General features: G+C 42.7%; 1 protein-coding gene across 1 annotated transcript; it reads right to left on the reverse strand.

The window, feature by feature from the left end:
- Positions 1-23,886: 23,886 nt before the first annotated feature.
- On the reverse strand, positions 23,887-39,207 carry LOC118788342 (V-set and transmembrane domain-containing protein 2B-like). The gene is made up of 5 exons (XM_036544304.1): positions 38,491-39,207; positions 37,477-37,661; positions 36,669-36,698; positions 35,308-35,722; positions 23,887-24,358 (listed from the first exon to the last, which is right to left on the reverse strand). The coding sequence occupies exons 1-5, from the start codon at positions 38,561-38,563 to the stop codon at positions 24,270-24,272; spliced, it is 792 nt and encodes a 263-aa protein (XP_036400197.1). The 5' UTR covers positions 38,564-39,207; the 3' UTR covers positions 23,887-24,269.
- Between the last annotated feature and the right edge of the window lie 32,882 nt (positions 39,208-72,089).

A 72,089-nucleotide genomic window follows, 5' to 3' on the forward strand; every position in this document is an offset into this window, starting at 1 on the left:
GTTTCTCCTGGTGTGTTGCCTGGAAACATTGTCACAGTTCATCTACCCCAGGCAGTGATAATCCTTAATAACTGACCACGCGTTCAAAGCCAGGAAGGAAACAGCAACAGCTAACGAGCACTGTGTCGAAATCTAGAACTGAGAAACGTGTGTGGTCTGAAGAAGAAGTAATCTCCAGTAATCACTGTTGTGTCAACGCGTGGAAGTGTGGGGTGAGTGGGGAGGGTTCAACTCACTTCATATTTCAATTGTGAATTACTGAGCAACCTAATTATGTCATCTGTGTGATGTCTTTTCCAGTCTGCATTTGTATTTCCTGTTTGAATTTGCACACAGAGAAAACATGTTAATCTAAACCAGAGAATATGCTACTGAAAGACATACTCTCCCATGTACATCCAGGTCACTCACATTGTATTATATCATTTACAGGACTGGTGACAGTGGTGAGTTATGTAAAATCAACAGAGTATCAACAAGCCCATCGCACAAAAGGTGAGAGGAGACTGGCTCCACCTGGGCTGAACAAGCACCAGGCTCTGACACAGCTGAAGATCTCCGCTGACTGACCTCATTTAGATTTAAAACCACGGACGCGAATCGAGCGCTACAGACAGGTCTTGGCAGGGGGCGGAGTGCACTTATGCCTGCCGGCTTTCCCCGCGCCTGATATTTGCACTGCCATGTTAAGTGCACTTTTCATTTGTAAAGACTCAGATAAAACCCATTAAGGAGCTCCTTGAGCTGCTGGCATATTTCTATTCATTAACTTCTCTTTTAAAAGCAAAGTGTTTCCTCTCTCTCTCTGTGTCTCTCTCTCCCTCTTCTCTCACTTTGTCTCGTGTGTATTTTGCTGACTTAGCTATTATGTAGTGCACGTCAACTAAAGGTTAGATACCTTTCTTTACACAGCTATGTTTATGTAAGTTTGCCTGAGGAAAACCCAGGGAAATTGTTGCATGTAACACAAATGTGTTAAATTGTCTGGCAAAACAGATATATACAGTATACATATATATATATATATATATATATATATATATATATATATATATAGATATATATATATATATATATATATGTATATATATATATGGAGAGAGAGAGAAATAGAGAGACCTCCTTGGTTTTATCTGGAGGAGATAATTTATCTGGGGGAGATTGTTCAGTAGAGGCACATTATAATGCTGGTCTTTGCTCAAACTAAAACTTCTGTGCGTTGCTACGCAGGAAAAAGGGCTTTGTTTAAAAATTTTAGCTTTATACTGGCCCTGCAAATGAACTTAATATGAGTGTCATTTGAGATGGATTAACAAAATCAACTAAGTTAATAAAAACAAAAAAAATCACTAAATTGTAACTTTCTTCAATTAACATTTAAATCAGCCTTAATGAATTAAGTGCTCAGCTGTTAAGAAAAAAAAAAGAAAATTGAAAAAAAAAAAACAACAAAACAAACAAGAACCAAACCAGCAAAGAGTTTGCGCCCCGAGCAGCAGGGCTGGATTGCACTGCAAAACACAAAGCAGACAGATTAAAAGCTCACGGTGTTGAACACTTATTCCCCCTTTAAGCTCTTGCCCAAAATTGGTTCCGGCGCAGTAAAAGTTAGTGCTGCTTGGAGCTCTGTTTAAAGCAGAAGTAGTAATAGAACATGTCTACTTTCCATCCTAAATCTGGACCAGAAAAAAAAAACCCTCAGCGAAGAGGAACCACAGGCAATTTAGTTTAAAAAGAACAATTTGCCTTCTTGACTTTTGACTGCAACGGAAAAGAATTCATCTCAGATGACCTTAGCTTTGAACTTTTACAAACCATAACTTTTGATCACAAAATAAAATTGTAAGATTTTTCACCCTTAAACCTCTCCTCGGTGCCCTAAACTCTGCAAAGCCCTGAGAACCAAGAGTTTTCACATTTTGTATTCTGCCAAAATGTACGTAGAGCAGCTGTAGACAAAAGGTATCAAGGATTTTGAATTTGTTTTAACATCTGTTATATCATCTTTTTTCAGGTCCTCATTGTAAAAGATATTTCAATCTCAATTGGGTTTTCCTGGTTAAATAAACAATTCAAAACAAAATGAGGGTATAGGTGTACTGATGTTTGACTTTGGAGTGTGATGGAGGGATCCCATCTGGTTGATAACCACCCCATTTTTGACATCATGATCAGTGAAGAGGAAAAACGGGGTAGAAGGGTGGAGGAGGGATGGCGCGAACAGCTGTCATTTGTCATGGGCATCATTTGTCATTCGTTTGTATATCAGTGAAATGATTCCTGATGTGGTGCTAAGTGACAGCTTGCAGCTTAATTTCTGAAATGTAAACACCTCAAAATGAATGCTGATTCCTTTTGGAATTAATACGGAGTGATGCCAGTGACACCATATCCTACATCCTGTGCTATAGTACTATAAGAACACCTTGTTCAACATTCAATGAGTGCTGTAACGTGTTTGTCATATAATGGCGGAAATCCTCTTTTTTTTGGGAGACAGAGTTGTTTTTAAGGACGGAAAAGCGTTGACACTTGAGTTCCTAGGCCTCATCCACAGGGTTGTGTAAGACAAAGACTGTGGATAAATGTAGTCTACAAAGATTGACAGTGACAGCCCAGTCTCTAGTCTGGATATTTTTCCAGTAGAAGAAACTAGAAGAAGAAACTACATTTTCCTCAGGTTTATTTTTTAAAGAAGGTACTACAGCCTCAGGTATTGAGTAGGTTGAATAGGTGCTTTCAATCATTTGTTATTCTCGAAAATGTGTGACATTGGCAGGATTTAATTTATTCTAAAAACGTACACAAGGGGGCGATGTTACATTAAATTTAATACCATCAGCATGATGAGGCCCCAGATTTCTGTAGATAGTGAGACCAAACAAAAATAGCCATTTTTACCTGAATGAGAGCAAATGCTTTTCAAATGACTTGCATACAAATACCTGCATTTCATTAATTACCGTCTTTGCTGTAAGAACATGGGTTTTTGTCATACAGATTAAAATTTAAGCAACCTACTGGCATTTCAATTAATAGATTACCACAGAAAGAGAAAGAGAAAGTGAGAGAGAGAGAGAGGGGGGGGGGGGGGGGGCAGAGAGGGAACATACATACATGTATCCGGTGGTAGAGTCAGACATATCTCTCTCTCGCCAAGGTCCACAGCAGGCCTTTCGACCCAATCCTGCTCTGCTTCTGCTACAACCAGCTTTGTGTAATCCAATCCCCGCCCAGGCTTCAAAGCATTCACACACTAAATCATCCAGGTCTTGTTTTAACTGTTGCCATTCAGCAAGATAACAATAAGGTTCTGCAAAGTGCTCAGAGACTGAGCCAATGGCAACTGTAAACATGGTATTCCGTAATATTCATCTCCAAGGCCCAACTGCTTGTGAGCAAACAGAATTAATCTAATTCACAATGTGATGGAGCCAGTGCCACCAGTCTGCTGGGTTAATCTCTGTAACACATGTGTGATGGGTGCCAAGTTTTGAGCTTGGATGGCTCATGGGGTTTGAGATTATCCCAGTTGTGTGTTGGGAAGCAGGTAGACATACAATTAGATCCTGTAGGAATGGCTGAAGAAATGACTCCAGCCATTACCCACAATCCACCTGTGTGATTCTGAGTGACAGGTTATGCATACAAACACATGCAAACGTATCAAAAAAAGTACAGGTTTTAGCCTTTGTAAATCCATAAAGTATGTGTGTGTATTCAGATTAATATGTTTCTGTTATGACTGCCACTGCTGCCATTCTTATCCCCGCCATTGTGAAAAACACAATGGGATGACACTGTGAAGCCGTTACAATGAGCCATCAGCTGTGTGAATTATATGGATCTATTACATTCAATTATGCCGCGATGTTATCTTATTAAAATCTCAGATTGCTTTTTCAGTAGTCATCGAGAGGTCACTGGCAACCCTCAGAGACTGGAGGGATTGGCAGCCTTACTCTCACACACTGCCACTGTCCCAGACATCTGCAGAGTTCGTACATTTGCATTAGATTTACTGGTTGTGGGCGATCGGGGCATCCCAACTCCCAAAACGGATAGACTCATCATATATCATTAACATCTCATGGATTTGAGACAATCGTAGTGTTCTGCAATGGAGACCTATGGCTTAACTGGTTGAAAGGAGTCAGTGATTGATGGCGCATTGCAATGTCACCATTATGGGATTTGTGTCTCAGTCTAGTGTTTGCTTACATCTCTGCAGTGGTGCCCCTACAATTGAAATGCCGATTCCCCTGCTGTGTGCAAAGCACCCTGGGAACTCCCTGGAAGCCTTCAAGAGCGTAATTTATGTCTAATTTATGTTTTTGTTATTTATTTGTATGGTGGATGCTGACTTATAAGGTTTTCATGGCACAATTTATGATGTAGGTGTCATAAATGTCACAAGAACAAGGGGATAGTGTGTATTTACATTTTGTTGCTTGCCAGACACTCTTGTCCAGGGCAACGTACAAAACAAAGGTAAAAAACTTTGTCTAATTAATGTCACAATAACAATGGTACACACATAAAAAATGACAGATCACATTTGACCACACTGTTGGTGCACAGTAGCAGGTAACACATCAAGCTGAAAACAGAGCTAAGACTTAAACTGCAGGTGGTCCGTTCCACCACTGGAGGGGGGCAGGGATGTTTCATTTATGAGGTGCACTTAACAGAGTCCTTGAATGTCTCGGTTTGCTTTCAAGAGCTGAAGCATCAAAACTGCAAGCTGGTGGCCCCACTTCGTGACACCTGGGAAGAGTCCACTGACCAGATGGACAATATCATCTCAACATCACATCACATCTCCGCTTCTCAAATGTAAGGTCGTGTTAATAGGATATACCGCTCTCAATAATTAATGGAACATCTGCCCCGCTGGACTTGCTGTTATCCTCATTTGTCCTCTGTTACGCCTACCTTCCTGGCTTACTGTGGGGATCGGCTTCATGATTGAATCTATTCTGGGTCAGCTAGTATTGCACACGGCACACTCTTTCTCCGAAACCATCTCCTCATCAGAAAAAGACTTCTTTCACGGCCACAGAAAAGCACATTTGGAGGGTTGTTTCCACGTTTGTTTGCATCTGATCAATTTCAGAATGTCGAAATCCAATCAGTTCTCTGATTCCCTCCCTCGTGGTTGCCTACTGGCTGCTTGCTGGCCAGAGCTCCGCAGTGTTTGGATCTAAACCAGGAGACAGGATATGAGTCTTCTTCTCAGGGAAAGGGAGTCAGCAACTTCTGCGACCTGCTGAGCCAACAATCAGGGTGACACAGGTAGACATGACAGCCGTTAGGAACGCTGGTGGGAACAACGAGATGAGTACAGCCATGGACAGCACTACGGAGCAGTGCCCCTGGGGTGAAACTGACTCCCGCGCTCTTCTTCTTTCCCCCCTACACCTCTCTCTTTCCTATTACCTCACCTTTTTCTCTCTTCCTCTACCTCTCCCTCCTCCCTCATCAGACTCTCCTGCATACTGTCCTCTCCCTCTCCCCCCCCCCCCTTCCCACAGGCCTGCAGCAGTAGTGGGTAATTTCTGCAGCCACTGCCATTTTCCCCACTATTTCTGTGGCCATTTCCCACAAAGCCCCAGCTCTCACAATGCAGCTGACCCCACGCTAGGTGATTGTTCGCTTTTGGCTGATTTCAGTTGCTCTGTTCCATGAATTCAACTTGTGTCACAGGCTTGCCTTGATTTAGCCTGACTTTTTATTTTCGTGACACTGCTAACCTGACCCAATTTACTCCTCGACCCTTGACCTTGGTGCCTCCTTAACCCATTCTGTGATCCAACTATCTCCCTGAACCTTGCTCATGTCCCTTCTTGTGATCCAGCTTCTTCCTGAATCTTGTTCAGACCCCTTCCTATGATCCAGCTTCCTCTCCAACCTCCATGCAAAACCAGTGATGACTCACCACTGAGGACAAAATCCTTATTTGTGAAGCATGGCTTTTAATGCTTATGAAATCATGGCTGATCAGGATAGTGCTATTTGTACCAAACACAGAACTGAAACTGTGTGTCTTTGGTAAACACTCTGCTGATAAAAGAGTGGTCAGTGGCTCATAAATAAAGGGACGAACCTATAAACAATATTTCACAGTTGCACAAATATAGAAAAACCGGGAAAACAAAGTCTTAAGTTCTGCAAGGAAAATGTTGCAGTGCATTTGCTTACCAATTTGAAATGCTCAGCTCAACTCCTCAGAGGCATTTGGAAGCAGTTTTTTTTTTTGGTTGTTGTTGTTGCCATATACATTATACACGAGAGCATTTAAAGCAGGGGAGACATCTGGTGCTGTAGCATCACCGCGGAGGAAGAGATGACAGTCGGTTTGCTCTTTTCAAGCTGCTTTTGTATGGAAACAGATTGGCACGTACGTGTGACTGGCACAAACCGCTTTTCGCCTTATCCGAGCGCACACACGCACCAATGAATAGTCATGCAAACCAAACACAGGCATTCTCAGCAGTACCCCATCGATCTGTAATACCCGAGACATGCATCCTTCCCTTTTACATTGCAGTTGCTTAGCAGAGGGTCTTATCTGCAGAGACTTACATAACTCACCATTTTTACATGTTAACTATTTATGCAGCTGGATATTTACTGAGGCACTTCAGGTTAAGCACTTTTCCTAAGGTTGCATCAGTAGTACTCACTGGAGAACCAAGCTGCCAACCTTTGGGTTACAGGCTCTGGTCCTTACCATTACACCACACTGACATGACAGACATGAAGGAACAGATTATATGCTACATGTGTAGCTCCCCTTATTGTTTCATCCATTACATGCACTGTATGTCCTCTCACTTTTTTTACATGCTGATCAAAGCTTCATTGCGAACCCACTGTGGATTCTGTGTGTGTAACACACCGACATGAAAGCTCTCATTTGAATTTTGTGTAAAAAAAAAAACAAAAACATCATGCACTGAAATTTGTAGGCTGACCATCCCGATGCAGAAGAGAACCCACGTGCTCATATGCTGGAAATATCTAGGACAGAATGGAATTTATACCTGTTAGATAATCAGGCCAATGCGGGAGTCATTGCGAGTACCAGAGTTAATTCTCTTCACTTCTACGATACGTATTTATAGCATCTATAGAACAGGCAGAATGAGAGGTACAGTGTTAAGCTCACCTCCCTCAGTCATGATTAGCCCACGAACAGTCTGCCTCTAATGGTTCTACTTAAGACCAAGGCCCATCTTCTGCCTTTATTGCTTTCATTGGCATTGTAGCACAACATGGATTTCCAAAATCAATCTAGTTTTATTTGCTGCGGTGCTCCTAATAAAGGAATCATCAGAGAGAGCTTTACAGAGCATATTTTATGGAAACGCTGTCAGTTATTGTGCATAAAACATGAGAAAAAGAGCCATGAAGCTTTGGCAAATCATTCTGGTTGTTTGGAACAATGAGATGAGTTTTAACTATGCTGGGCTATGGGCAGAGATTTTCTAAATGAACACCCTGCAGTTAAACATATTTGGGCGTCATGTAATTCCTTTGGTCTTTAAATAATGACAACCCACAAAAAGTAGTGCATTATTGACAGAATAATGTAAATACGTCCTTTTGTTTGCCTTACCACAACAAAGTACAAAATTCAATAAAAAAACTTTGGGATTGAGGGGAAATTTTCCATGTTTTTCCTCACTGATGTTGATTTTCAGGGTTTTTTTCTTTCCCTTAAGAGCAAGTCAGTGACATTGCTTATATCCTTAACAGAATATTGTTTATGTAACATCTTAATGCATGAAAGTAGAACTATAGGGCATGTCATTAACATGGAACACATGGAATGTTATCTGTATGAAAACTCCTTTTGCTAAAAGTGCTACATCAGGTAAAATTAGACTTGATTGACTTTGGTGGATCACAGTAGTGAACAGGCACTGAGGGAAAATGAGGGGCTGTAGGTGTATTATCATTATTATGCTACGAACAGCTAAAACCCGCTTAGATGTGATATGTCTCACAGTAGAGGCGGATGTGGGGTCTTGATAGTATCCGGCAGAGGAGAACCAAAACAAGAAGAACAAAAAGTGAAGAAAAGGAACGGAACTCTATGTTACTGAGTGCTTTGCACCGCACAGACCTTTTTTCATGCAGTGATTTGATTCCCCAAAGAGCCATTATCGTTGCTTCCAGGGCATGCCCACAGGCAAATGATGTCAACTGTAAGAGCTAAAAGAAATTGATGGGAGAAGGTTTTGATGGTCTCTGTGGACCTGCAGGTGTATTTTGGCTTTGAAAACGCAGGATTAAGATTTATGTAGGAAAACTCGCCTTGATATGGGTGATATGGGTGATATGAGTCAGTCACTGAATAAGAACCGTCTGCTCCTATGATTGTGGATATATACGCTGGTAGGTTATGATCCCATCAGCCCACATCTTTGTGGTGATACTGGGAATTTACATGCAAGTACCAATACCAGAATCAGAGCCTTTGCATCGGTGCTGTGACCCTGTACAGCACATATTGCCTCTGCTTAAATCTTCTTAAATCTAATATGGGCATAAACCCAGTTAATCTGGTGATGATGACGAGGATGACGGTGATGATTTGTGCGTTTGGTGTTTGGTCACGGCTCCTGAAGGGCTCTGGCAGTGGCGACGGACTGGAGACAATACCAATTTCACTCTTCCCCTTTTCCCCACTGCGTGATTTTATTATCTCACACGCCGAGGGAGAGACTCAGCAGTTATTATAGAAACCCTGCAACGCACAGATGAAACCTGAGAGAGGTGAATATGACTTTTCAGGTCCCGGCAAAAGCGTTGCGCTGCCACCTCATCGACTTGCTTCTTCATGTGAAACGTCGATGCAGAGAGAAACGCTGATAGGCTTTTAGGTAGCGTTACACTCATTGGAAATTGGATGCGCATTCATAGGTCCCTGGTTGGTTGTTTTTTTCCTTTTCATTTTTTTTTTTTTTTTTTTTTAGGAATTTGCCTTTTAAATGAGCAACTATTTTAGTCTTCCCCTTAATAGAGCTGCATTATGATGAAAGAATGACGCTTTAAAAGGTCACCTTAGGTTCTTCTCTGGAAAAAAATAAAAACAAGATAAGAAAAAAAGGGAAACTTTATGGCTGGACATACTAAGCATGTATATATATCAATGCAAAAATCACCTTGTCAGCTGTAATGGGACCTTGACAGGTATCTGTAATTTGATGCTGTGCATAAGAAGTATGAAATGCATACGTGATTGATGGACCGTTTCCGAATTGTCATATAAGCTCCAGAACTGAGTCTCCGATGGACGTGGAGACTGGCATGTCAGCAGATTCAAGCGCCTGCAACACCTGAGGAGCAGACGCTGACTAATCTTGCATTAACGGTATTATTTCTCTGCAGAAAGGTTGCGGATCTATTGAGGAAGCTCATTTTTGTCCACCTACCTCCACTAAAAACGGTTGCATTGCACATATTTGGGGCTCGTTGGAGGTGCTGCCCATTACATCCAATTGCTCAGGTCTCACGAGCACACAGCAGTGTTGACCACCTTTCTTTTTCTTTCCCATGCACTTCTATGGTGCAGCACTAATTCAGTCCTGCAGCACAAAAATCCAAATAGTGATCCAAAGCCCTGCTAATGTGAGACCACCGTCTCTGGGAAATCGATGGAAATGGCAGCTGGGCACCGAGAGCTACATGTAGTCACAGTTAAGTCAGAGGATTACCATGTTTCAGACAAATTAATAGCTTTGTACAGTGGGCTTAGTGATAAAGCCCCTGAATAGAGAATCACAGAAGCTATCACAAAAAGAATTCGCCTGGAAAAATTCAAATGGAAGTATAGATGCAAATGTATATATATATAAAGACAGAGGGAGAGTCTGATTGAAGACAGAAAAGAGTCTGATTTCTATATTGCTTAAAGCAGGTGGCTCATTGTTAAATCCTAGCTTTCCCTAGGTGTGGTCCATAGAGAACACAAAGGCATCTGATCTGAGTGAAATGCCAATGTTTCCTCTGTACAGATATCCTGCCATTAGGAATGACCTACTTTCTCTCTAGTCATGGCAAAGGGTAGATCTCATCTCTGAAGAAGTTACATTAATCCAGTCTCTTTTAAAGGCTATTCTGTGTTCCTGTGTATTTGAACATTTTAAGAAGTATTTGATTGCAGCCATCAAAATGATGCAATCTGTATGACCATTTCAGCAGTAAAAATTAGTTGATTACTTGATGCAATTCACATGGCAACTGATGTAGTAGTACATTTTGATTTTGATGAGCTTGGCTCTAGATATGACAGATGTTTGGCATAACAGTAGAACTGCCGCTCGCTGAGGCCTCCCAGCAAAAACAGCATTGTCACTATGCAGTAATAAGGTTGCCACTTGATTGGTGTCAACAGAACTACATGACAAGGGTTCAATTTGGTTGATGTCAGCATGATGTTGTGACAATATTTGGTTGCGGAAATCAGCATGTGAAACCGAGTGAGGACTGAAAGCAGTTCTTGCTAAAACAAGTGATGCCCCTTTTGGACAGAAAAACAAGCGCACAATCAGAGCAAAACAAGCAAAGTTTGTGATTTGAAATTTTAAAAGCTGACGTATCTAAGGGAAGAAAGTTCAACTTCAGCTGCAGGACAGAGAACAGAAAGCACATGAAGAAAAGAAAACCTCCTACAATCCCAACATGATCGCATTTGATCAAAGAATTAGTTGTCATCCAAAACTTAAGCTGATTAATTAGATTGATCAGTCAACTAGTCTTAGACCTTATATATATATGTGTGTGTGTGTGTGTGTGTGTGTGTTTAAAATAGGGAGGCTGGTGTTGGCTCAGTTTTGGTGACCTGTTCTATTAAAGTAAAATCGATATCATTCTGCCCCAATTTTTTTTTTTTTTTTTGCATCTTCGCATGCCCTTGATGTACTCCTTTTAATTCCTCGGTGAAGATCAGCACACTAAAAGAAGACAAATGTCTTTCTGCCTCTGTTCAGCTCACTCCGTCTCAACTTAATCATCTATATATGATTATGTAGCTCGGTGGAAGGTGTTTGTATTTTTTTTAGATATGAATATGTTATCGTAAAATGCTGCGGGGAAAATAACAAACACTCTCTTATAACGCAATCAGACAGGTATGATTCTCATTAACTCTAATGGATCTGGGGAGAAAAATGAGAGGTGTCACTGGAGATGCATGCGCCCGGCAATAAATAAGATCAAAACTGCAATTTGCTGAGCGGATGTAATGGACCGTAGGTGCCAGTGCATTTTAATTCAAAGGGGGAAGGCGCACAGGAAAGGACAAAAGACAAAAGAAAACCTGGCCGATCAGTGGACGGATGCCGCATTTTACCTTGCAAATGAATCCTGCAAGGTTTTGTTTCCAATAACTGTAATAATTTCTGTGAGACCAAATCACCATTTACTGATACACCTACTTTTAGCATACATTTGCTGTCCCAGGGGGAACAAAAACCAGGTAAAAATGTTAAACTCTTCATCAAGGGACAAATTCATTTCACTAAAAGTCCAATATGCAGGCGACTGCACAAAGATCCATCTTTCTAAATAGGTCAGATATAAATAGTTTGAATAATAAACTCTAATAATAACTCTTACAATAAATAAATGGCTTTGTCAAGAATGGCAAAAAGACATTTTCAACCAAATTTCACTTTGGTTGTATAATATGCAATACCAACCACAAGCCATACAGAAAAAGCGACAGGAAAAAGAGATTGTATTTGATATGTATCAACCCATCAAGCCAGTTCTAGTAAGCTATTTATGAGCACCCATTATTGGTGAACCGATGTAGATAGGGTCCTGTTTTCCATTGTTTTCTATGGAAATGCAATTAACAGATAAGGATCAAGTGGGTCTTTTCACAGTAAATCTGCTTTAGGATGAGTAAGACAAAGTTTATATTGTCTAGTCCTTGCCCACAGGGGTAGAGTAGGGGTCCCTTAAGAATGTAAAGGCAGATCAGGGAAGAGGCAGGTATCAAGTGAGAGTTATTATTTATACATATTTGCCAGGCAGACAGCCTTATCCACAGGGACTTGCACGGTTTATGTTTTACAAATGATCCATTTATACAGATTTACTGAAGCAACTCAGACGGAGCATCTTGCACACCAAGGGCACAGCGACAGTTATCCCACCTGGGATTCAAACTTGCAACCTGCAAGCTCCCTCTTGGTGCCGCATGCGTTTTGAGCATTTTGAAACGGCGTTTTGCTCTCCTCTCCTCCCTCGCTTTACTCTGTGCCTCGGGGGTTCCGCCTGCGCCATTTCATCTCCACCGACCCGGAATGTCGCTCGTTGATGTCTGCGATTACGGCGTTGTGAAGTGGCACCCCGACAAAAACGCGAACATGACAACCCGCAATTTCCTTTTTTTGTTTTGTTTGTTTGTTTGATTCTACTCCGTTTGACATGACGGGGCACACGACAAGCGGCTCGAGCTGGTTTGCATTCCGGCACTGATCTGTATAAGATGAAACTGACAGCGAGATAGCTGACACCTTCCCCTCCTTCAGTCTTTCATACAAAACCTTTGTTTGCCACAAACAGCTTGTGGAGGGGTAAAGGTCATTGGGTTTTTTTCAAAGGCATCGTCTATACCCATGCACTAACAGTGAACATAAAGGCCTAATATTTTTTGTTAGCCTCTAACCAACATCTGTAAGTCTAGATCTGTAATTGCCCATCTTCTCTAAATAGCGTTACCTTGCGTCATTTTACATTGGTCTTTTTCTAGCTCCTCCTCAGCAATTTTCCATACTCTATACTAGATTTGCCCTGATGTCAGTCTTTATATAAACAATCTGGGCAAAATTCCATGGGTGGAGTAGTTTGGCTAGCTCTGGTGTTGCTCTGGTCATTGTCCAGTTGGGCCATGTCACAGCATCTGATGGAATTTCACCCTCACAAATTCCTTGCAATACCTATACAGCAAGTGAAAGTCTTTATTTATGTTACAAGTGTTAAAAATGAGTACGGTATTTTTACTATTTACAGGAGCTGACAGGGATAAGAAAGATGTAAAGTTAGACTGGTATATATAGACAATTTTGGCAACTCTGTGATGTACCATAAACATGATAAACATTTGCTAATGTTATTAAATTAAATTTACTATTGCCTGTTATTAACCTAACACATCTTACCGTGGCTGTTCTAAAGTAGCCACTAGGCCTACTCGGCCATCATAAATGACTTCTGAATCATTTAACATCAATTAATACTAGAAAAGCATTAGCTGACTTGTTTTGCAGTATTTGCCCTAAAGTTACTTGTAAGGGGTGAGTGATGTCTGCTACAAGGCGTGCTCTCAATTAAATGTTCATAATGCATTAATAATGTATTAATTCGTGGCTAATGGAACCTGAAATACAGTGTAAAGATTATGAAGTGGACAGTTTATTGCACTGTCCCTTTCGCACATTATGAGAACTCTGTCTCTAATGTTACAGTGTGATAAATCAATGTCAAAACACACATATAAGACTGGGAGAGATGAAACTCTCTGCTCCATGGCAAAATGGCTACTGATTGGATAATTAGCCCTCAATGATGATTAATTATATTATAAAGTTAATTACAATTAATTATATCATCCCATTTTCTCAATCAGCCTGCCCCGTTTTTGTAGCTCAGTCAGCTTACCGTGGACAATGTAATTGCAATTTCATACCTTACATATCACATGTTATTTCTTTGTGTATCTCATGTTATCTCTCACAGTTTTGACAATAGTAAGTCAGACAAATGAGGCACTGAACAAGGTGATATCTGAGAACATGAATTCAGAGTCTGGACACACAATGGGGGCGGGGGGTAGGGGGGTGGGGGGCATTTTTAATGGCTGGAAATTTCGGCCAATCATAAAATCAATGAGTGTTATGAAGACCATAGTGCTCCTTGCAGACCGGCTCTGACAAAAGCTGGTGATTGGTGGAAATGGTGGGGCGTAAATGCAGGCTTGTGTCCATAATTGTATAGGTAGAAGCCTAGCCATTGTTGCATCAAAGGGCAAGCTGGGGCCTAATCAAATATATTGTTCTCATTGCACCCGCCAATGAAAACCCCTGTAGCTCCATGGGCAGTATACCACTGCAGAACGAGAAAAAAAAAATATCGCTTGTTACTTCTAATACGGACCTCCAACAATACTTGGCAGTTTACGCTATTGAAATGCCGTCAGCGTAATTGCTATTGATTTGAGGTACATTGCCAAGTTAGGTTCTTAAATTTCCTGAATTGCTTTCCTGGTTTTCTCCAGATCGACAGACATTAGGGCACTTTCACACCTATATCATATGACTGTTTGACTTGAAAGGTTTGAATTTGTTCGTTAGAAACTGCATGTGAAACTATGCAATTTAAAAGAATCTATTTAAAAAGGCAACTACATAAGGGTGGTCTAAGACCGTTTGAACTGATGTCAGCTCACATAAATTGTGAGAAGAATCAGATTTTAGAAACATGTGGCTCAAAAATAGCACCCAACAGGAAACATGATGTCTCGAAAAGTGATGTATTTGCCCTTTGTTTAGGCTACCTTCTCCAGATTTCACTCAAAGAAGACATGTCTCTAAAAAGACGTCTTCCATGGCCTGAATCACTTTATAACACACATGAAAAGGAAGAGCACAGCAAATAATATGCCTACACTCTGCATCATACCTGGACATTATCCAGAGAACTTCCGCACTTCCACTGAAGAGGATTAGAAAGCGGTCTGAGTGCAGTTCAGAAGCTGTGATGTGCAACTAAGAACCCACGGGCCGTGCGTGCACGCACACTAGAGTTACTTTGCAAACTGCATTTTCCTGGCCTGAAACGAAGCCAACCGAAAGCGACTAAAGCTCTTTTGAAAGTGCAGCAGGGGTGCAGACGACGTGCAAGTGAGTCCGCTGTGAAAGCACCCCAAGTCTCCGCTCTCCCTTCTCCCACATTATGCCAGCTGAGAGGAGTGCGGGGAGAGAGAAGGCGTAAGAAACGCTCCGTAGAACGGAAATATGATGCTAGGCCTCGGGCTGGCAAAGCTGGGGAGCCCTTGCCCTGCAACAGTCCAAATAGGAGAAAAAATGCTGGCGAACGCCACGTGCCTGTTCCTGCAGAGTCCCGGGGATGTAATTGAAAAGTTTTTACGAAGGACAGATGGGGGGAACAAATGGGAGGATCAATGTCTACGAGCAGGACTGCCTCGTAAAACTGCAACCCTCCCCCCCCCCTCACCGAAGGGATGCGGGAATTAATATGGATTTTGGGTTTATTGACATTGACAGAAGCCTGGCTACATATTCAGATTTCCACTCCTGCCATATCACTTCCTCCGCTTCGCTACTCCAGGGTCGGAAGAGAACCTCTCCTTAGTCGTGATTGTTTGTAATAAATGTCCTCGGTGCAGGGATTTCACATGCGTAGGCGCACTTTAATTAATAGAGGAAATTCCGTTTTGACATTTGTGTCCCATTCATAACATGTAATTTACAGTGGTGCCCGAGTGGGGCCCTAACCCCCTCCCTGCCTCCACACCACACGCTGCTGGACTCCCCTTTGCAGTAATTCTTTTCTGGGAGATTACACAAATGCTGCGCAGGCCCAAATGAAACTGAAACAAGGATTTGTTAAAAGCCTCACGGGCCGGCGCGGGATTTTATTAAACGCATAAAAATGGAAGCACGTTAATGCCCTCTTAATATCATATCTCATTAAACGCTTAGGCGGTCGGCGCCTCACTCCCTGAGTGAACCGGTCCGGGCCTGGACATGGAGGGTGGGGGGGAGAGAGGGATGGAGGAAGAGCAAAAAGGGAGGGAGAGAGAAGGAGAGAGAGACTGATACTAATTCATCTCTTTTATTTCTCATTTACTTCTTTATTTCTGTAAAAATGTACGCATCGATTTCATATGTACAATTATTTCTTGCAAAGTGTAATAGTCATTGCTTTACTGCGTGCTGTTAAATATATGTCTACTGTTAAGATTTGAGTTTTCTCCGATATTAAAATATGTTATGCCATAAACCATCTGTAGCTTGGTTTAGAGATAGGGAGAGAAAGAGAGGAGGAGAGATGGGATTAGGGAAAGACGGAGAAAGAGCGAGAGAGACAGACAGAGAGAGAAAGAAAATGAATGGGAGAGAAACTTAAGGAGAGAGAAAGAACAAGTTGAGTGGAGGTGTATCTGCCCAGACAAGCAATCTTGTGCAAAGTGAACCTGTGGATGAACGTGACCTCCCTAACCCTCATTCAGATCCTAATCCTAAATATTTATGTGGAAAAATATCACATCCCTGGACATGATAGCTTTGATGGGGCTCCCTTTTTTGGACATATCTGTCTTTGGCACCTGGACACCTGTTTCTATTGAGGAAGAGAGAGACTGAAATAAAACATAAAATAGAAAGATAGAGAAGAAAAGGGTGAGATTGAAGGAGGAAGGATGAAAGACTCAAACCACCTTTATGAGGCCTGAATGGGAATCTGGTAGATTGGCCTGGCATGGCTCACCCCGGCCTACATGTGAGCTGCAGTATTTCCTGCTTGTGAGAGCTGAGGCAGTGGAGAACAGAGCGAATCTAACACGCGTATCAGGAAACTGAGCTGGTTCAGAGAACAGAAACAAAAACCAGAAATGAACGAAACCTTTCCTTCTTCTTTTTTTACTCAGTGTGTAATGGCGTTAAGAGGATGAAAGGAAACCACAAAATAAACTGACAAGCAAATTTTTGATACAGAAAATGCTTCAGTCACAAAACACACATTTCTAATCCTAATTAAGAACATGGGCATTTTTCTGAAGTGAAAAAGAGTGGTTAGAAGTCACCCTCCATACTCTCAAAGAGAGAAAGAAAGTACATCTGTCGCTTCTTGAGCTGGGAAAGATGCGTCATGTGTAAAACTGATCAGAGCAGAGAGAGAGAGAGAGAGGCACAGAAGGAAATATCACGGAGATAACGTTTCCTCTGAGACGCGCCTCTCTCGGCAGAGCGCGGCATTATGGATTCAGGGTGGGATGCGACACATTTGTCTGGCAGCGATGACTGGAACGTCCTTCGCTTCGTGCGTCCTTCCCCTCTCGCCGCCTCCATTCCCCTCGCTACCGTCGCGGTCCGCAGGACTCGCTCGTGACACGGGCTTGCACCGGCCCCCGTGGTCGTTTCTCCTCGTCTTCTCACCTTCTCTTTCTCCCTCGCTGCCTAAACTACATGAAGTGTCTTGACACTCTGGACTCATCAGGTGCATCTGATTTTGCCCGGGCTAATGAAACACAGAACACAGCTGTGCTAATGGCCTAAATGAAGAAACCTTAATTAGCCACGCAAGTGTGCCTATTATTTCAGATGCGTTGGCGGTGTAACAACAACTGTTTACTTCTCAGAACCCGGTCCTAAGGGGCTGTGCTTTTGACATGTGGAAAAAGGTATAGAAATGTTCTCTTATGAGAGAAAATATGAGCGCTAGACTGTCAGTAAGTTCTATCCTTGAATACAAGCTTGGTTGAGTTGAGGTAAGGATTCCTGCTCCTCTCTTAAACCAGGTCAGATGGGTCAAGTTATTACTCACTCCTCACTCCCACCTTCCACCTTTTCAAAAAAGCTAAGAGGGTTTTTGCACTCTCGACAAGCTTCTTGAGAAATTGAGTACTCCAGCACAGGTTCCATTTTTTCCCTTCAGCTGCTTAGAGATAAAAACCATGTCTTGTCTCAAGAGGGGTACAGTGATGTTTTTTGTTGTTTTGCATTGTCGAATGAGAAGACTTTAGTTTGACGCGCCGTACCCCCTGACAAGAACAAATACATCCTGTAAACTCTGTATGTGTTCTTTCAAAACGCATACTACACAACCTCACCATGCCTGCTACAGCTGTGTGTCTGAGTGTGTGTGTTCCTTGCTTATAAATGTGTGTGCTTACATTTTTTGTGCGCTCTGTATGTGTGCTGAAGAGGTGTGTGTGTCTATGTGAGAATGTTTTGTGTCTCTGAGCAACTATGTCTGTATTGTGTGTGCTGTGAGTTTGTCTACGTTGGAGTTTTTGCATGAGTGTGCAATGCTATGTGCATATGCGAAGGGTGTATGTGCCTCTATCTGTGTCTTGTTTTGTGTGTGGCTGTGTGCATGTATGCATTTGTGTGTTTGCATGTGTGTCTCTGTGCATTGATGTGTGAGTGAGCATGTCTGTGGTTTTCTGTGTGAGAATGCTTATGCGTGTGTCTGTGTGGGTATGTGTGCATTTGTCTTCCTGCGCATGTGTTTATGTGTACGTGTGTGTCTGTAAAATGCATAAAGATTGTGCCAATAATCATGTGATGGAATCAGACAGGGTGATGCCGGGTGGTGCTGTGGATTTTGGCCTGAGGCTGAACCTATCCCTTGGTTTTAACATAATGGGATTGGATTTGGGACTCAGGAGTCAGGGTTACACACTTGTTCTATTTTTTGTTTTTACATTAATCTCAGCCTATCAAATATCATCTGGGTATTACTAAAACATCTTCTAAAGCCGCTAAATAGGGGCACGCTGAGCCCTGCTAATAGGAGGTAAGGTTGTAGAGTTGAAAAAATGTTTTTAGGTGTTTCTCTTGCCCTGAGGGGATGCTTCAGGGGCTTGAGGATGTAAGCAAATATGATCTTGCTGTAGTAAACCCAAGTGACCTTCTGAATGGTGACTTTGTTGTGCTGCCCCTACAAATTAATTTGTGTGATTACCCAACAGAAGCACTTCCTCAGACAGAGCCACTTGATTTGAAATGGTCTGTCAGAGGTATGTGGTTACCAGTAGAAACATGCTTTCCCGGTAGCCCATTTCATAAATCTAATGAAGATCAGGATTTTTTTTCTGATGTGTGCACATAACTTAAGCATCCCTGTTTTTAATGTAGAAAGCATGACATGCTCACTGTGTAACGAAGGCTTTTAGACAGATTACTACATTTTCTTAAAGTGCTGGAGGCAATGCCAAATAATACACTTTCAAATGCTGCATCTGTAGAAAGGGCTAACAAATGCAGCAGAAATCTACTTATTATGATAAGATGTGAACATAGTCCCCTTTTTACCTTTATGTTACAAGACACAATGTTCAACAGCACTGATGTTAGCAACACTATTCATATGTGGAAATCATCTAATGAGAACCCTTTGTGCATGGTGTAAGATAGTCATCCTAACATGATAATGTGTATAATATTAGAGCTGAGCTTTAGCACCAACAGTGCATATGAATAAAAAATCTATTGAATTAAGGAGAGGTTGGGCACTCTGAGATGGTAGGGTAGTGACATTTCCCAGATCCCAGGGGTAAATGCTGACAAGATTATACACAAACGATGTGTAAGGAGTCTGTGTGAAGCCCACAGCACAGCACACCCTTCAAAAACAAACGGTAGAAAGGACAAGAGACAGGTGAAAGCAGCAGGGATTTGTCTTTTGTTAAAAATACCTTTGTGATATCTGTTCTATAAAGTAATAACATAACATTTCTTGTATTGTGGTAGGTAATGAACCACAAAGTGAACTTTAATGTTCCTATGCCCTTATTTATGACCGAAGTTTTGCTGGGATCCATCCCATGTGAGTGAAGGCGTTGCTCATTATTCACATAGCTTCATTTTGGGAATATGTTGGGAAAAGCCATGCAGGTGCACTGATGGCTTCATTGCCATCTCCCCTAAGCATAAGGTGTGCTGCTTCCTAGTGTGTCTATTATGCATCATTCCATAAAAAGCAACCAGACAGTGTTTGAATTAAAGAATTTGGCTCAAAAGTATTTTCAAATTGCTTTTGTTACAATTTTACATTACATCAGAGAGAGTGAGTGAGAGTGAGAGGGAGGGAAAGAGAGAGGGAGAGAGAGAGAGAGAGAGCGCTAAGCTAAAAGGAAGCAATCATAAATGGAAACGATTCCCCCGCAGCTTTCCATGAAAATGACCTACAAATTATGAGCTACCCTTAAACCCCCGCCTCTTCCAGAACGAGGGCTATAATCTCCACTGGCTCATTGCAGTGTGTAATGACAAGTTGAGCTTCCCTCAATTCCTGTTGGTTTGCCACGGAGATTAATAACAATGCATTATGGCCGGCATTGATTGCTGTAAATTATGCGCATAAATATTGAGGGAGGTGGGTGTAAAAGAAATGAAAGGGGGACTTTAACAAAGAAGTGATAATCCTGTTTCAGGACTTTTTCTTCAGTGTATATACATGTAAGAGAATACATGCCGCGCTCGAAGTAGAACGCAATCCTGAAGGTTGGTTGCATGCAAGTTATTTAATACTTCTGCGAGAGTGACTGTGAGAGTTGGCTTTGAAAGTAATTTTCTTTTTTATGAATGAATGGAAAGCCCCTACCTCTGATGTTTTTTGGACACTTCACGGGTCCCGTGAAGGTGCGCAATGTTCGCTTTTAAGAGAGGGACCGCCCCCCGGGAGCTTTTTATGAATGCCCTTGTGTAGGCGGACCGAGGCCTAGGCTGAAACTGAATCAGATTTAAAGTTGCCGTAAAAAAGACCTCTCCTCTGTGCTCTTCCTGTCTCCCCCTGCTGTCCTCCCTTGGCCGGTGATGGAGCGTGTTTTGCGGAGGCATATCAAAGTGCCCTGTCAGGGGCTGTCAGATGTGCGAGACTCTGCCAGATGTGGGCCGATACGAGGTCTCTCCGGCGCTCGCTTGGCTCTGACAAACGACACTCCGTCCGGCGCCGCCGCCACAGTCCTTGTATCCTCGCAGGGTCGACCCGCCTGGCGTGTGTCAGAGAGATGCGAGATGGCTGCCGTCCGCAGCTCCATTCCTCTGTCCCCACCCCCCCCCCCGTCCCCCGCCAAGGGGATGCCTCTGAAACAGCAGCGTCTGGCTGTGCGCCATCCCTCCGTGGCTAGGGGAAGATACCCCTGTGCAAATTTCACCGCGGTGCAGCTGCCACAAGTCATCAGCGGAGAAGGACGTTACTGCGGGCAACCGGACGAGCTGGGCGCCGTGTTTGCCTACTCTTCCGGCGCTACTGCGGACGATGCTGTTTGTTTGGTTTCTTTTTATCGGAAAGGGACAGATTGGAAACAGGCTTTATCAGCCAGTACAACGATAGCTGTGTGAGGTCAAAGGTTGGAACGGCACGAATCAGCCCCACCCGCTACCGTTCCCTTCAGGATGAGAGATGTGACCAGGCATTCGGTTCACCCCGAGTCCTTTACTGTTGGGGTTTGAGTGGATTGTGATGAATGCCGGTCAGAAGCTGATTAACTACTGAATGCAGCTTTGTTTTCCTGTCTGTACACCGAGATCTTCGTTTATTTGTCTATTTTTCATTTAAAAACCAGCTGACATTGTTTGTCCTATACATCACAGATTATTCTTCTTCATTCCACCCTGTTCACCTAGGGGATTGAGTAGCAGCTGTGTGTAAGACCTCATCACCCACAAAACCCACCTTCCATAACTGAATTATCCATGTTTATGTTCATAATGACTGAACGGATCTGAGTTTGATTGTCTTTTAGATAGAGGGAAAAAACCTGTGAAGCTATAGTAACTGTGTGCTTTTAATCTTACCTCATCCACTTCTCAGTGCCCTATCACCTGTCTTTTACTTTCTGAATGTAGGCGGCTGAATATCAAAGTGAAAGCCACTACATGAACCAACTGAAATGCATCTGCTGAAACAACCTGGGGATGATGCACTAGGCGCATGATATTGATCCTGACCGTACAGCAGTATTAACCTGGAATGCAGTGGGTGACACAGTTTAAAAAGAGAATTCAGTTAGTTGGATGAGTATATTCAGTATATTTTTCCCAGGCTAAGGGGAATATAATGGTGATTCGTCATTTAACTACTTAATTTCAAAATATAAAACGATCGTTCTGCCTCTGGGATTCGCACTCCCCTTTTGTCAAACTTTTCCCTGGCTGACTGCTCACCCCTTGCTGTCTTACAATCATCCATGGGTGTGATGCAATGGAAGGTGATTTAGACTCAGAGGACCAGACAAGTGGCCTTATGTGTAGAGAGACAAGTCTCACAACAAACTTGAACTCAAAACATTCCTTGGGAATCAGCATTACACGGCTCTGGCCATGGACTGAACTGTGAGTGACCAGCACTCTGTCCAGGGGTTGTAACTGAAGTTGTCCAGCTGCTTCAAGCCACAGTTCTGGGCTCAGCTCTCTGCCTATGCTGTGCTATGACATAACTGCCATTACCATAAGACACATATCACTTTTCGCAGAGGAACAATGCTTTTCAAAATTTACATTCAACAGAATCTGCAACCACCTGCGTTTCCTTTGTTGGTTTAATGCACCCCGTTTTCAAACCTCCAAAAGGGCTGTGGTGAAGAATTAAAGAGACAGAGTGGAATAATGATTCTGCGCTTTGTTGTCACCTCTCGCGCTGATGCAGTGTTTTATTATGCAAACGAGCTCTTGTTCTTCCTCATAATGTGCACCCAGTACCCAGTGTGTCATTGTCACAACACTGGCTTCAGATTACAAAAAAAAGATAGATGGGACAGATTCTCCGGATTTATGACAAAACTGTTCTGACTATTAGAATTCTGGAACATTGCTGGAAAGAGTATCAGGTATAAATATCTTTGATAAATATTTATTTCATTAGTCAGTAAACAGGGCTCTGACAAGGCAAGATTACACACAGGCTCATGCTCTAAAAATATTACGGTTGTCATGGCTTCATTATTTGCTTCTTTGTCTTTAAGTAGGCAGAAGTGATCCGTGCCCTGCACTGACAATTAAATGAAAGATTTTCTGGGGAAGGGCCTAACCTCAAAATACAAAACATTCATGAATATGGCCCGAAATAACCAATGCAATATTTAAGAAGAAATTTGGTGTATGTTCACTGAATATGTACTGATATCATAAGGAACGGAGGGGCTGTTTACCGCCGCCATCCCCCTGAGATGCACATTTGACTAATGAAACGAGAGTGCAGCTCGCTTTTGGTTAGTTGGACATGCTTACGTGCGAGGAGCTTTCTTCCACTCTGTCTGAGCCTGTTTAAGTGTAAAGACTGCATCGCAGCTCAGTGAACCCAGGGAGGTTGCGGAGACCCTCAAATCACGCAGTGATGCTAGAGCACAGCCCTGCTTGTGCCTGCAGCATTTTAACATTGCTGAACAGATTTGTCTGTGAGTGACTGCAAAAAATTTGTATAGTGCAGAATTGCATGGGCCATAAATCTTGGACATAGACTGCAAATTATTTACTGACACATTTCAAGTATAGCCCTTCCTAAAATGGCTGACCTGTAGCTTTAAAAAACCTTAAATTGGTTTAATTGACCACATAATCATGTTAGCTCGCTAACTGCGCAACAACAACATTTACATACCACGCTTGGGAGAGTTGTGTTTATTTAAAAAAAAAACAACCTTTATTTCACATGGTGTTGGCAACATACCAATACTTTTTATACCTTGATCACCATATCTTTAATAAAAATAAACATTGTTGACGGTGACTAACAACAACTATGGTAAGGTGTGCCTTATTTAATCAAAATATAGAAGAAGGACATATTTGTATACATCAAGAAAAATGCTTTGAAAGAAAAGAAAAAAGGAAACACAGAAAGCTGAAATCACAGACCTACACATAGTCTCCAGTCCTGGACCAGACGCGAGTGAGCCTGGTCTTCGATGCTGCTGGGATGGAACAAACGATATCTAACCGCTCAGTTCATGCAAAAGCGGAAGAGAACGAGGAGTGTTCTTCACACAGAGAGAGAAAAATTTTAAAAATGAAACAAAAAAGTGCTGGTAAAATACAAAATAAAATAAACCAATTGTTTGTTGTTTGATTTTTTTTTTGTCGAATCTGAAAAAATTCAATAAAAATAAAACATCCTGGAAAAAAAAAAAATTAATAAAAATAAATAATGGCTGCCATGCAGGGGGCAAGGCGAATGCTAGTTATTTGGAAACTCAACGCATCGTTTTGTGGCTGTTGACTGTGTGCATAACAGAAGTGTGAAGCTCATATTCACATAGATTCCCTTATTTATTTATTTTTTTTGTCATGCTTCTTATGCAATCCATTTACATCCCACATTCTGACAAGTCTTCTGTAAGTCCTGCTTAGAAGATTGTCATTCTTTTTTTTTTTTTTTTTTGTCCTGACAAGTCCTTTTCTTTACAACTTCCTCAGTGGTGTGCCATATAGGTATATAGTATTCCCTTTGTTGTTTGGTAAATTAAGTGGAAACGTAGCAGGGTGATGTTTGGTTTAAGTCTTTTAGTGGGCGACCAGGAAGGCGAGAAGCCAATGCAGGATCAACAGGGAGACGTACAGGAGAGGGTCTGTGGCAATGATGACTCCAGAACCTGGTTATAGGAAGAAGGGAAAAAGAAGATTTTATCAGACAAGATGGGATTCTCTTCTTAAAAACTGAAAAGTGCACATACTGGGTTTATTCAACATATTTTTATCTCTTCAGTCCTTCCCCTGACTTTTGAGAGTGAGTTTAGGTTGCCAGGGGTGTGTGTGTGTGTGTGTGTGTGTGTGTGCGTGTGTGTGTGTGTGTGTGCATGTGTGTGTGTGTGTGTGTGTGTGTGTGTGTGTGAATGGTATTTCTGAAGCTAGATAGATATTTCTATGTGACTCAACTTGAACAGTGCAGACATAACTGACTTTAGAAAAACTACTTTAAATGTCCCAAAATTGTCACATATTGTCAAATACAGTATATTGTATCATAGCCATTTTGTAACTACTGCACATATGTTCCTAGTGTACATTTAACACCTGGTATCACCTTAAAAATTATTCATACATCCAAAGTGGGTAGTAAACCATTGGTACAGGCCATCTTTTGCACACTTTATGATTTCTGGCTTTTACTATAAATTCCATCTTAGAAATCTGATTATTTAGGCTTTCAACCCGTCACACAAGCCTTGTCAGCAAGCTGAACTATAATATGTAAATTTGTTATTTGTTTTTTATTCCCCCTTTGCCAGGAAATCTTCATTATAAAAAATACCTGAACTGATTCATCACACTATCTTTGAATGAGCACAAATGCAATCATACAAATTTATAACAGTACTCAAGCTGTCAGACCAGGTTGCTTGCAGTGTCTGTGGTAAAACGAACTATTTGGTCAGAAGGGACATGATGAGGCTTTATTAGATTGATAGCTAGCTAGCTCTTAGTAATATGACAGCTGAGCAAAGTGCGTGAAAGCCAAATTAGCAAGCAAGCTATCTAGCTTTCTATGTTGTTTTTATTGTAGCTATCTAGCTATGTGTTTGTTTGCAAGGTGATATTTGTATTTGTCAGTGGAATGTGATGGTAACTAGCTAGTTATGTTTATTGTTTTGCTTGTATTGTAGCTAGCTAGCTAGCTAGATTTGTCTTTGTAAGGTGGTATTTTACTTTTCAGCTGACTGTGCAACAAGCTGACTTGTATTGTAGCTAGCTAGCTAGCTAATTTGGCTTTCACGCACTTTGCTAGCTATCAAACCAATACAGCTTCATCATGTCTCTTATGAACAAATAGTTAATTTTAACATCCGTACTGCAAGCCAAGGTATTGACTTCTGACCTTTAGTACTGTTTGCTAGCTAGCTAGAAACTTAGCATTAGCTAACTAGCTAGCGTTAAGTGCGCCAGGTCATTCATTCATTAGTGGATATAATAATTAGTGGATATAATTTTAAATCCATCTATTTTGAATTCTTTTAGGGATCTTTGTTGACCCACCTGGCCATTTTTGTTTTATTTCTTCAAAAGGTAGATACAGACACACGTCACACTTTTGGTCCACTTTGCCATAGATGCTGACTAAAGAGTTACCCTGCTCCCACCCTGAGCGTGACGTGAGAGCAAAATGGCCACCATGTGAATAAGGCTAATTATAGTAGGCTACCACGTATTGGATCTTCTCTGAATCTGCAGATGGGTAGGCTACTGTTGTCTGAGTCAGACTGCAAATAACAAACACAACATTTAGCCAGTGCAAAATTGATGCGACACAACAGATTAACATCAGCCACTGCCATCGGTGAATGTCATCTAATTTGCTGATAGGCTGATGCCAGTCAACAAGGCGAATATCAGCTGATACTGATGTACGGCCGATAAATTGGTGCATCCTTAACAATAACAGTTATTATATATAGCAATAGCAGCAACTGTGTACAGTAACCACTAGTACTAGTGGTCTTTTCTTTTCTGAGGCAGCAAATGAGACAACAGCTCGAGAAAACAGTCTGTGATACCGTCCTCTGGGGGGGAAAGTTTGTGTGTCTGTGTGTATGGCATGCCCAATGGCACTCCTAATAAACTGTATTCAGTTGGACAGAGGCTTGGCTCAGCTGGAGGGAGGTCAACATTCTTAACGACTGTGAATCCAGACAAAAAGCAAACGCTGCATCTGAAGGCACCAGAGAGAGATGTAAAGAGAGAGAGAGAGAGAGAGAGAGAGTGGTAGAGTGAAAGAGATAGTGTCAGTGAGAGAGAGAGAGTATGGGGAGCTAAAAGGAGAAATTGAGATGCAGTCCGATGGCTCACTCCTTCTCTCTCACTGCGCATCCCCTCTGACCCACTGCGACTGAAATAAGGACCCATCTCATGTCGGCAGGGATAACTCCTCGACAAGGCAGCTAATTTGAAACTCTTCTCCCCAGAAAGAAATGACAGGTGTTTATTTGAGAATCCTCGAGACGGTCTGAGCTGATAGTCCCCATGTCCATCAACCGGCCCGGGTGACACACGTCATCTTCAGCTGCACCCAACAGATGTCACCGTTCACTTTGCTAGTCGCCGTAGCAATAACCTTTAAACCTTTACGCCTCCAGAAGTATTTGCTTAATATGCCTGTTTTTTTCCTGCAACTTAGATGTATTCTTCTTCCTGCATTTACTGAGCTACTCAAACATAGTTTAAGAACCATAGTGCCAACAATCCACACAAAACAAATAAAGTCATCACTAAATCAGTTGAAATCTTTTCACTTTCTCCCAGCCATTGTTTACTCCATCACCGTAGGAGTTACCAGAGCAAACCACCCACAAACACAGAGTGCATTACTTGGATGTCGGCTTTAATCTATTTTGGCAGAATAACATAAAAGCAAATTCACAAAATGGTTCACGGGAGCTGGTTTCTGCACTTCTCATATTTTGTAAGGTCAGATAATGTTATTCTCCAGGGATCTGGCCACATCGCTTCAGGGTCACAGTGCTGCTCTGAGCGGGGAGTTCGGTTTCAGCCGAGGATTACTGTGAGCTCTGGAGCCTGCCTTTGCCAGCTAGCTGCATCCCGGAGATGAACTGCTGATGTGTCGTTTCTACCTTTTGATGCGTTTACTTCCCTCTGCTCAAAAACGGGGGGAAGAAAGAAGAAAAGATTCTTCATTCTTTTAGGGTGCCTTGGTTAGATTTTCGACGCAGTGGCCAGTCGTGGAACACACTTAAAGATTTATAAAAACCTGTCATGTTGAAACGCTCTAAGAATACAAAGGCTGGCTCCATGGCAACCCTTTGATTAAAAAAAAAAAAGTATTACAATTGCACGAGAAAGTACCTCCTTGGTGCCAGCAGTGAACTCTCCTTTACCTAGAGAACCATTTAGACAGACCATTCCAACTCAGCTGTGACTGATCAGGGCATTGGGATCCTTCCCATGCATTAGACCTGAAACCCAGATGATTTGGGTATGCACGCAACGATCGCCACTTTATGCAGCTGGCCGAGCAGAGAGCTCTTATGCAGGCAAATGAACATCGCTTACACTCTAAAAATTGCCCATTTGTTGGAGCGGCACTGATGTGTTGGTCCAGTGCACCCCAGAATTGTGCTCAGAATGATTAATCTCCACTGCCCTCTGGTCAAGAGTCCAGAGTCCTGACCACTAAACCGTACTGCTGCCCACACGGTTCACCAATGTCCTGTGGTCTGAGCGTGTCAGCTCTCTCCCTCTCCTTTTCAAAAGGTGTGGGCTGTGAAATCTTCACGACACGACTGAGGCTGCAAGCCTCAAACTCCATTTACACTTGATTATCTGCATGATGTTGGTCTGATTGGGAGGGAGTCATTTTGCCTGGCTCCACTGTGAGGGAAACCGAAAATGCGATTAAATACCGATCAGAGGGAGAGACTGGCTGCTCACTCACCCACTGCAGGGGCCTTCTCTAGGGGCTCTGATCATGCTGATCCCAGATCAGATGCTCTCACAACAAGAGTACAGATGCCCTAATCCAGGGGATGTACACAGCTTGCATTCTGCACAATTTCCAGTCCCACAGTTGCTTATTTAATGAACCAATACCAGGCACAAGGGTATATCAGCACTGTCCCATCCTAAATTTGAAGCTGTCGACTTGTGACTTGTGCAAAGCTAGCTCCCTAAATAGCACTGTATACGGCTGCTGCACACTGCTCTACTGCTATGTGTATGTTACAGCCTTTCAGGCACAAGCTGAACAATATGATAAATGTTGTCCCCTACATGACTGCAGTCTCTTGTTCACAAGGGAGGTCTAGTCTTATGATTGGGAAAAATAGGCGGAATGTCTTATGTCTTGTCTTTGGTGTCAGTCTTGCAAGCATGTCAGTGTACACTTTGTACACAGGGAGATTTCAGTATCTGCAAATTAAGCGAAAATGCTGGTACTACACTGTGCAAAACTATACGGTACAATACTAAAACAAAACAAGGAGACAAATAATACAAGACCCACTCTATGGGTTTATATCTGCATACAGTCCTAATTGGTCCTGTTCAATGTTCACCCACCTCAAATCATCAAGGGCAGGTCAGGTAAATTCACTCATAGGTAGAACCCAAACCATAATCTCCATTCTCTTTCTACACAACCTCCATGTTCAAGATTTTTTCTGCATGATACTTTGTGCCACAAGAGATCAGAAAGCTACCAATGCTAGCCCAAAAAGAGGAAGCAACATTCATCTGGTCTTCCCAATGGTTGGACTGAACCTATCTTGTGAACAAGAGACATATATGTTGGTATGAGTGCATTAAACTGGCAAAGGAAACGCAGGTGATGACAAAAACTAACAGACGGAGCAGGAAACTGGGGTTCGAGCCTTGAAGGATGTGGTGCTGAGAGCTCAGTCATGCATGTGAGCACTTTATAAGTATCATAAAACAGGTGACACGGGATATAAAACTCAAAACATATTTAGACTTTTCACCTCAATCTCATTTTAAGGTACTGGACTCATAACCTGATGGCTGCCTCTTAATATGTGTGATTCTTAACCTCAGTTGTCTCAGCATGTATCCATTTGTACAAATGGATAGGTCACCCGCATAAGGGTGTCTGTTATGCAAATACATAAATAATGTTATTAAAAAAACAACACTTGCTCACGGGGACAGTGGAGCCGAATCTCAGCTGTAATAGAGAGCACCAGCAGGGGATTTGATGTGGTCGTGAAGGGGAATGGGGATGTTGAACCAGGGCAGGGAGATGACCAGGAGAAGATAACACAGCCTGCAGTCTTAATGAATCACTGTAGCAGCAGCAGCACTGGCTAGGATGCCGGTGATGATGGAGAGAGAGAGAGAGAGAGAGAGAGAGAGATAGAACACGCGGAGGCAAAGGAGAAGGAGACTGAGAGGGAAAAACAGGAGACAAAAAAAAAAAAGATGGGACAGAATTCAATAAAAGGAGGAAAAAGATTAAAGGCAGGGGGTGAGGAAGAAAGTGCTCTACAACAGTGTTGGGCTAACAAAGGCGCTGCTCTCCTCTCATTGGCTCACCCTGTTCCTCCACATCAAGGAGGGCAGAATCAGATAAAACAATCTGCTCCTTTTTAAATGCTTAAACGAAGCTTTATAAAACCTACTTTCTAAAAATGCCATTGCTGCTTTATGAAGCAGGTGATGCATTTTATACCAGCAGATATAGAGTGATGTACCACACATATTCACATGCATGGGTTTTATTCTTTACATAGGATGCACTCTCACACTTTGCCTTAGCGACTATTAAGCAGTTAAGGTGAATGTTCATTAGTCCTTTCTAAAACAGTATGGCCATGTTAATGAGGGGACATTATGCTTCCTTTTGTGGATCCTTTATGTAAAGTTACACTTTCTGTGTAGCTTTTTTCATACAGCTTTTTTCTCTTCATTTATTATAATGTGCAGCACAGAGGGAGAGCGCTGCTCACGGTCCCTCTGTACTGTATGCCTGAAGGCTGTGCCTAATTTGCGAGGAGGGAAGTCAAGCGCCTAACCGCTCCACCAAAGCAGGGGGCAGAAACACCCACGAGCTGGATAAGAGGCGGAGGGCAGTGAACACAAAAAGCGCAATCCATTACCCCAGTGCTTAAATGGCGGGTCCTGAGCGGCGGCAGGGGAGAGAGGCGCGGCGCACGGGCTCGCTAATGGATGGAGTGGTCCCAACGGCGGCCCGTCACCGTTGTTACCCCGACTCTCATGTTGCTTTTCGAGTGCGATCGGGCCCCCCATGCCCAAACCCCCCCAGGGCAGCAGGACAACAGCGTTCTGAGATGATCCACCCCCGGAGCACAAGGACCCTGATTGCTGGCAGGGAGGTGGGGGGTTTGGGCGGCCAGCGGCAGCAGCATTCCTCTCACGCAAGCCCCTGCCTCTGTCACCTGTTCCATCAAGCGCGGCCCCCGGCGTTTGGCAGAGGGGGGCAGCGGGGCCGGGCGAAGGGCCGCAATTTAATCCGCAGAGGGAGGATGGGGAGGGGGGGGGGGTAGTGGGGGGCGAACACAAGGAGAGCAGTGAAAGCGCGAACTGTCATCAGTCATCGCTGGCTGACAGTTTGATCTCATTATTTACTTGCTAAGCAGATGTCCAGGGCAACTCACTTAGTCCTGGTAGTGTCCCTTTCCCCATATAATCCATTTGTATAGCTGGACAATTACTGAGGAAATACAGGTTAAGTACCATGCTCAAGGGTACTTTAGCAACTCCCCAACCTCTGTGCTAACTGAAACACTCCGGCTACAAGGACAGCTCTCTGACCACAATGCCACTCTGTATCATCGCATACGTGCGTCATACACAGCTCCAATAAGCTCTTGCTGGTATAGTTTGGGAAATCTGAAATAGCCCGAGGATTCACTGTCCGTGTCCATTAAAAGTCGAGTGAAACGATTTCATTTGTGAGAAGAAGTTTCACTGTGTTTATCTCTGTCATGGTACGATACTGTGTTGAATGCCTCTATGTTTGCTCCCCAGATGCAGTATTTTTAAAAACTACCAAACAAGACCACTAGAGGGGCTAGGGGTGGGGGATGAGAGAGAGAGAGAGAGAGACTGACTCATGGTTGGTATCAAAGGAAGACTCCATACACATAAACACATATCTGCAAATACATGCGCTCACTAAGACAAATATACATGCATGTGCAAGTACACATGCACAAACCATGTGCACAAACACACTCCTTCTGTCTGTGTCACACACACACACCACACACACACACACACACACACACACACCTCAAGTACAAACACGCTGAGCGACAGAGACAAAGACTACTGAGGACAGAGATCAGTAAAACCCCACAAACCAATGATGCCAATGTCAGCTGAGGTAGCAGCCAGGGCAGTGCATTATGGGTCTGAATGTTACAGATTGAGTTCTTAATGCCCACAACAGCAGGGCAGGCTGCCCATTCTCCAACACGCCAACCTCACCCTCTACCCCCTGCCCACATCCCCCCACTCCTGCACCAGCACACCTGCCAACTCCCACTCAGAGCACAAACACTGCCCAGCTTATCAATGCTTACTAACAAAGCAGCTCACCTCCTAGAAAATAATAAAAAACGGCATATTTTTTCTCTGTTCATCACAGACAAAAATATTTTCCCAACAAGAAAGCTTTAAACTGTCATTCACCTATCTATCTATTATATAAACCGATTTTAAACTTAATCTAATACCTACATACAGTACCAAAGACACATCTCCAGGCTGGAAGACAAAACAAGCGTTATTCATCGCATATAGAGCACAGTACTTCCATTTTCAAATGTTTTTTACTGTAATTTCACAGGAAAGGTATTTATTTTCCAACACTTCTCTGGGAATCAACAACGTTATGCCACACTGTCCTTCAGAGACCGTCCCCTGATACTGAGTTTGGACTGATACGTGTAACTGATACAAGAAACTTGAGTTAGCTGACTGATATCACTGATATATGAAGCTGATATATCTCATCAATGTGGAACACAAAAAAGTGTGATGATTAGCATTTTTCTAAATTTATACCTGCATTCAAAACATATACCTGCACATCCATCCCCTTACAGCATATACCAAAGGTGCAAGCTCCTCTGTGAACCACACAACTCATTTGGACCAGGAGGAGACCAATTATGTAGTCTGCAGCAAATAGAAATGAACAATGGATGTGATTTTATATGTAATTTTTTGTAAATGGGCATGTTGTAAATATTCGATTACGGATGAGGTAAACACAATTTATTTTGTAAATATGCTTATTTTTACAAAATAAACGTCTGATTAATGTCTCTGAGTGAGGGGGGGATGCAGCCTCCGTTTCCAAGGTGTTTCAGTTCTTGCATTTGTCTGAAAGGGATGCCGGTTCCTTCTAGAACGCCTAAAACACACTCTATCATTTTAATCATTTAGTTCTGCTGGCTGCGGCTTTATTCCGGCAAGGTGACCAAATACCTAATGAATTACAAAAATGTGAGAAGCAATTCGAAACAACTGACAGCACACTGAGGACCGGTCTTATCTGCCACTTGCCTCTGGCATTTCCTCTTCAGTATTAATTGTTTCTGCCACTCAGTGAAATGACATTCCAGGAAGTGGCAGATGCAAGCATTTTAGAGGCTGTTCGGATTTCCTGGCGCACCGGGGCTGAAAAGGGTAATCTTTTAAATTTGCCAGGTGGCTTTCTAACCCATCACAATCTGATGACAAATATTCGAGGGGCTCAGTCAAAAAAGCCAAGACAAATTCTGCTTTTTTCTGTCAATATAAAAGTGTCAGGTGGCCACTTACTGTATTTGATTTATTCTGGCATTTAATGCGTGAGAGACCTGCAGTGCACTAGTGTCAGAATGGCTTATCGGAGTGAAAATGTCTGCACGCAACGGAATAGAACGCTATTCCCACACCAGTGCACGACAAGCGTGTTTATTTGGTATAAAAACTCAACCTGAGAGCCGATTAGTTTAACAGATGTTTGACTAGAACAGAGTTGAGCTATGGAACGGAATCTGAGGGGAGAAGAATATAGGAATTCTTAGGGTGAAATGTAAAACAATAGGTGTTCTGTTGAAAGAAGGAAAGAAAGAAGATCAGCCATTGGGTCAATGCATCGTCCTGAACGCGTGCCCATTGGCTGGCTTCCTGTTCACAGAAGATGGGGCTATTTGGGCTCAAAGGCACAGAGGTCCTGTCTACAAAATGAGGCCTGGGGTATTCAGTCTAACCACTGCTGCACATTGTCTTTTGGGATGTAATCAATCAAACCTTCCTCTGCCTTTAACTCCAAATAATACATAAGACAGTGTTGTGTTTTTCCAACTGTGACACAATATTTTTTGATGATTTTCATGATGGCTATACTAATGATGAAGTGCAATGAAAACAAACAGAAAAAACATTGTTACTCAGAATAAAGGCTACTCAATGTTACTTTGTTACTCAAATGTACATTTGTAACTCAAAAATTAAGGGGGAAGCACCACAGAGGATAGATGAACATCTCCAGTCCCCAATGTCACATATCATCCCATATAAACAGTGATCCAGAAAAGATGGAGACCATGACCACCCCAACTCTTCTCCAGATCAACACAGGACATCAAACAGTAATACCAGACCTCCTACCCCTCACCCTCGTATGAAGAAAATGATTTCTGCCCCATTTAGTGATGTGGAAGAACAACCATGTCTCCAAAGAACACTGGCCCTTGACATCTCATTCTCCATTACAATTTTACCCTGTGTCACTGCCACCGATGTTCTATCCGTACTCTACAGACTGACATTTTCATATCTGACGATTATGCTTGAGTGAGTCCAAAAACCAAGGGCCCTTTCAAATGCCTTTGTTCCTTTTTATGAGAACTATTCAGGTAATGCACCTGTTTCAAGAGCACACTAACAGCTAGCGAGACTCATTGCAAAGATACCCCATCCGTCCTGCCCCTCAAGAGAACAGGCTGTGACAATGACTGGCTGTGACTCCACCGTAGACACAGCCCCCTAGTGCCCGGATGAGAGAACGGCATGCTCCTGCCCTCACTGCAGACAGACAGACCCTGCTTATAAACACCACACTTGTACCCTGGCCCCCCCCTCTCACACAGTACAGAGTCAGACACAGCGATGGAGACTCAGGGACAGACCTAATACAGCATGATGGTGTATTAAACATTTCTGCAGCTCCTGTGAAATGCAATTATTCTGGGACTTGCTTCATTGATCTCCGCAGCGCAAACATGCGAGCTCATCTGATGCTAATTTTCCAATAACAAGACGTCGAGCCTCTTTGCGATGCTCGCCATCCCTCTTCACCCAGACTACAAAGAGCCGGGTCCACAGTGGCATGGCTCTCATCTGAGAAAAAACCGGGACTTCCTCCATTTATCGTGCATTCCTTTTATGTTGTGGTCCCCTGGGGCAGGCGCAACCTTTGATAGCACCTGTGATGGCAGCAGCGCTGCAGGCTATCACAACAGACAAGGTCCCCACACTGAGGGAACGTTAGGGAGAAATGAAGACACCTTCAAGCTCTTAGGAAGAAGGCAATCTGCGGCTCTATATATAGCACAAAGATATCTGATAACAAAGCCAGATCATTCTGTTTGGTCTGCTTTTCCATCAGGCTGTACAGAAAACATCCACGCCACAAAAAAACCCCAACAAGATAGCATCAAGCTTTTGCTATCAAGAGGGGAAGCCATCAGACCACAGGCTCTTTTAGAGAGTTTTATTCCAGACATAGCTGCAAGGAAATCAAACCTGCTACAAAGAAGGGCTTTTTAAATTCCACAGGTGCTTCAACGTGTTTAGAAGCCAGCCATAGAAACTTTCAGCATTGAGAGATCTCCGTGTTCAAATAAAAGCAAAAGCAAAAATTGAAAACAATTCAATTTGCCTGTAAAGCACACACCCCGCTTTGAAGCCTGCTCCTTGGAATGTTCTGGAAAATTATGGTCTCTCTCTCTCACACACACACAAGCATACACACACCCACACACACTCACAAGATTGACTGGCCCACTTCCATTTCCCATGCACGGCCACTAGGGGCCACTGTGGCACCGCGACTCACCGGCTCCGTGCTGTTGTCGGAGGATGGCCGCATTGCCGGGCTGGGGCGAAGCCGAGGACTTTGCTGCAGAGGCCACTGCTGTCGTGGAGGCGGCGGGGGCAGGGCCGGGTCCGGCACCCGGTCCCGCTGGAGGGGGCGCGTAAGGGGGCTTTCCTTGGCCCGGCTCGGAGGTGGCCCGGCCTCCGGCGGGGCCGTTGCTGTTCCTCCAGGGCCACCTGTTCTGGATGTGGGAGACGGCCTCCTCGGCCACCATGCCGTCGCGCGGGGTCACCCGCAGCGTGGCCTGGGCTTTGTGTTCCTGAGTCTCGTCCGCGTTGTTGCCCGACACCCGGCACTCGTACACGCCCTCGTCGATCTTCTGCACGTTGGAGAGGCGAAGCCTGTGAGAGATGGCGTTGCCCTGCACTCTCACCGTCTGCAAGAAGGAAAAAAAGGGGGGGGGGGAGAGAGAGATTATAACATCAACGCATCAAAACCCATTCTGGTGTTTCTGTATTTATCTGGGCATCCTCCTCGTTTCTACTGCTTGAGCACAAAGTCTGTACTGTCTGTCTGATGTTTGCATGAAAAGGGATTCATCCAAGGGTGAAATAAATATTAATGCTATTCTCACGCTGTCTGCTACAGCTAAGTACTTGCTCCTCTCATGCACAAGCCTGTAAAATCACCGTATTAGTTTCATTACTCTTTTTTCAGTAAGAATTTAGACCCTGAAGAAATTTTTTTCAGTGCTTCCTTTTGGAAAGACAATCAAAGGCAAAGACAATCAAAACCTTAAACCTAAATTTCAATAGTCACATGAAATTGAAAGACATTCAAAGAGTGCATTCCTTAAAAATCAGAACTAACGACGTAAATACAAATGGTCATGCTTAAGCTTCAGTGAGTTTGTGAAATACTGAGGTGACAAATACAAGCAGAAAAACTACAATGTCATCAAATATTCTAGATAATTATACATATGCAAGTGTACCATGATGTAATGTTCTTTCCCAGTTAATAAGTAAGGCATCAGAATTTAATCAGTCTGTATTTATAGCATCTAAAACAATCAATGTCATAGAAAAGGTGCGTCTCGTGCAGCCGTATTTAAAATGCAATAATGACGTTATTGCGGTCGTCATTTTGACAAAACGCAGTTGTAGGCAAACATGCCAAAGTCAACATGAACACCTCTTGCTGTGCTCTGGGTAGATAAACCTACATTGTAAATTACCCGACTGTAACGACTTGACAGAGGCTCGTTTGAAATGTTCCTGGTTTTTACTGTCGCTATGACGTTTTTATCATTTCTTTTCGACCAAGTGCACAGCAAGGCAATAAAAGGACCAAGAATAAGGAAAAATGCGGGGAACACTCACACTTATTTTTGTAGCTTCCCTGGGGGCAGCCTGAAAGCAGAAAATATCCGTCATATAACGGCCGGCCGAACATTTCAGCACTGTTCAACATTTAGCAAGAAAAATCATTCCCATGGGTACAAAATTCTCTTTGTCGGTTTAGTGTCTTTTTATCTCAGCCTGGTCTTGAACTATTATTATTTATATTATTACGGCACAGCTGTTCGCCAGCCATGTCACCAAACCGACTTCAGCCTCAAAGGGACCATGGACAGCAACAGTTTGAAAATAGCACAAAGCGATACGTATCGTGCATTCACTGCAAGAAGCGATACTTTCATCTGACTATCAATATATACTGGCCTGCAAAAATATATCAAAGACAACTAGATTTCATACAGTCTTTGAGTTTGCCTTTACCGAAGACTCTCCCAAACATAAACTGTTTCTCTTACATACTGCGTTATTACTTCGCCAAGGCTATCTGAAAGTGATTCTTCTCACAGAGTGAGAAAATGTCAGCGCTGAAAACAGGATCTATGTTTCGGGTGTCCTTTCATATTATCAATTTCATCTCATTCCCCCACATCCCACATTTGTAAAAAAAAAAGCAATCAGGGGTGGTTATCATCGATATGTCTTCGTGTGCTTTTGAATTGACACGCGCTGTTACACAAAGGGGTCCATCGCGTTCCTACTGCGCGAACTCCGCCGCAGCAGAGGTAAGCGGGCGGTGCGCGCCGCTCTCCTGTCAGACCGCTCTCTGTTCTCTGATGCAGCTCCTACAAAGCGGCGATAGCTGCCGTCGCTCCGCAGCTGACAAATTTACCTTTGCTCTGCTCGCAGGGGAGCTAATTTGCAGCTCGTGCGCAAGTTCTCTTGGGGCTGCTTCCTTATACCACCACTGGATCTCCAGGGAGAACGGTGTAGACCCGACGGCCTTAAAAGCACAGGGCATCTCGATATCTTCTCCCTCACCGACATTTACATCTTTGGGAACTTCAGTAAATGTGGCTAACGGAAGGGAAAGAATGACAAGGTTTTGGTTAACATGTGGAATTCGACAGCAGGAGTGTTCTGTCGGTTAACAGTATAGGCAAAATAAATCTTCGAATTCTGTAATTTATAGGAGAGGGTTATTTGTATGCAAGTTCCTCGCAATGCTCACATCTCCCCTCCTCTTTCGCCAATTTTGGAATACCGTGATGATCAGTCAGTGCAGTCTTGGGCATTCCAACGGAAAGTCATGAATAAGATATATCCGCATACCAAAAATGTCACAGAACGCTAACACCTCCACAATATGTCACACACAGAAACACATCAATGCAAGACGGATGCGTGTGCAGTGATTTAGGCTACTGCCAATGCAACCAGCTAGGCACTTAAAGTATTTTTTCTAGGACTGCATACGCTCATTGCAGTTGATTCGTAAACATTAACCGTTACTCTTAAATGGTGTAAAATGTGTTAACATTTTAATCGTTCATATTCCAAGTTTGACATCTTTTAAACTCATTACATTAAGGCATAACACTCAATTGAACTAAAAATATGTAAATCTGTGTGCGTACGTTACAATCCTTAATACAGTTTTATTTCTCGTCTCTGTTGTAACATAAATTATGAAGACCCAAATGAAACTGTTGCAAAACAGGATTTGAGCTTACAGATGATACAATTTTCAGTATAATCAGCCCCAAAAGCAAGATATAACCTTTGACAGCTCCCGTGTTTCAAATATTATACAAACTAAACAATTCTATGCAGATTATTATATGGTTTTGTTTAAATAAACATGAATAGACTTCACTTAAATCAACAATCATTCAAGTTTACTTACCATTTACGTAAAACAACAGAGGCGCATTTAGCATGAGATAACAAAGGACGCCGTAGAGTCCCCGTTTTTCCATCTCATAAATACGATAGTTAGATTAAAGACCAAGGGACGACGGTCATTTGACCTCTAATACTTATCACACCTGCATTTCCATTGCGAAAAAAATGACAAGAGTCTTGTGTTTTTTTCCCCCAACGGTAGCGGATACCTCTCCAAATCCAAGCAGAGTACTCCCAACGCTGTCGTGTAGGCAGGACAAACACAAGTATAAATCCAAAGGTGACAGATACAAAATCCCTTTCTCGTTGACGGATGCGTATATGAACCGCGGCTTCTCTGGAGATTTTGTTATTCCTGAAATCTACGGCTCCTTAATTCCCGGTGTGCTTCAAGACGAAACCAAACTTATTTTCGGCTCTCATAAATCTGTACCTTTTGCTTTCCACTTGGGCGGAAGCTTTCTCGTACTCTTCCCCAATACCCATCACCAAAACATCCCTTTTGGATCTTGCCCCCAGACGAAGATCTGCTGCGGACTAGAGATTCCCCCGTTCTGTCAGAGACTAGGAGATCACTCGATAATTTCTGCTGGCGTGACCGGATCCTTCTGCTTTGAGTGTGAGCGCATAGCAGTGAGGAGGCGCTTTGGCATTTCCAACGAGTTCGGTGTATGCGAGTGTGTGCTCTCTCTTGCGCGCGCGCTCGTGTGTGTGTGTGTGTGTGTGTGTGCAATGTGCGCAACACTACCAGCTGCTAAACTAGCGCTGGAACCGAACCAGCCTTTTCTTCTTTCAAATCAACACGCCGCTCACCCTATGAGGAGAAATTTCACAAACTGACGTCCACGCGAAATGCCAGCCCCGAAAATATACAGAATCAAGAAGATTCATGTTGTTTTTCTCTCCAAGATCAACAAGCGGCTCTTAAAGCAGCCGCGTTCAGACAGTGGGCAGCCGTATTTAATTTAATGTGAAATACTAAAACACCAGGGATTAAGCTTTTTTTTTTCTTTTGTAAATCAGCCAGCCGCTGTTCAGCCTGCGGTATTAAAAGCGCGGGGTCGATCTGTATTACCCTGAGCAGACACACAAAACAGAGATTCATATAATGCGTAGACTGCATATCGGTGAGGCCATGTAAGATTTAGTCAGTGTCACAACATATTTGTGGCGTGATAACGTTAGGATATTGCGATTTTTAAATCTCTTTTTTAAATTTATGTGTTTCGAAATGGACTTTGATTTGGTATACCCAATATGGTATTTGTACATATTTAAATTGCAACAAACAATAACAATTATCATGGCTAGAACATTTATGAATACGACGATGATGTTGACGATCTTATAAAGGCAATGAGCGCAGCACTCATTATATCAGTGTGCCCTTCATCTCTATTCATGCCTGAAGGAACCGCAGAATGGTTTGTGCACGGGATCCAAGAAGTGTATGGATCACTCGTTTCGCGCTCCAGGCCCATAAAGACCAGCCCCTCATATATGGACGCCTTCAAGTCAGAGTCCTGCATTTCCACGCATGGATATGAAGCAAAACCAATCTGACAATATTATCCAGTTTGCGGGTCCCCGACAATCCCAGGTGCACACGCAGACTGAGTACTTGCGGGGAGACCGAAGTTATACAACATGTCAAATTCCGAAACACGTGTGCGATAGTGTTAATGAGGTGGCGGTGGCAGATGTGTCCCCGCATTGTCACTCTGATCCAGCGCTCTCCAGAGACGCCCAGTTGGTGTGGCAGACTGTCCTTCTGGCTGAATCCTGAAACGGCCTCTCCAGCTGGGAACAAATAAAGGTCCGCTTGTTCACTAAAACTCACTTATTAACAGTTCAGCCACAACGAGATCAGGGGTGCTGGGGGAGAGAGAGAGGCAAGAGAGAGGGAGAGAGAGCGTGAGTGAGCGAGTGAGTGAGTAAGAGAGACTTCCTGAATACATGCAGAGAAACAGAAATACAAATGAGAAAGAGAGTGAGAATTTGAGAGAAAAAAATCCACCCCCCTCAAAAAACAAAAACAAAAACAAAAAAACAGTTGAATACAACACATATATTGCACCAAGTACATTTCCCTTCATTGACTTTTCAGGTTGCCCATTTATGTGAAAGGATTTTAATGTTATTCAAGCATGTTCAAGAAGGTTCTGTTCAGACCAGCATTTGAGGAGGCAGAAGGCCAAGGTTAACTTGGGACTTCCAGCTATCCACCAATTAAGCATCTCTCTCTTTCTGTCTCTCAAGCCTCACTTGTATCAAGGCAGTTCACCTTGAGAAGTTAAGACAGACAACACATGTGTGTCCACTCTAGTGGTGTCTCCACCTCTGGTATTGTATCATGATTTCTCTGCCTCTCTCTCTCTCTCTCTCTCTCTCTCTCTCACACACACACACACACACACACACACACACACACACACACACACACACACACACAAACACACACACACACAAAATCAGAGGACTCTTAGACAGCAAGGATTGCATCCAGTCTGATGAAAGCAGGTCCTTAAATACTTTCTAATACGTTTTAATACATACCCTTTTAATGAGTAGACTAAATGGCCTTATGGCCTAAATGGCCCAAGAAGGTAGGTCTGCACAGTGAAATAACATACAAAACTTTATTTCTGACATTATAAAATGAATAACAGGCAAAAAAATCATCAACATCTTATTGTGAGATGGCACATTTCCCAGAAGTGCTGAAACTCTGCCCTTAGTGACTTAGTGAAAGAGCCGTTTATGCATCCCAAAACGGTACTCAAGTTACTCCCACAACACTCTACAACTAACACCATCACTCACCCTCCATCCCGCACATACACACAGACCGATGACCATCTCCAGTGACAACACTAATAACAAGAGTGCCTCATAACCCCCCAAAGTCGCAAAAAACAGCAACCGATCAGCCAAGATCGTGCAGTGCACCAATTTTCAGACAGATATCACTGAAAATGTTTTCACATTTCAGTACAAGACTTGTTTGCCCACAGAATAAGTAAACACTGTACTGGACAGGAAAGTTAGGTTTGTTATTCCATGTGCAAATCACGTCTGCTCGTTTGTGATTCCCATTCAACACGGTTATATGATCCCCATCTGAAACAGATTACAGAATTCAGTCTCCTGGCGTGCAATACAGTGTTATTTTATGATATCTTTGAGTTCATAACATACAATGTAATTTAATAACATGCACTGTATGATATTATATGTAGTGTCATACAAGTTCTAATAATTTAAGACCACCCATACAGTTCCCACAGGGAATATAATTCCACTGAAGCATATATCTTTTGATTAAAATTAAGATTTACAAGGAAAAAAAATCAGCTTGAAACACTGTCCCAGAAAAGGCAATTTAATTAATCAATTTATTTTTGTAACAATTTGTATTGATCCATTGAATCAGCTTGTGCATCTTGCTTGGAGCATCCGTCTCTGAACTGTCAAAATTGAATTTAGTCACTTACTTCAGGGCAGTGCTATTCCCAGACTGCATCTTTCCCTGAAATTTATTGGACTGTTTTAGACTTAAGTTGCAAAAAAAAAATCAATTTATCTGCCCATGCATATGTTATTGTATCATGATGTGCATGATTAGGACCAGGAAGATAATCATGTTCTATCATCGAACAGAAGCGCAAATGTTTTTCTCATAATGTCCCTGAAATTCGCTGGCTTCTCTTTGTCCTACGTGACGGAACACAGCAGACATTCTTCAGCCAAGCAGGTTTTTATTAGAATTCCTCTGTAAACATTTATTACCAGCAAGGCGACACTGGCCTCTTGTATAGCAATATGAAAAAGGTTTGCTTCCACCCTAAATTATCTTGATGTGTGGATGTGGCGATGAGGTTGCTAGACTTTGGTAATGCAGCAGTGCTCAAGGCTCTACACCTTTAAAGGTCAATTCACAATGCGTTTCGGGCCTAACTGGAGGGACAAGGGCACTGTGATCTCATATTTCAGTGATGGCCCAGATTCACTGACCAAAATGTGCACTGTCCTTAATTCTGAGTAGCGCATTTAAACAAGTGTTACTTTCTCATGTTTTTTTATTTTTGTGAGTCAGTGACATTAAAAAAATGCATGTAATGTTGATGAAAAAATACATGCTTGGTTAAACTTGTCTGCTAAAATTAAAGACAAATATTTTCATGTTTTGATTGAATCTGGGCCAGTGTTTCACCCCTTTTTTCTTCCCAGGAGGAGCACACCTATTCATTGGCTATTCTGTTTCAAAAGCATTGACATGATCATTTGACATGATTTGAAGGCAAACAATTACCGTGCCTTCAATCTGACATGCATGCCTTCATCTGAATACTATTCCATTGAAGCTCAACTTAATATTTTTCAATATACAGTCTTTCAGGGTTCAAGTGTTCAAGTAAAAATATTTCTGTATGGATTTGACATGTGGGGGTCTTGGCAGGGCTACTGAACTCTCATTCTTGTCTTCTTTTCCAGCTCTTTTAAAATATTTCTTCAGAGGATCGTCCAAAGCTTCTAAGCAGAGCCGTGAAAGGCACCACACATGTGACTGCCTCATAAGGCGGTCCTTTTCAATTTGTTGTCATCCAGACACCATCTTAACGGAGACATTTCTTAAAAAAAAAAACGAAGTGGAAAGGAAAGAAACTAATAGAGCCTTATTATGAAACATGGGCACATTTTTTTTTTTTTAAATGGGGTGAAAGAAAAAGTCTTGTCGGTTTTAACGAAAAACATTTTTTTTTTTTCCTCTCGACTCTTTCTCAAAATAATGAATCCCCTTTGATTTGGGAGAAAAATGGGAATGATCATTTCGGTGCAAAAACAGCCATCGACTTTTTAATGAACCTGCTCGGAGTGGGCAGCTGAAGAGCCCCCTGTCTTTCTCCCTGCACTTGCCGTTCTTCTCCCAGGCAGTAAATTACTACGGTTAGGAGCAAGAGGCTTTCCCAGGCTCTCCTGCTGTGTAAATTGGATGTGTGCTCCTTAATCACCAAAAAAACTCCTCTCTCTAGGAAACTGGTGGAAGAGAACGTAGCACCCTGGCATTAAAGCTAAGGGGAGAGAGGGACACAAAGCAAGATTACAGGCCTCGGAATCTAATGTGGGTGAGACAGAATACAGTATGCTGGGCACTAAGACGACGGTGTCCATTGGAGATCCTCAGGCTTCCAGTCTTCCAACTCAGGTCCTAATTACTTAATTGGAGTCACCACATAGGCAGGAACTTAAATTGCCTGTTTCTGATGTCAGTCAGCCACTGGTTGAAAGGCATCCATAAGCCACTGAGTGGATATCCAGAACCGGAGGTAGATGCCACTCCACTGAGGTTTCTCATGTTTTTCTGATGATGGCCAGAAATCAAGGAACTTGGGAGTATGCAGAAAAAAACGTCGGTGTCGAAACGGTGTTAGATGCGATCAAGAATCCCAACGCTGAGTAACAGTTACTAATGATTAAAAAAGAATAACAATTCAGTGCAGGAAGAGTTTTCCATTGTGAGTCAACTCTGCAAGGTAGAATGCTGTGAGGGCTAATGCTGACAGCTTGTGAAAACAGCCTTTAGATTCACTCTGGGTGGCATTTTAATGATAACATTCCATAAGTGACCTTTCCGTTTGAACACACGTCTGGTATAAAGAGGCATCAGACACAGCCTCCAAGGGTGCACTACCAACTGTAATCACCGTAAAGCAAAACAACATCAAAATAACTGGAATTTTAAAAATTACCCGTCTTTTCAGCTTTCAAAAGAGGAAGTGCTCCATGTGCTAAAAGTAATCTTAATAACTATGGGAGCCAAAGTAAAATGAATAAATAATTAAATAAATAAAATAAGCAAAAGTAAAAAAAGCTGACTTTCAGGCCTCATAGCCTTGCAAATATGTCACTATAAGAGTTAAATGTGAAGCAAATGGTGAAATATTCTCCCACTAACAGGTTACTCCAGGTAGTCTGCTTTTTTATCTGCTGTTTTGATTCCCTCTGGAAATAGTGCACTGTAAAGCATTCTGTGACATCCTGATTTTAAATGGCGCCACGCCAAATAAAAGTTGATAGACTGACTGATGTTTGAGTAGGCAAAGAAATTGGGTGTTGTAGAGAGAGTGCCTCGCTCTTGCGGTAAACAAGCCTCACTGGACCACGTCCATCTGCTTTCCTCTGATCGTTTCAGTATCTGTCTTCTTTCGGGGCGCTTTGATTACCCCCCAATTGTGGTTCCACCTGGGCAGGACCAAATCAGCGGGCCCTTTGTCCGGGCCTTGCCAATGCAGGCCGAGATGTGTCGCCTCTGAAGTGAGGTTCCGGGTCTCCGGGCTTAGTTCCTGCGAGGATGTGAATGGCTCTATACACCGAGTCAGTTGCCCTCCGAGCTGCTCTCCAGCCTCCGCGTCATGCCGCGTTTTCTATTGATTTTTAAAATTTTTTCTGGTGCAGGTGCGACATTGTTGTGAGCTGCGGCAGGAAGTGGCGGCGGGAAAGACGCAGCTAACGGAGGGCCGCCGCGGCTCCGTCTGAAGCGGCGTCGGCGCGAACCGCCCAACGGATCGGGCTAATTGGGGATTTGTTTACAGGCTCAGACTGAACGCACACTCTGGGAGCTGCTTTCAACAGGTTGAGGAGTTGCTAGAGGCAGAAAAAAAAGGACAAGTCTAGAGAAGTCACAAAATGCAGCAGGAGTTGTTTTTGTCTGTCATTATGATTCCCTAAACACTAAAAGTAAAAGAGTCTTTGTTTTGATTCATCCCCTGTTATCAGGTGGTTGCTGACCGGGCCACGAGAAGCAGGAAGTAAGTGGCTGTGAGAGTCTATCAGGCAGAGCGTGCCCGGTCCCATTACGGACTGATAATAATCCCATTACGGCCTCGGCGGTGGCCGCAGGCTTTGTGGCGGAGGCAGTCGGCAGCGCGGAGGACGACCACAAAGCTGAGATGGAGACGCTGGCTGGGATTAATCCAGCCGATGCTGCCCAGCAAGAGCGTCCCACGTGGGGGGGTGGGGGGGTGGGGGTTGGGGGGAGGAGGGGGGAGAGGAGATCAGAGACGTCACTGGTTTTTATCTCTTTGTTTACTTGCTTTTTTCTTTTCCCTTTCTGGCACGCTTTCCTTGCTACTGGCGTGTGCCAGCATCACTGCATAAGGCATAAGTGATCCGTCCCACACATGCACAGCAGGATAGATGAGGGCATCTCTGCTTCCCAGCAAGAGGGAAAATAATAGATATGAAGGCAAATAAAGGCCATCGCTCTGGTGGGCTGTCACAGGTGACCAGTTGGCCCTCAAATGAATGGCACAACCTGCCCCAACCAGGCCCCAAATGGATTCTCTGAAGTATGTCATAACCCGCTAGTTTTATTTTCGGTCTGACAGGTGACTATTAGCTGCCTCTGTTGAGCAGAACAAGCGGCTGTCCCGTACATTTTAAATGGCGAGCGTCTTTGTTCTTTATGGGCGACCGCTCTCGTGGTCATTTATGACCGCTTTCTTTGTTTGTTTATTTTTATTCCCTTATTTTCACGTGCTCCTCTCAGCCATGCAGAATCAAAGCGGGAGCGCTTCAGAGTACCCCCACTAAAGAATCGCTTCCGTTTTTTCCCGTGACCTCACTTTAATTAGAAAGCATCAGATCTTCAAAGGCAGGGCTCGTCTTCTGCCTGGCACCCGACGTCTACCTTTTAGTGATATTATCATTACAAAACCCCCCACTGTCCTCACAGTACTCTCAGACTCGTTTGCATTCGTATTGGGGCCAGCCTCCTCCACTGCAAAGTGCTGGTCTAAAAATGGTCAAGCTGAAAAACAAGCCCTTGTCAGATAGGCCATCTTGCATTTTAAGCATAACGTTGGCCTTATAACTTTTTTTTTTTTTTTTTTTTTTGCAAAAAAGAGGATATGTTGACCTCAAGGTGAGCGTGTTCTTTTTGTTTTTTACTACAGTCCCTCTGAATGCTGCTCTTCAGAAGCATTCATCATCACAGTGTTGGCAGAGGTGTTATTGTCTCTTGATTATTTGAAGAGATACACCATGCCTGTACAAGCAGAGATAGGCAGAGGGCCTTGTCCGCTTAGACTTAGTGATTTGTCTTGATCAGTCTTTGATCTGGGAGGATTCGTCGACATTCTCTTTTGGTTCTTCGGTGAGCCATTGCTTGTGGCACAGACTGAAACATTACTAAAGCTCTAAAGAGTGGGAAAGTTGTGGCCACAGCATCTTTAAGGAACAACAGAATATAAGGGATGTATCTCCAAAGTTCAGTGAGTCCCACACTTGAGTCTGTTTGTTTCCGATTTCTTTTTTCTATGAGAACATTTTGACTTAGTTGCCTTTTTCAGTATGCATGACACAGACTGCAGTCACTGGGCTATAAACCACAATCACAGGTGGTAGGGCTGTAGACATGGTGCTGAAAGCATACGCACTGAAGTGGTGCACACTACCATATGCACCATGCCAAGGAACATACACACCTGATACACTGTGTCATGTACAATGTATACACACATTGGTGTGTGCGCGCACACACACACATACACGCACACACACACACACACAGATGCAGTGCCATGCGGCACAATCACACAAGCGCTGCATCTACCCCGAAGCGCAGCCGCGGAAACGGCATGCACCATGCCCTCAACATTCTCCTAACACCTCCGGATCGGCTACCTTTTTACGAAGACCTTCCAAGACGTCCCGTGCATCTATTAATCTCCCACAAGAGTGGCTCGCCGGAGTGCCGTGAAGGAGTATAAATCGTCGCATTTATTGCCAAACGTACTGCATTTCATTTCAGGCCTCATTACCTGATCGCGGCTACGGACAGCCCGAAACAGCGGTGCACCTTCGCAATTTACTCTGCCTTGACAGAGGGCAGGTACCGGGGAACGCCAGACGAAGATTAATTGAGACCTGGTCGTTGTCATGTGCAACGCTTGTGCAAAGCCTTTGCATCTTTCTATTCACGGAGTCAAACGGGGTCACAGACACGCCTTGTCGCCCCTCCTCTCATATCCGTGACTTGGGCCCTGTGGAGCAGTTATGTATGGTCATCGATTACAGGTGAGCGGGGGTGGGTATCACCTTCTGGACTAGGTGACAAAATAATTACCTACCTTTTATGGCAGATATTTTAAGCATAGAAGATCTGCAAGCACGAATGATTTGTATGCATTTTTCACACTCATTCTTTAGCCAAAAAGCACAGCAAAGATATAGCCTCTAAAATGTGACTGGTGATAAGACTCAAAGCATGACCTACACCACTGCCACACTGAAGTGCCTTCAAAGAGAGGTACATTTCCTTAAAAGCTCCAGTGTAACCAAAACCTAAAATGCATATTTTGTAGGCAACCCCCATAGCCTTGGATGACTATAGTTATTTCTCCAATAGGGGATGTCTTTGTGAGGAAAACATTTTTAATATTCTCAACAGGTTTTTATGGTTGCAGCATATATGCTCATGTCTGGAATCTCATTTAATAAGCACCCCACTTTTGCAAGAACTTTGCCTTGGGAACAAACTGCCACCTCTTTTTAAATTCCTCACAAACACTTCCCACCCCTGTGTAAATAAAAGGCACGAGTGCTATTATATTCCAACACTTGTGGACATAACAAGACACAGCCTCAAAATCTGCCCACACAGACACAAACCTTATTTACATAGGCCCACTAAGGGATGTCATTAACATAGTCCCACCGCTTTCACGACACCAGGAGGAACCTCCATTAACACATCCCCACCAAGAGATCTCATTAACAAAGCCCCACCCCTGTGAGGACACCAGAAAGAACCCTCATTAATATAGCCACATCCTAATGAACATCTTGAAGAACCCTCAGTAACACTGCAGCACCTTATTGACATAACCCCACCCCCCAATACACATATAAGGAATAAGCCACATTAACATAATTTATATTAGGTTAGTAGGATTGGTTGTTTGTGGGGTTCTGGAGAAGGAACTGATTTGGCTGGGAGGCACTGATCGTGAGGAGTACTGTCTCCAAGAGGCTGTGAGTGTGAGTCTGCTCTGGCATAAGTGCTGATGTTCCTTATTACCTGTCATCGGGGAAAAAGGCCTGTTATTACCCTGCCTGAACTGGCAGGTTTGAATACAACCAACCTGCTTCCAAGAAAACAGCCCGCAATTATGTGTGAGAGGATGAACTCGTGGGTAATTACCATCTTGGTGCATCAATGGACCCCGCAAAACAAGTCAGACACAGAGAACAACTGCAGATGAAAGAGGCATTTCAGCCAAGAACACATATTGTACAACGAGTCAAATGTGCCATTGTCTAAAGAGCTTACAGACTTTGTACGTGCAGTGTCAGAGAGGCAGTCCCTGTAAATAAACACATCCTCTCTTAAGACACAAGACTCGAGCCACACACTTCTTGCTCAGTCCAAAAAAAATTAAATACAAAAATCCTCAGTTGTGAAAGTGGTTTGAAGAATGATATACGGTATGCATCTTGTAAACCTTGCATACATGTTGCGGGAAACTTCTAAATTCAGTTTCAGGCAATAGACCAAGTGCAAAGCCCTGCTGCTCGATAACATCTGAAAATGAGTTGGATGTTCACCAGACTCTATTCAGTTGTAACTAAACATTTCCCTGCAATTTTAACATAGTTAAAAAGCCACTTTTCCAAATTTCCCTTAAGACTGTGTGTGGAGTAATCTTTCAGCCCACCAGCAGTCATCTCTATCTGCAAGAATTTATGCATGCCAGGCAGACCTCTCCTTTCTGTGACCTTGAGACACTTAAAAATTGCTCCTCTCCTGGGTCACACATGAAGATCATGTCCTCTGTCTGTTTTGGTCCCCATGTGGTGGGATGAGTTACCCATCATTGCCATAACAGGAAAATCTCCGGCCATCTTCCAGAGCAGACTGGATACCCACCTTCTCAGACTGTTAGCTACTCTTAACCCTTTCTCTACCCTTTTCTGGCCCAAACACACTGACTTGATAGGTTTTGCTTCTCTATATTCCATATTGTATGCTAGTGTAGCTCTGTTTTGTATGTTGTGACTTCTGCTCTTTGGTGACCGCTGTTTCCTAGATGGTTATGGCACCTTATAAATCTCTTCAGTGTATCACTGTTTTTGTCGAAGCATTGCATTAGACATTGAAATTCATTTCCAATGTGTCTGTGCAGGTACTGCTGTTCACTGACCTTATTACATGCCATAGTGTACCTTATACCTTGTGTGTCATTGTGGATAAGTGCGTGTGCATAAATGAATAAATGCTAATGTCCCAACTTCCAGCTGTGTCCCATTTATGATGACTGCATGTTTTTCTTCAATTCACACTGTGTGTATCGACAAATGCTAGCCGAGTTCAGAACAGAATGGCTTATAGGGCCACAGCTTATCCCAATTTTTCACACTGTGCATATAGATAGAAGTATTCATGTCCCCAGTAATGGTATTGCAAATGGATTAATGTCATTCTCTGTTCAGGCGATAACCCTATAGACATACAATGGCAACTGGGACAAGACGTAACAGTGTTACTTACATAATGATATAAGCTAAACCTAACCTACAAATCATTTGTTATATATTGTTTTGAGATTATTCCGCAGTATAGAAAACTAAAAAAAGACTACAGAGGGAGAAATCACTGTAAGTCACTTTGGAACAACGGTGTCAAAGACAATACCTGAAACTGTCCAACATGCAGTTGGTTTGGAAGGTGCAGAGAAGACTGATGCACAACAGTATCCTCGCTAGGATATCTGGCTGCTGTTCTTTGAAAAAAACGGAGAAACCCAACTAAATTCTCGGTGCCAATATTGATTTTTTAGGGGGGGGTGTGGGGATAAAGTAGTGCCTGCATTTTATCAGAGAAAGTGTACAGAAGAATGCTGTAAACTTATTTAGAATTACGTCGATTACGGCACGTAGCAGTCAATTTCATAACACTGCATGGATTTTATTCCATGAAAATGCATGACTGTTCTAAAAATGGGACAGCCTTTTAAAGTTTTCTATTTTTCCTGCCTTCCCAGGCCTTTGTGCTTTGTCGGGGGGTGGGGGTGGGAGGGTACTCTCAGAGTCATTGAACGACTAGATGGGACCACTACTGTTTCAGGGGTTGCAAAGTCAAAACAAAAAAAAAACACAACAGAATCCGTCCTTGCTGGATACCTGATATGGGATGGTGAGGTGTTTAAATAACAGCTCTGTTTCTGCACAGAGCAACAGGTAAATGTAAAGAGCTGGCCATCAACAGACACATTCGGTCTGTCACACTGACACTGTGGTGGAAGGGAACACCAGGCCCATTTAATCAAGGCTAGATTAGAGACGCCATCCCATTACGCCGAGTTTGGCCGGGATTGCTGTCGGATGAACCAGTGATCACGGCTCAAAGATTACAGACCCCTTTTCTCCCCAGTTGTCATCCTCATTGGATTTTCATCCTCGAGCCAGGACTTGTGTTTGGACGCCCACGTATGTGCAGACACAAACATGGTCACGTACGCCCACAAATGCTTGTGCACACATATGTGGGGACGCACACATACATATATGTACGTGTATACATGCACGAACACATAAACATGCATATGCGTGCATCCACATTTGTGGCAGGCACAGCTACCAATACCAGCTACAAATGGGCAATGCAAACAATCACCTTGAAACGGTTATTTGTGATCAATAAGAAAAACTATTTCAGCAGAACAGGCAACAACAGATGATTCCCTTGTAATCAGCTACGTCTAATGTGGTTGCATTAACCATGTGCACTTCACATTAAATACATTTAATTACAACAAAGAGAATGACTTACATTAAATCATTTTGATTATAGCAAAGAGATGGGAGATTGGTTTTAAATTCACCAGATGTTTTCTTTGTTAGAACTGAAATGATTTCAGAACAGCAGAGCAACCGCATTAGATGCAATCAGGCACAAAGGAATCAGCTGCTAATGGGTGAACCCTGTTTAAACTGGCATGCTTGTTAATCACGCACAACAAGCAAAAATAGGCTCGGGACTGTTATTAAATAAATGTATGTTTCCTGGCTCGCCTACTAGTTTGCTGTTGACTACTACTGAAATACAAACACACACAGACACAGATACACATGCACACATGCATGTGCACACACACACACAGACACACACACACATGCATGTGCACACACACACACATCGTTTGCAACATAGTTTCCAAACTTGTACTTTAAAGACAGGTGGATTTGTTTTACAATTTAAAAAATTTAAAAAATGTTAAAATAATGATATTGAATTGAATAATGCTTAAAATTTGTATAAATTATTTGCTGTTTTAGGACTATTGTTCTCCTCTTTGTTAAACACTGTTAAACACAGTCTTTGGGATCAAGAATCAAAATGTTGAATGTTGTAGGCTTTCCATGCTATAAAGTTACTGTCACGTACCATTACAGACTAATGCTGTTTTAGCGCAATGTACGAATTTTGTTCTAAAAGCAACTACACACTCTGTGAAAATCTGTTAGTGTGGGAAAGGCTGTAACAGGTGAAACCTGCCATTTCATCATTTCAGCCATGTTCTTTTGAAAAAATGGGGCTTATATAAACACATTAGGTGGGCTTTTGTTCACATCATGACGTCACTTCACCCTGGCATTACCAATGAACATGGGGGATCTTCACAAGCCTTTTGTCCATGTGAAAGATGGTTCAGATAGTTGTAATACAACTACACTGTAAGGCCATGGACTAGCGCTTTGCAACTGACTGCAACCACTTTTGTGACACCAGCATGTTTTTTTTCCTGCTTCCAGAAAATTGTTCTCAAATGCATCAGGGTTACCTTTAAATGCCTCCTGATACTGTAAAAGTCCAGTATTAAATATTTAAAGCAATTGCCATGCTCACAGCAAAAGGAGCTTTATAGCCGCTGCTTAACAGAAGGGGGATCATTACCGAAAGAGCTGAATCTCAGCATATGCCAGTGTTGTGCAGGGTCCACCAGAGCAAGAATACTTGGAAGTCGTCATTACGAATCCTCGGCTCTGACGAGCCCGTGCGCGGTGTAGCCCAGAGCTGAAATGCGTGGTGTAACGCTTCAAAAGCCGTAGCGCTAGCGTGCTGCAGCCTCTGTGGAACCTTCCTCACGCTTTTGCTGACGGTGCTGTTCCTCGCCAACAGAACACAAACAAATGGGCTCAGGAGATGCCGCTGGTGCAGCGTGTCTTTTTTTAGTGGAGCACGTTGGAAACAGCGCTACGTTTCCTGTGGTACCATTACCTGGGCGGGGTAGGGAGCTAATAGGTTACTCAGTTTAGACTGTTGCCTCCCTGTATTTCCTTGGCAGTTAGTGGAACATATGCACACACATGTACACATGCACACACACACACAAACACATGCATGCTGGCTGGCACACAATGTACCACACGCACACGGAACCACACGCACAAAGGCACACGCGTGCACGCGCGCACACACAGCTTCTTACTTGTTATATGAGTATGTTGTGAGCATTAACATGCAAATATCAGCATGTGATACATATCTTTACATCATGTATCTGTATATCTATAGTTACATATGACTTGTAATTGGCAAACTCATTCTCAATGCTACTAATGGTTATTATAGCTGGTGATAATACATGATTCTCTGTGCCGGCTTGGGTTCATGCCTCAGGACCTCAAGCCCCCATGACACAAGGGAACACTCTAGGTCCCTACAGGCCTTTTTACCCAGTCAGTGCCCACTCTAACCACCGTCCCACACAGACACACACACACACACAGACACACACACACACACACCTCATTCCTTAGTTTGTTTGAAGCGTTGCTCGCTTCGCTGCGATTCCTCTGTCGTAATTAATTTTAATTTGGTAATGAGGACGGTCAGGAAGCATATGGCGCGGATGGCGGCAGCGGCCCCAGGTGGACCGTACGCACGGGGCCGTGGCGTGCGCGGCGTCCGCTCCAGCAGCGCAGAAATCCCCAGGACGGACAGACGGCACTCTCAGCCACGCTTCCCAGCATTGCTGGCGCGGTGAAGCACAGGCGGGAGAGCCTCCCTCGCCCCCAGAACACCTTCTGCGCGCAGGAAAACGGGTCATTTCTCTCACACCGTATTAGCTAGGCTTCTCCATATAATCCCGACTGCTATGCTTATAGGTGAGCAAACAGGGCACGTGGAAGTCCTTTGACAATGTTTCTAAGGAGGTCAGATCAGATGGGGATAAAGCACTGTGCTAATTGTTTCCTTTCTGTTCTTGCGTCAGGAGTCCCACCACCTAAGAGGTTCCTCTAGACTAAGCAATACAGGCATGAACTACTCCGGAGAACACGTTGTGTGTCTCAAAACACGTGTAAAATATCACAGGTAGCTAATTTTCGTAGCAGATGGTTAGCTTTATACATTAGAAGAAAAAAAAAGTTGATCTAGGTCTCTCGGTTGTTGCCTCAACATAGTGGGATCTTCCGAAAACTCGAAATGCGTGAGACCTGCTACTTCGAGACGGGCCTGTAATGCAGCCATTGGTGTTTGGCGGATTTGCGCTTGAAAGTCGGACGCGCTGAGATTGATCGTGTAATTGGGAAGGAACAGTAAATGTGTGGTGTGGGACATGTCCTGTGTGCCTGCTGGAAGTCAAAACACGCTGTAATTACACACTGATGCTCAGTGCTGTTTGTCAAACAGCAATTAAATATCTGGGATGAAATGACAGCAATTTTCATGCTGCTGAAGTGCAGGCCGAGTTGTTTTGCATCAGACTGAAACTGGTGCGTCTCTGGCGCGTTTTCACCGTGTGAAAGAGCCCGCCTCTGACAAACAGCACAGCGATGAGCTAATGTGTTGTCCCGTCTGATGCACAAAATCCTGAATTTAAAAGAGCAATTATCTGAGCTCTCCTTTCTGAAGCTCACAATCTTAAATCCAGTTTGATGGAAATGGGGCTCGCACCAATTTTCCATTGCAAGAAACTCACTGTAAGAGAGTCTCTGCCCTGGAAATCGTATCGAGGAAAATACCCTCACCATTCCCAGGAATGGGAAAATTCATTTCCCCATGCCTGAGAAAATTCTGTTCCATATTTACCAATACTATAAACTTGTGTGAAAAGGGAATTTATTCCAAACACAAAAGCAGCCCATTCTTGAATAACAGAATTTGAAATAATGCAATTAACAAGTGAACAGCATCAATATTTAAAGCAATAAATTAGGACAAGTAGGTAATAATACAGTAAGAAACATATTTGTGATTAATATGGATATTTACTTAATAATCAAAGAGAAGTAGGAAGTGCTCCTTGACACAAGTGCTTGAAATACCATGGATTTCCTGTACAAGCAGTCTGGAGCTGGTGGAGCTCTGTGTTACATACTTAAAAGGCATTATAGCAACAGCGTTGACACAGTTCCTCCATCCTCTGTGTCTGTGCAAGAGGGCCACAATGGGGGCAGATGCTGGTCCATTCAGGCCTTTTGTGGCGTAATCACTATGAAGGTGGGGGTGACAGTCTGCAGGCCAACATCCATTACCTCAGGTTATTGCCTTTTTTCACCATGCCTGCCCGGTTTGGGATTGCCAAATATATTACATTTGCCCACTACATCTCTTTCTCTTTGCACACTCTCTGTAAGAATGCAGGAATGCCAAAGTGAGGCAAATGTAGTCCATAGACACACTTGCTCGTAGCCAGCAGCTGTTTTTCACACTAGGACTCCCACAGCGCACTACAGCAGAGCCAGTGCTGATTGGAGGATGGGCACATTTCCACTGATGTCGTCCAAGTTACTCACAGGTGCCTAATGAGCCACTGCGGGTGTCACGGTGGGGACGAATCTCACCTTACTGTCTTCTACTTCCAGACTCCTGGCCTTTGTTGCCGAATGATACAACTCAGACTCGACACAGCAATAGGTCTCACCATGCACAGAACTAATGCTTTAATAATCCGCTTGGGAGCCCACAGCCTCTTAAGGGAGAAACCCTTGCCTCTATCGTACCCCTTGCCTATATGTCATACACTGTATGATGCTGCTCCACAAGCACAACTGCTACAGAACCACAACTTAAGAAGAATTATTCTGAAGAAAGAAACATCTAGATGTAATTGTGTCAATGTTCTATTTCTTCGTGTTTTAAGTGATTCAGCCTTTAGCCCTAACGACATGGTCTTATTTACTAGTATCAGAAAGGACAGATTATGGTTTACAGTGTTTTTCCTTCATGTGTCTAGACTTTCTATCAGAGATATCATACATCATTTCAGTTCGAGATGACAGGTTGTTTAGTACATTAAAGACAGTGAAACAGACAAGAAAGCAAGCAAATTTACTTTCTCCTGAAAATACGAAGTCATCTGTGAAATAAGTGAACATTGCATTAAAAATAAAGAATGCCTTTGCTATTGAGTATGTTTATCATGATTCTTCAGATGGCAAATGTTGATCATGTGTAGACTCCCCTGCTATAAGCCACACTTTGGAAGCACAGTTGAAGACTGAAAATGTATGAAATGATGCAAAGTGATGTAAAGCTTTCTGCAAAAGGGAGGTTGCACTTACTGTTATGACTATGGTTTGGCAGGTAAGACTTCCTCAACCCAGATATGAGATCAGAAAGTTATACTTATAATATGTCTATTCTCACATATTTCTTAATTGACTATCGCAAGAGGTCAGGGAATCAGTTTTTTTTTCAACTCAGTCCCAGGGGTTTTCTTTCTGGTGAGTTCCTTTGGTTTTAGAAATGTGTACTGTTTTATAAAGGTATGGCTTCTGAGCTGTCTTTCAAAACAATAGACATCAACACAAGAGTGAATGCGAAGTCATACAGCACAGCATTCAAAACGAGAATGACTGGATAGGCTGTACACTGGAACAATGTGATCTTTTCTATTATTATGACACTTATAGAGCCAAGAGTATTCATGAGTATGAAATGAACAGTGACTAATAAATTCTCATTTTCATGCATTTTTTTTGTTGACAGCAAAGAAAGGTATTTTCCATGTGCTTCTACAGTACATTGTGTGGACCCAGAAAAGGGAGAGAGAAACCATTTACTGAAGTACAGTCATCCCAATGTATTTTTGACTCATCGCAGAGATTATTTTTCAACAACTTGATATATTTTTTTTTCAACAACCCAACCATTTTTGATATGAACTGGCCTCTTTTGAAGACAGGTGTTTTTTCAATGTGAGTTGCAAAAAATAAAAGCTTAAAGAAAACTGAATGGAAGAGCATTTTGGGCCGATTGGGCTGACAAATTAATAAGTGCTATTTTTATTTTTACCAATGAAAAAAAGGACTCTGCTCATCAGTGAACGAAACTGACTGTGGCCCTGTATACCCCTCTCAGACAGACACCGATCAAATATTCAATGCTCCCTCTCACTCAGATCGCAACTCTCCAAATCTGTGTTAATCTAAATGGAGGGGTGCCATTGATTGTTCCAAAGGTCGTCGAGCCGGCGACGGTCAATTGCCGCCCACGATAAGCCCGAGATAACAGCGAGTCAGATGGCTGACCCAACCCCCCCCCCACCCCCCACCTCCTTCTCAGCCGTGAGGGGATTAATGCTCTCGGTACCCAGGGACAAAAATGGCACCGGTGCCGGCAAGGGTGACGAGGAGACAAACCGGTGTGCTGAAAATAAAGAGGATGGCTACCTGCCAGGCCTTGGAAGTGGACGGGTTTAATGGGCCAGATTGCTATCAATATGTAACGTCGAGACACGCAGGAAAAAAAAGGCACTTAACGTAGCGGAAAGTTCCGTGACTGGTGTCAAAACCGGTCTAACTTCAGTTTCATCATTTCATAAGAGAGCGAAAAACCGAAAGCGTGGAGTTTTCTGTGGAGCTTCCTGCAGCATAAACCCCAAGCTGGGGGCACAGAAACAAACCAAAAAAAAACACTATCCTAAAACCACTTTGTAATCATTTTTACATTCTTTTTCCTTCCAAGCGCCTGTGTAAACATTAATCTCCATCTGATTCCAGGCACACGCATTAGCACGCTTTTCTCTCCTCCCCATTTTGCTAAGATGCCCGAGTCCAGCCCAATATGCTGTCTGTTTGTGCCAATGCAGTCTGAGTCTTGACCTAGCCAGGAACACCAGGAAGAGCCTTGTGATTTTAGCTTCTTGGCTTGCGTGAGGAGACATGGACGCAGTGGCGAGGAAGGGGGTAGTCACTGTTGAAAAACATCCCGAGTTTGGAGTAACAGTGGATGAGCCTGGCTGTGTGGGGGCGGAGAAAGCACATCCTTCAGTGTGTGACAAATAAAGGCAAGGACTTACTGACTGACAGGCCGTTCTGCTCAAATGGACTGCGTGTTGTAACCCTATAGCTTTCTTTTTAAAAGCTTAAAGATACAACGTTGCTGAATTGAATACGTCTGCTTCTCTGTCTGTCTATATGTTGTATAACTAAAAGCCTTTTTTCTGTGTGTGAGTGGTGCATATACAGAGCGGTATTATGTTATACACATGAAATGTTCTGGCCCAGATTCCATCTAAGGTGGTTGGCATTGAATGGAGACCATGCTTACTTGTTTTCTTTTGCAGAACTTATTTCACCATCTGCTTCTTTTTTGTCTTTGGTTTTATCCAGAACACAAATTATCATCTATAAATCCTGTTTGCCACTCGTGGCCAAATGTTTTTAAAGGTCCTGATCTGGGAACGCTGCCTGGAAAGTTTGTCCTTTCCTCAACGTTTCTGCTCAAACTCTTTTCTAATTGTATTACCTTTGAAGCGTATCTACCTAAAAACAACAGAAAAAGGGAAAACAAGCTTCAGCCCCAACAATCTAATTAAACAATAACCTGTTTTGTTTTTGAGAGAGTTTATAGACTGTGGTAGCCAAAGGCCTTTCGTGTTAGTGGTAGTTTGAACGCGCGGCGGTTCGACGATGCCAGACAGCGTGCTGTGACTGAAGGTGTTCAGTTCAGATTGCATTTGCCTTATTTCATGCAGCACGCGTAATGGGAGTTTTATTTGACTCACAGCTTTGCTGCCTTGAGGTTTCCCTCTGTTGCATCAGCATTCCTGTCTAGTTGTGTATATTAAGTAAGGAGCGCTTTAACCCGCACAGGCCACTATTAGTTAAAACGGATGCAATGATGGTGTGCGAAGCGATGCGCTATTAACTCTCGAGGACGTTTGGCAGAACACATGAAGTTGGGCTAATGTACCGCATGGAACTGAGAAATCACAGCGATCTTCACGAAGGTGGGCCCGTGTGGTCAATGAGTCATCTCATTATCTGAAATGAGCATTCGCGCTGGTGAAAAGCATCATGGGTGGAACGTTTTCGAGAGGACGAATGTCATGTGTGGGTTCATTTTGTAACTTACAAAATGTCTCTGATTCCAAGAATATGACGGATTTGGCCCGCAGCTCATGACCTTAGAAGAAAAGTATCCCTACAATGAAACAAGTACGGGGAATTATTTAACTGATATTTTTAGTGCCTTGCTCTTGCTTCCAGCACTGATGGGTAAGCCTACAAAGCCTAAATGTGTAACTGTCTTTAGGTCAGCCCCTTTTAACCTCTGCTTTGGAAAATATGTTTTCCAAAAGTCTGGGGAACTCTCTTTCCTATGGCGCAAGGCAGTTGGCCTGACATGCACTCATTCACAAATTGTCCCCAGTCCATCATTAGCTCAGTTCAACGCAGCAACACTCACAGCTAAAAGGGTAAAATGGTCCAGTAATAAAGCATTTTGTTATCACTAGACTGAGAATTGAACACAGAGCCTTGTGGACACTCATCGCAAGGTCACTGAACTATCTGGCAAGTGAATTGCACACAGGGAGAAAAAGTGAAAAAAAAAAAACCAGTCTAGTCATGTCCATGTTTCCATTTGCAGCCATTTTTTAAACTAATCTGATCTGTGCAATTTTTAGTCACCTCACGCACTGTAGGGTGCCTAAGAGTGGTGAAACGAGCACACCCTGGTTGACCTACCCACCCCTATTCCCAGCGGACCAAAGCCAATATGTCATTGTCATGACAGGGCCAGTTTCAAACACACGCCGTAGGGCTCAGCCTACATTCAAAGTGAATGTCCTGCCACAGGGGACCAAACTAATTTGATAGCTGAAAAATAGAAAAATGTCTTCAAAATGGCAGCACAAGTTCTTATTTTCTTTGAAGAAAATACCTTATAGCCTGAGTTTTTTTTCCAGGTTCTTGTGATTTTGCATCCTTGAAGAAGTACCAACTTGTAGTGCTTAGTTGCTGAGGGTTTTAGCCAGAGTGTAGTTCTAATCCTGCTTTTATTAAAGGTGAAGGCACAGTTTCATTTGAAAGCAACCACATGAATTACAACGCACATTTACATACAGAAGAATGGTTTATTGTCCTCTGGGCTCCAATGTCGGCACCTCCATTATGGAAATAATTACCGTTCTGATTTAACAACTTCCTGTCTGGGCGCTCACAGGAGTAATAAATACAAATTTAAGGTTGATGCAGTGACTCTGAAGACACTCCCGGGAAACAGCGAGAATGCTTTTAGATCATCGAGGAATGGAGAGCAAGTCTTTTCAAACAAAGGGAAAGTCAATGAATCAGTAAAATACAACACTGCAAGGTAACACCGCACACCCTCTCCTGGGGAAACAAAGGACTCTGGAACATGTATTTAATTAAGAGACACAAGAGAGTTACTTCATGCCGAAGTGTCAACTGCTGCTCCATTACAAGGCAATACATATACATATGCGTATATATATATATATATATATATATATATATATATATATATATATCCATTTACCTTTTGTCTTTTCTCGTACAGAAACAGAAAGAAGTCGAAAATAGGAGCCAAAAACACAAAATGGAAAACAATATGCTTTTGTCTCTTTATAATGAAATGAGGCTGCTTGGGCGAGGGAATCAATTTCCACAGAGGCTGGTGCTTAAAAGTGTGGCGGAAGGGGGAGGGGGGGTTGGGGGGGGGGGGGGGGGGGGCGAAAACAAAGAACGAAAACTAATTTGTCTCCTTCATGGTCCGGGCCACCAAAGCCACCTATTTTCATGCTCAAGGTCAAAGTACAAAAAGATGTTCAAACTGTTCGCTGCTCCTTCAGTCATCGCTGTGTTTACCAGTGTCCACTGAAGACAGAACCACATTAAATGGACAGCGTAGATAATAACACTCTTCACATTTGAGAGAGGAGGTCAGTTGTGTGGAGTAGTTCGGAGCCCTGGGCCTGAGCATTTACAGTTATGCGTGGGACACAGCGGTTGGGTTCTTGTGTATGGCACTGTTGAAAAAAAAAAAAAAAAACAAAACAAAAATAAAGTTACAGAATATGCAACAGTCAAAGTACAGGGCAGAATGGTGGCCTGAACAAAGAAAATACAGAAAGGAATCACGATAACTGCACTTATTGCAAGCCCCTCTTGTTGCACCTGCTGGTCAGTTTCTGCAGCAACAGAGACGCTGTTTTAATCCCCCTTAATCAGTGGGTGGAGACACGAATCAAAGGCTAATAATGTCTAATCACTACGTGCTGCCCCGTTAAATGATAAATTACTGTGTCTCCTAAGCTCTTCCTTGTCTGCTCAGTTGTTTTATTCGCAGCCATATGAAATTCGGTGGAGGTGCCGCGTATTTTACGTTCGCCCGTTGAGTGGAAGAGCTTGATAAGACTTTAATAGAATTTATCACACAACACAAGGGGTGAAATAGATTTTCTGACCCACCTGCTAATTAAAAATTATGCCCCCTGGAGGTGATGGTGGAAGAGTGTTATTAAACATAGACTTAATTCGGGAGACGCTGGCGGCTCAGGGTTTTGCTCTGTTCCATAATCCACCCAAAATCCGCATTGATTGTAAAATTCTGTTTTAATCATTTGTATTCCGCCTGCCCAGAGACAACAGGACATAGTAACCCTGCTGTAACCGTTGTGACAAAGACTCTAAAATTACCTTCGTAATATGGTTACTGGTCAAAAAGTGGAAAAGCAGTGCTCGATGTTACCTGTTTCCTAGTCCGACACCCTCACCCACATCAATTTGTATACTTACATACTTGCATCCATCATGCATGCCATCCTCCATTCATCCAGCAGGGTATTTATTCAAGCAATTCAGGTCAAGTACATCGCTCAAGGGTACAACTGGAAGGCCCCATTTCAACTTGCAACCTTTGAAGCTGCAATCTTATGCCATGCTGCCGCCTGTTTCTTCTGTATGCATATATGCTACAGCATAGAACAACATCAGTATTGGATATTAAATGGAACTGCATGGGGATGAAACATTGATGGTTTGAAAAACTCCTGTGGAGATGTCTGGGTCCAGAGAGTGGAAGAGAGCAACAAAGAGGACAAAAAAGAAGACACTATGTTAGTTGTTGTAGATACTGCTTTATCCTGATGAAAGGAAGCCATACAGAGTATACAAGTTTGATGTATTTCAGATGATAAAGGAGCCCTCCTATCAATATGTACTGTTTAGTGTGTCCCAGTACTTTTCCTGGGGACCCACTGTGTATGCTGGGTTTCAATGGTATTCATTCCAACTGAGCGCTAACTTAGTTAACTTTGATTGTGCTGTTAAATCAGATAAGAACTGATCTCTATTTGACCTCACTTAAATGTCTGCTTTGTTACAATTATGTGTATCTGGAAATCCATTTCCTCTAACAGGTGTACACATGGGAGATATTTTTTGTACATTGCTTCTGTTCATTTTGAGTCCTTCAAACAAATTAGTAATACAAACACAAGTGTTCACCTTATTGATTAAGAGTAATTAGCTGTTCAATGGGGCCTAGAACAAGAAATTGAACAACTAATTATACTTAATTGGGACAGCTGTACCAAATTTGTTCAAAGGGTAGATATTCACAAAAATATGTTGAACTGTATAATTCGTTTTTTTTTTTTTAGTAGTGAAGACTTATGTAACAGGATATTACATTAACATATATATATATATATATATATATATATATATATAAATAGATTTATGCATTGACAGTTCAGTTGGAATGAAAAGCAGCACACATATTGCAGGTCCCCAGGATCAGGGTTGGGGAACACTCATTTATTATTATTATTTTTATTATTTTTGCTGCTTACTTCATGATGCCATTCATTGCATGTATTCAAACTACAGGTAGCCTAGAGACAGGGGGTTGATAGGGGGTTCAGCTCTGGGCTCCTTGCATTTAAGAGGGTATATAGCATTCTAATTATGCTGTACCTCCAAGGGTAAATGTTTATAAACACTATATATTCCACATTTGTGAAATCACATATAGATTTGGGGTTGTGTTTGGGGTTGTTTTTGGGGCTTTGGTGGGTCTACTGTCAGTACTGATAGCATCAGCGTGGTTGAATACAGCAAAACTGTACACCTATTACTGGTCCTGCCAACGTCAAGTTATAACAGAGTAATTGCACACCCGTTATAGTTTATGCCAGTGTCAAGTTATATCAGAGTAACTGCAAAGCCATTACTGCTTATGTCTGTGTAAAGTTATAACAGAGTGAGTCAGGAGCTGGCACTGGTCATGCTGGTGTGGAGACACAACTGAACAAACACATCTCAGAGGCAAACACGTCCATATCAGCTTGCTGACCACTGGGCATTGTCCCAACTACCACAGGCCCTATTTCCAAACCCGTCCATCCTCCCGACCCATGGCTCGGAAGGGCAGGATCGGTGAGGTGACACAGGGAACCTCTCCTTCTCTCAGTTCACCGGTAATCATCTCGCTCATATGTCCCTGGGCTCTTTCCTCTTGCTGCCATCTTTGCTCTGAGAGCTGTTTTCATCCTTGTCCTTGCTGTGCAGGCATCCAATTATTTTTTCTTCTTTTACAATTCTAGTTATGTTACATTTATTTTTTTTTACTTCTGCATAGGAGTAAAATAAAAGTCCTTGAGATATACAACATACTATATAATTTTATATTTTTTAGTAAATTTTGGCCATACGTAACTATGTTTGCAATATGCAGTAATATGTGTATGAATTCTGGCTGAAAAGGACACAGTCGCTCTGTTGTTTTTGAGGAATGAGCTGCTGTCTGCATGTGTGGGTTTGCTGATACACAGAAGGGGCCTTTGGTGGGTCTACTGTCAGTACTGATAGCATCAGCGTGGTTGAATACAGCAAAACTGTACACCTATTACTGGTCCTGCCAACGTCAAGTTATAACAGAGTAATTGCACACCCGTTATAGTTTATGCCAGTGTCAAGTTATATCAGAGTAACTGCAAAGCCATTACTGCTTATGTCTGTGTAAAGTTATAACAGAGTGAGTCAGGAGCTGGCACTGGTCATGCTGGTGTGGAGACACAACTGAACAAACACATCTCAGAGGCAAACACGTCCATATCAGCTTGCTGACCACTGGGCATTGTCCCAACTACCACAGGCCCTATTTCCAAACCCGTCCATCCTCCCGACCCATGGCTCGGAAGGGCAGGATCGGTGAGGTGACACAGGGAACCTCTCCTTCTCTCAGTTCACCGGTAATCATCTCGCTCATATGTCCCTGGGCTCTTTCCTCTTGCTGCCATCTTTGCTCTGAGAGCTGTTTTCATCCTTGTCCTTGCTGTGCAGGCATCCAATTATTTTTTCTTCTTTTACAATTCTAGTTATGTTACATTTATTTTTTTTACTTCTGCATAGGAGTAAAATAAAAGTCCTTGAGATATACAACATACTATATAATTTTATATTTTTTAGTAAATTTTGGCCATACGTAACTATGTTTGCAATATGCAGTAATATGTGTATGAATTCTGGCTGAAAAGGACACAGTCGCTCTGTTGTTTTTGAGGAATGAGCTGCTGTCTGCATGTGTGGGTTTGCTGATACACAGAAGGGGCCTCAGGGCTTTCTGCTTGTGTCTCTGACAGACAGTGTAAATCCTGAGGTCTTCAGTGTGTGTGTGTGTGTGTGTGTGTGTGTTTGTCAGTAGCAGCCAATGAGCAATGAATAGAGGACGCACAAAACAAATTTATTTGGTAATCATCCAGAACCTGTTTTGATTGTTCTGTGTGATTAACGGGTTGTTTTTGGGGCTTTGGTGGGTCTACTGTCAGTACTGATAGCATCAGCGTGGTTGAATACAGCAAAACTGTACACCTATTACTGGTCCTGCCAACGTCAAGTTATAACAGAGTAATTGCACACCCGTTATAGTTTATGCCAGTGTCAAGTTATATCAGAGTAACTGCAAAGCCATTACTGCTTATGTCTGTGTAAAGTTATAACAGAGTGAGTCAGGAGCTGGCACTGGTCATGCTGGTGTGGAGACACAACTGAACAAACACATCTCAGAGGCAAACACGTCCATATCAGCTTGCTGACCACTGGGCATTGTCCCAACTACCACAGGCCCTATTTCCAAACCCGTCCATCCTCCCGACCCATGGCTCGGAAGGGCAGGATCGGTGAGGTGACACAGGGAACCTCTCCTTCTCTCAGTTCACCGGTAATCATCTCGCTCATATGTCCCTGGGCTCTTTCCTCTTGCTGCCATCTTTGCTCTGAGAGCTGTTTTCATCCTTGTCCTTGCTGTGCAGGCATCCAATTATTTTTTCTTCTTTTACAATTCTAGTTATGTTACATTTATTTTTTTTTACTTCTGCATAGGAGTAAAATAAAAGTCCTTGAGATATACAACATACTATATAATTTTATATTTTTTAGTAAATTTTGGCCATACGTAACTATGTTTGCAATATGCAGTAATATGTGTATGAATTCTGGCTGAAAAGGACACAGTCGCTCTGTTGTTTTTGAGGAATGAGCTGCTGTCTGCATGTGTGGGTTTGCTGATACACAGAAGGGGCCTCAGGGCTTTCTGCTTGTGTCTCTGACAGACAGTGTAAATCCTGAGGTCTTCAGTGTGTGTGTGTGTGTGTGTGTGTGTGTTTGTCAGTAGCAGCCAATGAGCAATGAATAGAGGACGCACAAAACAAATTTATTTGGTAATCATCCAGAACCTGTTTTGATTGTTCTGTGTGATTAACAAGTGTGCCAGGTTAAACTATGGTCACTCATTAGCAGTTGATTCCTTTGTGCTTCTAATTGCATCTAATGTGGTTGCGGTGCTTTTGTGTGTATGCCTGCGTGCATAGGTGTATGTGCATGAATGTGTGTCTCCACGCGTCAGGGTGTACATCTGTGTGTCTTGCTCTCATTGTCAGTCCAAACACAATTAATAGTGCTTTTTTAAAAAATAAATGTAAATGTGCAATGCGGTGAATAAGACTGCTGTACAATGCTGGTGGAAATAGTGGGCCAGAGCACAGTTCCTCTCTCAGGTCTTTAGAGTGTTAGGGGCTTAAAGATGTTCCCCAGCGCTTGTGTCTTCAATCTGATTGTTGGGTGGGGGGGGGGTCATGTCTCTTTAAATTGTGCTCCTCTGAAGTCCCACAACATTTGCTCTGAGCAAGAGTTATATCACTGGAAGGACAGGCGAATCAACATTTTGATAAATCACTCTTGTTCAAATGATGTTGAATTATTGTACTGGATCATTTGATGGGTTTATTGAGAGAGCATTTGTGAAGGGACAGGCCAGGGTTCTGAGTGGCTCTCCCTCTCATTTTTCCCCTCCCTCCCTCCCTCCCTCACTATTTCTCTCTCCCTCCTCGTGCTCTTCCTCTGTCCTTCTCTATCTCCCTCTCCCTCTGCATTTTTTCCCTCCCTGCCTACCCTTCTTTCCCTGTCCTTCTCACTCCCTCTCTCTGCCTCTGTCTCCCCCCCCCCCCCCCTCCCCATCCATCTCTCTCCCTCTTTCCCTTTCTCTCTCTCTCTCTCTCTCTCTCTCTCTCCTCCATTTGGGGCTTTCATCCATCCGATCCATCAATCCCTTCCTCTCCTGTCATCGGAATGGACCCATTTGCCAAATGAAATGGGTCCCAGACAGGGCTGAGGAGTAATGAGCCATGTCTCCAGCTTTAAATCAGGCTGGCACATGGGCTCAACCCGTTCACTTGGTCACCTTTAAACTGTAGCTTTAGACCGTAGCCTTCCCAGCAAAACCACAGGGAGCCACAACCACTGGAGGAGATGCCACGCATCTGTAAGCAGGGAGGGCTTGAGCTAACGGTAATGCCAAGGCCCCAACAGCCAGCAGTTTCGACAGGGCCATGAATGAGCAGCGACTTCAGACACACTGACATGGCTTTTTATCAACAGGAAACTTGTGTTGGTGGGGGGAAAAATGGCCATAGATTTCACTACAGTGTCAGGTCAAAGAGATCATGGTGTTAACCCCATTATTTGAGACCAGCACCGCACAACGTTTTGCCATTATGAATTATTAACAATTGGTTAAATGTCTGCAAAAAAAGCACATACAGGCACTTCCTATGAAATTCCTTTCTATTGTCATTTGGTAGGGGTGGCAGTGTAGCATAGTGGTTAAGGAGCAGGACTGAGATGTTGCTGGTTTGATTCCCCACTGCTGCTGTACCCTTGGGTAAGGTACTTAATCCACAATTGTCTTAAGTAAGATATCCAGCTGTATCGATGGATAGCATTGTAAAATAAATAAATTGAAACTGATGTAAGTTGCTCTGGATAAGAGCATCTGCTAAATGCCAATAATGTAATGTAATTTCTCTCATTTGGACACATCATCTCTTATTTCACACAGACTGAGGATTAGAGTCATTATGACCATTCTGTGCATTATTAAATGTACAGTTGAGGAGTGTGGTGGTTTCTTCAGAAACTTCTCTTTTCTGACAGTTTGTCAGTATCCTTCATTTTAAAACCTTTCAGAGGAGAATACCTGCGGACGTCAACAGTGACAGCCTTGTCAAGACTGTACGCCCCCCCCCCCCCCCCCCCCCCCATCCTTCACCCGCCCCGTTTGGGGAAATCAGAGTATTCAGAAACTGGAAATCAAAGGCTGAACTTGATTACACCCACAAACAGATTTCTCCTGCAAAAAAAAAAAAAAAAAAATCAATGTGCCGTCAGTGCGACAAATGAAACACTTGAGCAACGAACAACCAACTCCAGATGCTTAGAACAAAACAAGAACAAACCAAAATGCACCGGGTGGGAATATCTGGGCTCTCTGCCACTTTCGACTTCTCTGTCACGCTCACTGAGGGAACATCAACCCCCCCACCACACCCCAGTGCCTTGTTTGCAGGTATCCATGCGGAACTGATCTATATTATTTAAAAATGATCTGCACACGCCGATCTGATGGCAATATTAACGCAGCCATGCTGGTGATGTGCAGTGGGCGGCCTGAACGGGGAAACAAATATCGCGCTCGTGTTTGGTGGGACAGAGCTGATGAGCCTCCTGTAATTGATGGCCCTGCCAGCGGAGGCAAGCTTCGGGTGCTGGAGATACACTCAGAGAGATCCCTGGGAATGGCGGCTTTACTGATACCTCCATGCTCATGTATTATGATTGCTCTCTAAATCATTTCAAAATGTTTTTACTCGCTATCGATTACCTTGATTATGTTTTTTTTTGTTTTTTTTTAGCTTTGGGTGTGCTCTGGTGTAATGTAAAGACTCACAACTGATAGTTAGTAATGCATACTGATGGGGGAGTGAGACAAAATGGGAGGAGCAATTGTGTGTTATCAGTGCCAGGCTAGTTTGAACCAATCAAAATGTTTTTTCATGGGGGGGGGGGGGGTTGGAGAGCAAAGGTCTTTTACTGGTTCATCTCACTAATGTTGAAATTAAGAATCTGTTAGATAAGAATCTGTTAGATTAGCAAGTTTACTCATTAGCAGGTTCTCAGAATATATCCAAACATGAGCCCCATAAGGAAACTTTTAGGGACATTTTTCACCAGTGCCAAGGTGGAAGTGAAGTCCGCAGCTGAGTGGTACTCAAGCTTTGGACTCCGCCTCCCATCAGCACCTCAGTGAAACATGGGGAGGTTTGAGGGAAAGTGTGTAACAGAAATTATACTTCTGTGTGTTTTTAGGCTCCCCGGAGTTTCAAGGAAATCCAAATTCCCTGGAACATCTCTTACAGGACCATGAATCCAGCTACACAACATCAGCTTTATATTATAGTATATTATATTATATTATATATAAGGTTTTACTAAGTCATCATCATCTCCTGTACATACAAGGTCACTGGTGTAAATGGTCTTTGTTGTAACCAGGAAATACTATTGATGCAGTGAATTTGTTCACCATTTTGTTCTAATACTCACTCACTTTATATTTTAGCTAAACTCAGAAAATTACATTTATATTAATGTTTCTGGAGAAACCGGAGTACGCAGAAGCTCTCATTTAAGTCTTTTATGGCTTTGTATACAAATGTAATCGGAACTGTGGAAATCTTATATTTTGCATTCAGTTAATCCATCCATAAAATGCAACACACATTCCGCTTGTTTACAGTGAAGAATTCATAATGGTACTGAACGACTGTACTCGGAAAAGATTTTCAATGTTGATTTATGCAGCATTGAGCATTACTTAATTCAGAGAAGGGGGCAGAGGAAAAAAACACAAAGTGCTTTGTACAGATGTAATATCATGAAGGATAACATCCATTTCCATGGTAATAAGATGAAATGGGGGGGAGTCCATCAAAGCACATTGAACTCTCTCTATACTGTTTCTTCAGGTTATCAAAACAGTTTGCTTTTCTCCATCCTGACTCTATGAGAATTTTTTTTTTCTTCTGTTTTTGTGTGTGTGGCTGCAACTGATGGACTTTGAAATGTCCATAAATAAACCTGCTCTGTGTCAGTTGTAACACTCCGGCAATTGTTTGGAAAACAAAATTTACCCAAATAATTTGGATTGAAATCGAGGCCTACAGGACCTTGGCCAGAATCCTGCTCTTGTTTGTACTGTGTTGCAAAAAATTCATCTGTGAGCTTATATAGGATGGAGGAAGGATTCTGATCGGCCAATAAATCAGTTTCAAGAGAGGTTAGAAAGAGAGAAAACAGAAAACAGCAGTCACTGCAATGAGAACATAGCAACCAATCATACACTCACTCAAAAGCTATACGAAAATAAAATGAAGACCAACAATAGATTTCAGTGATAGTGGGCCGTATTGGTATATTGATTAAGGAACTGGGATCATAACCAGAAGGAGATACATACAAATCATATGTGATACACAGCTGCTATATACTTGAACAAGCTATTGAGCTTCACCCTAAGTGCTTTACAATAAATTTGGGTAACGCTTTATGTTCACTTGCTCTGTATGTAGTTAGTAAGTATTATTACACATAATTAAGTGTTATTACACATAATTATTTACAGAATGTTGTTGAATGCTATTAATAGCAGTTACAGTGTATTTAATGTGTAATGGTGTGCAGTTATGCTCTTGTTACCAGATTAGTTACAGTGTAATTACATTGGCATAGTACAACCTTCTCATATTATTCACACTCATACTTGTCTTGATATTTTTTTTTCTTTTTTTCCAATAATGTAAGGTCTATCTCATCAAATCACATTCTATTAGTGCAACACATTTGTGGTAGTGTTGCTTTTTTGGAGTCTAATTCGTCTTGGTGGGAAGGAAAAATCTAGAATATGAAATGGAAAAAATAATCACTTATTCATGTTTGTTACATTCAAGACAAAGTGAGAAACTGAGTTAAGGATAGCTTAAAAGCTTAAAAGCTTTGCTTGTCACAAAATCTCTACAGTGATAGTGTACACCAATTAAAAAGGAAGACTTATTCTCCATGGTAAGACAGTAGGCAGGTGACAAAAACACTGAAAACATACAGTATGTAACTTGTGTTGACTATCACTGACTTTCCTGGCTCAAAAGCACTGCAGAGCTGGAGAACATCACTGACTCAACCTTTTAAATATTAGCTAATAAGACTCTCGGTAGTCAAGCAAATTAAAAACTGTTCAACAAAGCAATATTTGTGATACCTGCTGAAAATCCAATTAACAGTCTTTCTTCCCATCAATACCAATCATAGACCAACCCAGTGAACAGATGGGTACTAAGAAATTGGAGTGCTGACTGCTCGAACTCAAACATCCTTATAAGTATTATCATGTTGTCAGATTTTTTAAAATAAATAATAAATAAATAAACAACATCAAACACATGGAATACAGTATGCTTTTCTGTCCATAATTTTTGACAGGGAATCTAGAATTTCATCATTAGGCTTTCATTGTAGAAGCCTGAAGGATGAGACCACTTTTTTGGGCCCGAGGAAACATCTTAGTGTGGAAATAGGCCTGAACAGTGGCTGTCAGTCTGGTTAATATACAGTGTAATTCATTGATCAAGACATACGCTGTGTAGATATTCAACAGCAGACCTCTCTTCTCTTGATGCTAGCTATTGCATGACAGCAGTATTGAACAGTGTTGGATGTGCACTACACAAAACTGACAGTGATTGGAACTAATTTTTGAACAGTTCTAGAGTGATGCAACAGCAGTTTGCAATTTGAGTGTGTGGTGTCATAATGGCTCTGCAGGAAATCCCTCTCTCTGAGCAGGGGCTCCTAAGCAATATGATTTCTAATTAGAAAGCACCTTGTAGTCTGTTATTGACAAATTTCAACTGAGCTGCAAAAAAAAAAACTCATTTTGACACAGATTAAAGAAATAGCAGAAATACACATCCATGCTTTAAACCACGGAGGAGGAGATTATGTTTTTATGCTCATGTCTTCTTTTTCTGAATCACCATAGCTAAATGCCAAAAGCAAAAGGGGGCAATACTGATGGTAATACTGATGGTCATGGTAATGTTAAAAAAGCCCTGGTAACCCATGTGTATAAATAGAAAAAAGCTCTAATGGGATTGTGTCAGCTGCTATCGTTGCAGAACATCAACAACAGCTTTTATGACACACACTGACAGTGTCCTGCAACCACACTGAATCATGGGCATGTATGTTGCCTGACAACAGTACCGTTATGCAAAAGTAGTTCATAATTGATGATCCTATGACATGAACTTTAAGGTTTCACCCATGTAGTGTTGTAAAAGGAAGGGGTTTTCAGTGTGGTGTAATGGTAAAGGGAAGAACTTTTAATACAAATCTGCAAGTTAGATTCCCCAGTGGGGCACTGCTGCTGTACTCTTGGTCAAGGGTTCTTATCTGAACTGACTCAATGAATATCAAAATATATACATGGATGACATATAAAAAAGACAACAAACCAAAAAAAAAAAAAACAAAACAGCTTATATAAGTTTATGTAAACCATGTTATTTAATTCTCTCTAGAGAGTGCCACAAAGCATTTCCAGAAGGAACCAAAAAAAAGATTCCCCCACATCAGGAAAAAGTGGTTGCAAACTCTCTTGGAAAACAGTAAAAACCATCACAGTGCTGCAAGGTGGCTGGAAGGATAGCCATTAGGGTAACATGGTGGGATTTGGCAGCCCAGACTAGGGCCTCACCAGTAAATGAGGAGGAACATCTGGGCCTTCTTAGGAAACGATAACCCTGGTTTCCCACCCACCGATGCAGGGCGGTATGATGATGCAGGAGATAGGCTAGTTGTGAAGGCCTCTCAGAGCCCGGGGGTGGCATGTGATAGCATTCTATGCATATGCAGTGTTTGCAGGCCTGACAGCGTAGCAGATGATCA

This window comes from Megalops cyprinoides, chromosome 13, assembly GCF_013368585.1.
Source record: "Megalops cyprinoides isolate fMegCyp1 chromosome 13, fMegCyp1.pri, whole genome shotgun sequence".
NCBI classification, from domain to species: domain Eukaryota; kingdom Metazoa; phylum Chordata; class Actinopteri; order Elopiformes; family Megalopidae; genus Megalops; species Megalops cyprinoides.

What these genes read in the sequence shown, in the direction of transcription:
- LOC118788342 (XM_036544304.1), bottom strand. Translation starts at nt 38,563, where the DNA reads ATGGAAAAACGGGGACTCTACGGCGTCCTTTGTTATCTCATGCTAAAT. An exon ending in CCCCTGCGAGCAGAGCAAAG is followed by an intron (nt 36,699 to 37,476) that starts GTAAATTTGTCA and finishes TTCTGCTTTCAG; the next exon opens with GCTGCCCCCAGGGAAGCTAC. An exon ending in CCGACAACAGCACGGAGCCG is followed by an intron (nt 24,359 to 35,307) that starts GTGAGTCGCGGT and finishes TCCTATAACCAG; the next exon opens with GTTCTGGAGTCATCATTGCC.